The sequence below is a fragment of the Vanessa cardui genome, chromosome 4 (assembly GCF_905220365.1).
Source record: "Vanessa cardui chromosome 4, ilVanCard2.1, whole genome shotgun sequence".
Taxonomy (NCBI): Eukaryota; Metazoa; Arthropoda; class Insecta; order Lepidoptera; family Nymphalidae; genus Vanessa; species Vanessa cardui.
Genome location: NC_061126.1, coordinates 7,045,124 through 7,117,212, shown reverse-complemented (window position 1 = coordinate 7,117,212; position 72,089 = coordinate 7,045,124). Strand labels below are relative to the sequence as shown.

The following is a 72,089-nucleotide window of genomic DNA, read 5'->3' as shown; positions in this document are numbered from 1 at the left end:
CTGCGTTCCGGCTCGAAGGGTCACTGAGTCAGAGTAACTACAGGCACGATCATCATAACAAGAAGTCATTTTATTGTATAAGATTGGTGGTACATTGAAGAAAATACGGGACAGTTAATATACCAATGACTTATAGTGGTGACCACTTACCATCTGGAGGCCCACTATCCAGTATGTTTTCCTATAGGTACTTAATAAAAAATTAGATACCTGATACTAACTGTATTAATATTCCTCATAAAAATATGTAATACATTTTTGCTGCCTACTGGAATAGGTTGAGCCAGATCGGACGGCGTACCTAAGTAGTAATAACCACTTACCAACAAGTGAATCATATGCCTGCCGCCAAAATTTATGATTTTAGAAATTCTATATTTTCTATACACCCATAATCTATTGCGAAATTCTCATGATCAACTCCTGCAGCCCAGTGCTTTCTACATTAACACAACACAAAACAAAGGCCTACAAACGATTATAGTGAAAAAAGAAACATTTTGAAATTAACATAATTTCGTCAGAGATAAAACATATAAAGTTGTGGAGTTAATTTTATTTATAAATGATATTATTATAGGACAAAACGAAGACGCTTCTCTCAGCATCGTATTAGTGCAGATGATTTCTATTCAAATGTCGTATCATAGGCGCATTAGTCTTTATCACAGAGTAATGGCTAGACGGGCGTATGTTCAAGAGTCAACAGTCGCCCTCGGCTGAATACGGGATTTCATATGCAAAATGTTTGCTCTGATAAATTACCCCATTATTTTAAGATCTGAGGTATGATAGGGATTTTGACTTTATCACGGCTTTTGTAACGGAGTTGCTAAATCGTGTTCGATTTGTTAAAGGCTTGTAGGCATAATATTGACGTTTGGTTCGTTTGTAGATTACTCTTCGAGAGGATCGTTTGAAGACATTCGAATGAAATTAAAATATTAAAATTAACTTTGTGAGTACTTCTGAATTTTTCAGACTACCACTAGTTCGGTATGTGGACTCTACATACATACTGTGCTCATTTTTTCCCAGCAATTTAACGCATTATTTTTGCTTTAGATATTCTATCAAATGGAATAGGGTATCAGGGCATCTCTATTATGATTATATGCATAACATGTTTATAATGATTATAAACATAACAAAGTTAAATTAATCGCTGAGGGCGTTCAAGTAATTTAATTTAAAAGCGTTTATATTATTAGATAAATAATTAAAATTCATGATTTCATTCATTTTGCCTCTCATGTAATTTGCTTATAATACGCAGCCTGTGTCAGAGAATGTTCTCTGAGAAGAACTTGTCGTCTTAAATTGACATCTTAAGATGTCAATCGATGAAAAAATAGTTAATTTACGTCCCCAACTTTTTTCTAACCCAATCAGGAATCAATCTTCTGGGTTCTTATTAATTAGCTCATTGACTTAACACGTTGGCGTACAAATTTCCAAAGAAACCAAATATGTTTTGATACCGTCAAATTATGTCTTACGCATCTGCCCCAAAAAAGCTCGTAGCTAGTATCTATCCGTAACATCAGAGCGGCGTGACGTTTAACCCTCTCTGGCAGGTAACCGTTAAAATGAGTAATGACGATTAAAATGCAGACATCGCCAACATTTTATTTCTTACAAAAAATAATAATTGTCAAATTGTAGCCTAAAAGTACTCGAATGATGGGATATACAGCCTACAGCTTCCTATATTGCTTAGTAAAAACCTTGTAGCTTGTTCCACCACTCTTTTAGTGGAAGTGGGTATAGTTCGAGCAATAAAAGATTTAAAAAAAAAACACAAAATTTTATACATAATTTTATAAATAATAACCAAACTTTTTTGATTACTGAATTGGTATATTGTAATTGATATATTTGTTAAAAGAAATATTATACTAAGTATTCCTCAGTAGAAGTAAATTTAATGAGATGTATTTCAAAGGTTGTGAACCCCTGCCATCGTAGTCAAAATGCACTTATTACTCCTTATCCAAATATGAAAAAATAGTGATTATCATTTAATTTCATAGTTAGGAAACGCTCATTGATTGTGACTGGGAGGCGCGTGCGCGAGGCACCTGCTTCCGTCGCTGATAGGGTTAAATCAATATTTAGATTAACGTATTATAATCTTTTATCTTTTTATTGTAACAAACTAACATAGATAGATTGACTCTTAAATAAGTAAGTGATTTTAAATATCTCATTTTTTATAATAGGGCAACAATTTTGGAAACTACGAATATATACTATACGTCTGTAATTACATTGGTTTTCTAGAAGGGTTAGTAAGCCAGTGTAAATACCACTGGAACAAAGCGACACCAGAAATAGAAGATCAATTCCACTGCTACCTGCCTAGACGGGCTTGCATATAATTTTATCAATAATTTAATGAAATATCAAAATTATTTATAAGCTTTAAAGCAATGCATATACACCTTGATCATGTGCATACATTATATGAAATATCTTCTTTACATCATATATGTAAATGGTATCCCTAGGTTAAGCAATAACTTAACGAATCAACTAATGGAATTCATATTCTAGGTGCTCTAATATTATGTTAAAGATTCTAACGGAAAGGAAAAAATTCACAGAACTTGTAAAATTTCAGAAAAATTAAGAGCGTGTCGTGTTAGCGATGATCTAAGAGGTGTGCCAACAGAAATATATAAAAATGTACCCTAGCGACAACCGGGTACAAAATTGTACAATGTAAATAATCCATCATAAAAACAGTAACATTTAAATAAATGCTTGACATATATGGCTTATATAACTTGGTTCTATTAGTAAATGTTTCAAATATAGATGCATCTATTAAGAAACCTGAATGTCTTAAAAAAATATTTTTCTCAGATCAGAATAGAAATTCGCGTTGCAACTATAATTTTATATCTTAACAGATTAAGATTGATAGTACAGAAACAATAAAATATTGATGCAAGTGTTGAACTAGAGCATACTTTCAATTAAAAAAATATTGTTGAACGTTAATATTATTCACTACAACGCTTATTTCAATTATAGGTTTTTGGTAAAATAAAATATCGTACCTATTAAATGATCCGTTGCCTGACAGATATCGGGCAGGAAATATCTTGTATATGATCAGAATTCTCACGGATAACAATCAAAGTTCAAAGTCACAAAGCAAGGGACATTTGAAAAAAGAAACTGACGGCAAAAAATCAATAAAAGAAATTTTTATCTTAGATTGATTGGTTCAGTCTGACCCTTTACCGATGCGCCTGAGTTTTTATGGACTTTCACAAAAAACTAAATGTATCAGTGTTTATTTGTGACAATTTGCTTTGTCGGTTTAGGCCAATTTACATTTGAAAGGAGTTTTTTTGTGTCGAACGAAGCGACCTGTAACAACACGGTGAATGACACAGGTAGTAGGTCGTACTTGAAGATCGAGCGATCTTGATACTTTATATTAAATTTCTACTTCTTACTACTCAATCAATAATCAGCCTCAATGAAATCACTAATGAAAATCGATTGAGGAAAATCGACAATCATGATTTTTATTATTCGAATAATCATATCTCTATTCTCAACTTCTTGATTAAAATTATTTGAATATGCCTGTCACAGTCTAAATTTTTTTGATTATTGATGACTATACGTTTATTCAGGTTACATTAAATAATAATTAGGAGTGTTATACAATGGTTGTATTTCTTTTCTTATGATTTTTGGGTATTGAGTAGATTGTTAATCGAGAAGAATATTAGTTCCAGTTTATCATCAAAGTGTACGTCGAGATTTCCTAGATAAATAACATAAGTGAAACTAAGAATAGCAGCAATATATATTTTCGCTAATTATTTTAAAGAACTTTGATCATTCCGTAATGCGCCAACCTCGATGGGAATCAAGTTGTTATTTCCCTTGTGCCTGTCGTTACTGGCTTTCTTACACGACAAACTCGAACACAACTGTAACATGCATTGCTGTTTCACCGAAGAATATGTGATGATTTAGTGTTACCTACCCAAAGGGCTTGCTCAAAGCCCTAACACATCGCGAAGGATGTTATTTCACCTTCAGATAAGCTTTAAGTGCTAAGCTCGAATTATTGTTGAATATAAAAACCACCCCAATTATGATCTAACCTCCATCCTTTAATCGACATCGCTCAATGGTAGATTTTAAATTACTTTGTCCATTAAATAGCTACTTATCATTTCATTTCAATTTATCCCACTATTATCCAAAATAATAAGTGACAAAACATATACTTTTAAAATGAAACTCGTCTATATTAAAATCAATTTATTATGACAACATTATTAAAATTAATAAACTCGAAGTATTTAATTAACATGTTATGTATTACGTCTCGCCTATCAAGTATTAAAGACGTCGAGGCGTGCTATGTGTCGCAGAAGCACATTCGTCGCGGCCGGGACGCTCGCAACCGGGACTTAGCGGGATGAAGACGTAATCATCCATCCATCAATCGTCGCTCGTCAACGCGACCGCACACCGCACCCTTTGCCAATTGTTAGCCAAAGGTCGTCTGTCACGTAAACTTATCTCTTATTTATGTTATTATTGATATTAGATATTTAGTTTTGTATCAATCAGTCGGGACCTAACGGATACTTACTGCTAAACATATAGGTAATATAACCCAGTGAGCAGTCATAACGATCGCACGCTAGTTACTTATAAAACAATGCTAATAAATAAACATGAAGAATGATTATTATTTTTATTCGTCATTCATTAAAATCAATTAGAAATAACTGTGTTCGTATTAATATATTTTTTTCACTATACATTTTTAAAGAATAACTGCAATGCCTCAAATGAATTAAGGAATTACTAATATTCTTTAATTAAGTTACCTCCTTTAAGCTTACAGCTTACTTAGCTACCCCCTTTAAAGCTTACCACTTGTGTTAGGAGTGGGTACGACAATTATAGCCCAATGGTTAAGGATTGGCCCCGCCAATTTTTTACATCGCCAGAGGCCCGTTAAACATTGAGCTATTGACGAATAAATATTTAATTAGTCATTTCAATTATTATTTTATCTAGTATATATAAAGTAATATTATAATGAATACTGAAATGAAATATATGAAAGTAACTCTTTCTCTGTCGCTCTTTAAATACCAATCCACTAAATCGAAATTAATGAAATTTGGTACGAACTAAACCTGAACTCTCAGGCAACGTTTTTGCCGAATAAGTACATGACAACCAACCCCTAAAATGCGAGCCAGCGAGGGCAACAACTTGTTCTTTTATATATGATGTATCGATAGGCATATATTATTTTTTAATAAAGCGGGTTTTGTAATGACACAAGTTGGCGCTACAGGAAATCAACTTCAATAAAGTTTTAAGTCAATCTATCGCTATGAGAATTGGTGTACATGACTCCTGATAGTTTCCTCTTCGACTGTATCGGATAATAATTTACATACAAATTAACAGAGGCATTGTAACTCACAACACAAGAACATAAAGAAATATAACAAATATAATAGCTAAAATATTTATTAACTTATTATATGTATTTGAATACGTGTTAAAAGTGCATGTACTTTTATTAACAAAACAACAAAAAAGTAACAAAAGTAATCCGTACTCGAGCAAGTACAAGTGGTGTAATTGCTGCATCGAAATAAATCATACCTGGGAGATAGTATTATGTGGCTCGCATAAAACTCGCAATCGGCTTACAGCGCTAACGTCTGTGAATAAAGCGCTCGCGAAGGCTACCGCTGTACGCAATCCGCACACAATACTCGGTAATCAGCGACACGTCTAATATTTTACGAAGGACTAGATTTATATTGAAACCTCAATAGCTCAGCGGTAACCGTCCTTCTAGCGATTTGAATGATGGAAGTTCGTTTTAGACCTTTGTCTTATTTACTCCATACTTTATATATAGTCGGAGGCAAAGAGTAACGTCAATAATGCCGCGACTTTTGTAATTTAGGTTACACATTTTCGTCGAGTGGAGAGGCCCAGCCGTGGAATATTTACTGGGTGATACATATGTTAGTTAAGTATCGTTAATGAGCATTAACGATACTTAAATGTCAATTTAAATAAAAAAAAATAAAAGTATAAAATAGTTACTACCACATTTGTATCTATACGGTATCTTTAAATTGAAATTATAATAATCTCTCGTCGAAAATGTATACCTTACGTAGGTACATACGTAGATGACCAAATAAATAGTTTCATTTGGAATATGGATTCAAATTATCGAAAAGAACCGTCAACTACTAACTTTTTTTACGAAACCCAGCGTTCACTCCTTGCTTTTTTATCAGACACAGTATACATAGTAATAAATTACAAATGAGATCATTTTTAAAAACAAATTAAAGCTTTTAAAGGAGCTCATGTCAACGCCGCATTCTATATATCCGATGTTTATGGGCATGAGCCGTGGACGCAGTCGCAAATATACTCTTATCTTTATTATTTTACTAGGAGTAAATACTCATGCCAGTTTTGTTTTCTCATTTTAATTTTCATTCAATTTAGAAGTCTAAGAACTTACTTAATAAATACAACCCGTTAAGCCTACGCTATTCTGATAAAAGGCGAGCGATATCTGTGTAATCTAATAAGGTTGTTTAGGGAAGTTTCTTGTTGTAATAAAGGCAATAAAAGTGTAATAAGGCATAACTCTTTCGAGCTCCACGGCGCAGGCGCAAGTAGTGAGGGGCATCGTAGTGTCGTAAATCTAACGTGAGGATTGCGCCCACGCCGCGCATCTCAGGAGCTCGAGATAAACATTGTTGATATTTACGCGTATTACACTATACTGATGTTCGGAGGATTACATCTGTTAAAATATTACTAATGTACTAGTGGTTAACTAAAACTGGGAATACTGATTTTACGTTTGATTATCTTTGATGTACGTATGTTTAATGAAGTTTGATTTACCATCAGATTCGATCAGATTGCGTTCTTAGTTATATTCTTGCGCGTTTCATCTCTTAACATTATAAACTTCTTTTTCTAATTTCGAATTAGATCATTGTAAAGTTTTCTTTTGACGAATAATTTTATATTCATTAATACAAGTAATTATGTTGAAAAATATAAATACATGTGTAAATAATAAATACTAGGAGGTCGGGACACTTCGCGTTTATTCAACAGATTTTTACAAATTTCGAATTCTATGACAGGTTTTGTTTTGATTGAATGTCATTGTAAACTGACGACGTTTTGTTCGCACGATTTACATTTTTTTTCTACAATCATAGCGCCGCTCTGTACGTGGCAAGTTACTTTTTTCCGCTCTCTAAATTTAAATAATAATAATAATATAATAAATAGCAATCAAGATAATTCTTTATTTTTCTTCTCATATATGGCTGCAGCTCTTCAAAATAATACCATAACCGATTTTTTATTTGTAGATATCGTACCATAATCACAGGGTCAAAAATCAATTTACGCTATTAATATATGAAATATGCAAATAATATATGAAATACTATACACAGCGTTTTGAATATTGTAATATGAAACTAATTAAAGAAAAAAATGATTGCTAAGCGACTAGAATACGTAAACCTTAATCGATATGTTCCGGTATAAACTACACTGGCGTAATTTGTGATTATAATTCATTTCGTGCCTGGTGATGAAGGAAAATATTTGTGAGGACTTTACATTTGTCGATTATAAATCTACTACATTTGTGCATATTGATACGTTGACTATGATCTCCAAATCTTCTCGATAGGAGAGAAGGCCTTACACCAACAGTTGAAAACCTAAAGGCTGAATGAAAAGCTGTCACATAGTTTTAAGAACAATAATCTTAATTTTAATCTTTAAATACAAGAAATTAATTAAAAGATAGTTATCGCTAACGGATATTCCAGTTACAAAATATTAAAAACATAATTGTATACAATAACAAATGTATAAATAAATAAAAAATGAGCAATAATAGAATAAGTATAAAACATTGTATCCCTAGTAGTAAATCTCGGAAACCCTTATTCATGTAATCGTGGCTAAAATAATACTACATATTAAAATATTTATTCAATAATTCATTTTCAAAATATGATACCTTAACGATGTCACGTGCTTACAATACTCACAAAGCTAAAAAAACCTTTGTTGTTACTTTTATTTTTAAAAAATATCAATTTTTTTACTTGTTAACTTTCAATTTTATGAAAGTTATGTAAAAAGTGCCCTTAATATCGGATCCTGTTGAATAATTACAGTACGAATACTACTATTAGAAATCAGGAACACACCTGTTGTTCGTATGAGCCTGGATTTTTTGTGCGCAACCCTTTCACGAATTTACATATCTCCCAGTTCTTTGTTAAAGCTAACGAGGGTTATTATTTCAACCACAAAATGTAGTCTTAACTGGCTCTGATTGACAAAGGTACGGAACACAATGAAGAGTTATGTAAAGGAAGTTTTTAATGTATCGTTTACATAATTATTTTCACCTCGTTAGCGATTGTTAGTGTCAAATTTAAAATAAGCTAACATGCACCTTCAGAGGAATTTTAGCACGTACTCAAATCTTTAACTTATTTAATTTCTTTTTTCTGTTATATTGGATCCGGCGGAGCACGTGAATGGTCTTTTTAATATGTTCTCGCTAAACATAAAGTTGTTAACGACTGCAAGTTTAAAGATAGGAATAGAGAATGATGGCTCTCCTATCGAATACCTCAATCACCTTTATTAAGGTAATGAAATAGATTTATATCGTCCACGGTGATTTTATGTCAAAGTGCAGTTCATTGCCACTCGACAATGTCGGGAAGACAATGTAATTTTATGCTTAAATGAGCCTCACCTGAAGTGGAACTCGTGTCTCGCACCTTTGTCTTCGTCCTAAATTGTAGTTATGCTTTATATAACAACAGAAGCGTTACAACTTTCCAATGGTATATTTTCTCAAAAACGATATTTCAAAGCGGGGTTCCGTGAAGACATTACGAAATTTACTCATTATAAAGACTTAACCGAATAACACGATTTTTACATCGGTTGTAATGGCCATATGGGTCCTTTTGTTTCTTCCATAGTTAAAGAAAAATGTGTGATGTATATTTTTTTTTTATTTTAAAATAAAAGTTATGTTTTAACAAACTTACATGCCGGTGTTATTATAGTGGAATTTGGAAATATCGTTGGTGATAAAAACAGTAAAGTAATCCTAGTCTAGTTAAAAACGAAGTTACGAACACGCATTAGTATGAAGAGATACGGACAAAAACACAATAAAGTATTTATGTTCTCTATAAAATCTTCTCCGGCCACGAACTCATATTTTATGTGAAGCCGCTGAACCCAATTACACATGAATGGTTCGTCATGATCAGAGATTTTTTGGGCCCTAATAAAAACTTACGATGAGATTTATTCCCCGCTAGGCGGCCGACAACCATATTCTAATTCATCTTATTAGCGTTGCAACCTGATAATAAATTCTATACTAATTAATGAGCTGTAACACGCACAGAAAATAAAATTATTCTCATCTTCGACTATGCTGATCGCTTGAGAGATCTTATCTTTGAGTAAATTAAAACTATTTGTGTAACGCAGCTATAACGATCCTCAGTAAAGCTTTACGTAGTTAACGTTTTATCATTAAACATAAATAAAACTTTATATGAACTTATATAGAAATAAAAATCAGATATGGCGAGCCTTCATTAGGCTTATGAGCAGAGATTTATTGAACACATTAATTGATACGTATCGATGCAAATGAAAACAAATATATATTTTTATAAGAAATATCATTCTAGAATCCATGTACAGCTAATGCCTGGGTCGAGTCGCGAGAATTTAATCGAAATCTGCGTTTGTCAATCAATAAAACCGAGCGAGACGGACCACTTTGTGCATTGGACAGACATAACGTGGACATGACTATACCCGTCTCCACAAAATACATTAACTAAGTATTTAATTACTATATATATTACACATCAAATTACATATTAACACCTATAAGTTTTTAATTATTGCACGAAATATGCATTACGTAGCTCTTAACAATTGTACAATTTTTTTAACAACTATTCCTGCTACAGACCCTTTTCGGTGGTGCTTAACAAGAGTCGAAATCGGAATATAGGATTGATTACTTCTGAACATTGAATAACGCGTTTTTGTTAACCATTCTCAGTAGTCGTACAATGTGTCAGAGAATATAGTTTTTAATGACAGCACCACAACTCCAAATTTACTTGTCGTAATGGCGATGTTGCAGTTAAAGTATCAGCGCGTCACCTCACAAATGCGCATTGTACTCGTAGTCTGAAGACACGTCGACTCGCTCGCGATGCGACTGGCGACGTGCTTTTGTGATACCGACAGTTTTCAACGAATCTCGCCAATACGGCTGTTCTTCGTAATCGCACATTAAAGGCCAATAAAATCCTATATATAAACCGTGTACGCGAAAATATAAAATATGCATTCCTATGATTTCCTTCTCGCTATTGCATAATTAATTTCCTCTCTTTCGCTGTCGGAAATAAATTGACGCGTTGAGATAAAAAAATACTAATACGTTATTTGTAATGAGGTACAATTGATTAATTCCTAATAATAAATTTACCATATTTTATTGAGATTTGACTAAAGTATAGTTAGTATAGTAGTTTCCGCTTAGATTAAATTGTGAATTAAAGCCCGTAGGGTTTTAAACGCTGATGACTTAACCAATCCAAAAAACATTTTTAATCAATTAAGATGTTAGTAACGTAGTACGAACAATCTAATCAGTAGATCACATTTGAATGAGGAAAATATGATATAAAATGATATATATTTTATTTCTAAAATGAAATAAAGTCATTTCATTTTATAAAACATATTACATTTATAGCGATCCTAAAAATTGAAAAAGATATAAAGTCGGCTACGAGTCAATCCATACATCTATTAACGTCCGATAAATGTTACCATGGGCCCGTGATAAAAGTGACCAAGTTGATAATTTATTGGGCATACCGAGCAGAAACTTCGTAAAAATAAACATGAATGGCTGCCTTATTGGGGCTTGATTTAATACGGCCAATAAAACAGTAACTAACCTTATATAAATTACTAAACAAATAAATAACATTTGTGGTAATCAACTTTATATCTACAGAGAGCGCTGCATCAAATTGGATACTGTTTGATGCTAATAGCGAAACATTGAAGCTATAGGAATTTATGAGAGCGATCTCCGATAATTTTTTCACTTTTTTTGTTTAAATTAAAATAAACTTTCTTTAACGTAATATGATGTATGAAATTGTTATTAAAACTATAAACATATTTATGTTTTTTTACAATTTAAGGATGTGAAAAATATAAAATTATATTATTAAATGAGAACTCGCGATGTTTGTAAAATCATTGCGATTTTATTCACTTGGTTATTGCATCTTTATGACAATATTACATTAAAATTATTTCATACACACATCCTGACTACTTCTATCAATGTAGGGTGAGTGTGTTCGTCATAATTATAAGTCTCAAATATTCACCCAAGTGTCGTGATTAGTTAGGTCAGTTTAGTCACAGGCTAGTCTCCAGAGCTCAGAAACAAGTATTTGCAATTTACTTACGAGTATTGAATAATATAATTTTTGGTGTGTTGGTGATCTTCAAACATTGTAAACTCAGAAATAGCAAGGCAATTGAAAGTGATCATTACGCAATTAATCTTTTAAAGTTCTCGAGCATGCCACAAAGTAAATTCTATTTAATAAATATGTTACAGTGCTCACCACTTTACGTACCAACAGACATTCAGCTTCCACATCACATTACTATAACCCGGCAAACTTAGCACATATTAAGCTGTTTACAATCTAAGAGTAACTGCGTACTTACGAATATTCAGATAATAAAGATGCATAAAGAGCCGCGGAAAGGCACCGTCTAATCACTCCGGCGTCATTAAATCGAAGCAATAACTCTCTACATAGTAGCGAGCATGTATGAAGGCTCATAATTCTTTGCTAAAGTCTGTTGTAGCTGTCCAGAGATTGATGGTACCTCTCCTTAGGTGGCCTCTTAATAAGTATCCGTTAATTCCACTTAAGTTCCAAGCTCAAACCAGAATCCAACGTTTCGCATTTACGGACAAAATAATGGCTGTATTGAAAAACAAACGGTTTTAATATTTATAATTAAAAACTGGATGTTAATAAGCATACTGCTTCCTTCGATGTTTTAAATGAAAGCAACGAAGATAAAATATTTATAGTTTGAAACAAAGGCCACACAAACGAGATCATACTGATCCATTTTGAATTTATAACCAATTAAATGTGATTTTATTTCATTTTGTTTTCTCGCACAGTTCCAACGAAACTAGTTTATATGTTATGACAATACGATGAGATATGATCGAAATATATTCAGGGTCTCCTGTGTGAGTTTTAAATAGAAGCTATCAATTTCAATATTCATTAATCTCATGTTCAAGGTCACGGACAAAATAAATAAAATCAATCGAATAACAGGAGATTTATAAATTTTATTGTTTGTCCCTTTCATGTCATTACATTATATTATATCCAAAAAAAAAAAAATTGATTGGAAGTTGATTGCTGAAAACGAAAAGTTTATTTTGTTCTATCCCTATATCATAACCTACTTGAAACCATTGAGATTCCAGTTACCAAATATTCTATATAATATTTTGCTTTCATCCACAAACCTATGTTTATTAGACTATCATATTTTTATGCTTTCCAAGGCTTTTCATTAATTTCCCAAAAATATGACAACTGATTTTATTGTATTCATAGATATCCTCTGCTTGGAGTCGGTTGTTTCTTAGTTAATACGGTTTCGAACGGTGAGCTGAGATGGCTCAGTGATTACAACGCGTGAATCTTAACCGATGATTTCAGATTTATGTATATATGTGCTTAATTTTTTTTTATAATTCATCTCGTGCTCATTCATTTTCGTTCACCGAAATTCTGCCACATGTACATTCTACTAACCCGCATTGGAACAGCGAGGTAGAATATGTTCCAAACCCTCTCCTTAATGGAAGAGGAGGCCTTAACCCAGCAGTGGGAAATTTACAGGCTGTTACTTTACTTTACTTTTTATTTTAAAGTAATTTAATATATTAATCTAATTCTATATAATAGTCTGTTATGTTGCGTAATATTGTGACTACTAATTGTATTAAAAAACCGACGTGAACAATAAAATAACCAAATAAAAGACCTTATTACTTTAAGTGCTTTCTTATAAACATTGCTTTATTATGTATATTCTTATTTTTTTTCAGTCGTGTCATATGCCAATAATATGAGGAAAATACGCTTGAATTACTTTCATTTCAAACTCACTATTATGACTAATAAATACTTCATTGAAAATATTTTTTTATCTGTTTAGTCTGCAGACGTGATTAAGAATATAAAATTAAAACGACGAACGCGACAAAATTTTAATTTCAATCTTTAGAAGTACATAGCTAGGCATAATATTAAATAAAAGTAGTAAATCACAGTGGTCTATTTTTTTATTTACTCTGTAGAAACTTTTACTTTACAACAATATGACGAAGAAATAGCACAGTAATTTATATTTCAGCTTGCTAATTGTTTCCTTAATCGAGTAGAGTATTCAACGTTCATATAACATCCTCTGATTTTAATGATTTATATAAAAACTGACACAAAATCCGTTTTGCTTTCACATGGAATATTATATTTTAAAATATTTTCGTTGTTTATTTCCAAAGCAAATTATTTTTAAGACTAAAATTTTCATCGTAACATTATCAGTATTTAAAAACATCATTGTTTTAATATGATCAAATGGACGCTATTACGATACGATTTCCGTGGTCGAGTGGTGTGTACGCCGGTTTTCAGGGGTACGCCACTCTGAGGTCCCGGGTTCGATTCCCGGACGAGTCAATCTAGATTACCATAAGTTTTCTATGTTGTCTTGGGTCTGGGTGTTTGTGGTACCTTCGTTACTTCTGATTTTCCAAAACCCAAGTGCTTTAGCTACTTACATTGGGATCAGACTAATGTATGTGATGTTGTCTCATATTTATATTTATATATATATTTATTATTAGTTTCGTTTCATCATTACAACAATTTTTACCTGGTGATGTTAGTCAAGGCAAATTTTTTTAGTGTTTTGTGTGTTTTAAATTTCTTTTCTTTTTTGTATTCATATATTATGTAACAATTATGTGCAATTTAAGTGTCATATTTAAAAGAGCAATGTCGCTTTGTTGGCGGGCGTTAATAAATGCACCACAGTTTTATACTATCACAGTTTTATAATATCGTTCACATCTTGTTTTTGTTCAATAGGATGCTTAAATAAATAAATAAATTATAAATTATTATATTTCTAAATTTGTGCTCGTGATACTTTTGAACTGTTTTGAAATCGCATGTTTTTCCTTTATAATACTAAGTATTTAAAATACTAATCTGTCTTGGATTTATAAACAGCTCGCTACATACTTAAGTGCAAATTCGCACTTTACAACTTAATATGGTTTAAGAAGAAAAGTTGGATTGAAATAATTTAAAATAATATATGTATACATTTACTATAAAAGAGTTATGAATAAGTAGGCCAGGAAAGGATAAACATACAACGCTTTTTACTAAAGTTGGACCCTGCATTTGAGTGGTCCGCTGGATGGCTTAGATGGGGTCTGGTAGGTTGTACTGCGATCTAAGACGATGAATTCTGGACGGGCTGCTAGTCTGCTATTAAGTATTGATGTCATATTAATACTTGTAATTAAATTCAAGTTTTAATACTACCATTACAAAATGTTATTTCTCATTCTAATTATAAGGTACAAGTACAAAGAAAAGCGCTTACAAAGGATGAAAGATATTCATATTAAATTAGATATTTATTAGACGTGAGAAAGAAGAGCCGTGTCGTTAATTAAGGATGGTAATTTGACAAGCCCTGACAGCTAATATTGTGTTCAAATTGATTTGTATTCAAAGTTGAATTGATTTTGACAGAATCAATAAGCCACTGAGTTCTCATAGCCAGTGTAGAATGACACTTACATACTCGTATTGGGCCTAATCGTTAGATTAAAGAAAGAGGTTTTAGCTTTTTTTTTTTACAAAACCATTTCATTACAGACCTCTATATTATTAGAGTGTCTATATTAAAAAGTATTTATTGGTAGGACATGGAATTATAGCTTTTAAATACTGAGAAATAATGAATTATTTATAAAAAATAATTACAAACTAGTTTCTTAACAACTGTTAATATTTGTTAAAACACAAAAGACACTTAATAAAAACGCTTTGTCAGTCAATATATAGCGTTACATTTGATAACGAGTGCGAAATCTTTAATACGAAATAACTTTAACAAAAGGCTAAGACTTGGCCGGAGTTGGTCCTTGTGGCTGCGCGTATAATACGCGAGCACAATGCGCCCATCAGTAGTTACCGACAAAACGATGCGAGAGTAATTATAAAGAGAATGAAAACGCACAGATCGGACATGACACGTAACCCACCGACAATAGCGCGGAGATAACAAGACAGGAACCTGTTTAAAATTCCTTCTAATCGAATATGGCCTTTATGGTTGTCTTTAACACGATTATTATATTTTAAGAGGTCTTCTGTGACTTGCATTTCGTTCACGGACCGTTCCTACTCGAGGTGTCGATCTGTCGAATAAATAGCTTTGCGTCGAAGTGATTGATTAATGACAGGCTCGGCGAAAACAGACCAGCTACCTAATTAAATACTTCTGACAGTAGTTGACTAGACAGGAACATCATATGGAGATTGACTGTACTGTTGAATGATTCATGGGATCCATCTTTGATATATACAACGTACGCTATGAAGGTTGCATTGAAGACATCTTTGACTTAAGAATAAGTATGTACACATGTCAGAATACCATATTATGATTTATTTTATGAATCCGTTTAAGGTAATACAGTAAATGTACTTTTATTTATTATTGGATACTTACGGAAATAAAACTTTTCCTTTAACCAAGCACAGGCTTATTTTTAAATAGGCTAATAGGATAATTTATTTTATCTGCTTTTAGATAAGATTGAATTCAATAAAAAAAATTAATTTGTGAGAGCTATTCTGTAACATCAAAATCACACCGTGTAATAAAATCGTAAAATATCCCAATGTGTAATATTAACTGCAATAATTATACCGATTTTAGGATGTGCTACTATGATGCGTACACGGGAATAAGTGGACATCAACTAAAATTTCCTCAGTGAGATTCGAAATGAGTTCTTATAAAAAAGCTCTACTAATATATTGACTTTTGGCTCGTCCATAGATTTATTTATTGACTCTTAAAAAGAAACGTTATTGTAATATAACTACAAAAAAGGGGGTACTCCGTCGGGATGTTTTCACAAGACAGTATATAATGAATAATACAATATTTAACGAATAACTGACAACTATATTGTCTGTAGACACACGTTAAAACATATCGTTATTGAACTATAATGTTAATTTTTAACAATTGAAGATGTATCAAAAAATACATAAAACAAAACAATCAGTTAGCAAATTCAATGATAATAATATAAAAACATATAACAAAATTGGAGTGTTTGTTTGTAATATTAAAATAGCCCTTTTTTACTCAATGCATATGACTTTACACACGGTACATATACCAAAATAACATTTTTTACAATTTTTGTCTCTCTGTCTGTTGGTTCCGGCTAATCTCTGGAACGGTTGGACCGATTTTGACGGGACCTTCACTGGTAGGTAACTCATATAACGAGGAGTAACTTAGGCTGCAATTATATATTTTTTTGTTAAATTCAAACGTAAAAGCGTACAAGGTCGCGGGCAGCTAGTAGTAAATATGTCGACTTTCAACGATAGGTATTCCATAAGTTATAACAGTGGCAGTGGCAAGTGAAAACTGACTATGAAACTTATCCATCGTGAAAGCTTATTTATTATAATCCTAAGATGTTGATCAAAATAACATTGTCTATTACTATTCGTCACGGCCATCTTTATATTTTATGGCAAAATGTGTATAGGAAAAAAACTATCCAAAAGGGTATTTTCCTCCACTCAAATCTAAACAGAAGAAGCGGTTTCAATGTCACTTCGTTTGTTACTGTGTAAATTGATTTTAAGAAATTTGTTTTGATATGAAATTAAAAAAAAAAACTTTTAATTAAGCAATATCTGATTTTACTTTTGTTGACACCATAGCTTAAAAAATATTATAATTATGAAATAGGTAACTGTACATATTCTGTCCCAGTTACATTTTTTTAAATTCATTCTTCGACGACCATAGAGTAAGTATATAGTTCCACTAAAAAGGCATCAGTATAAATAAATTTAAATTATATGACTTATCTTAATTTTTAAATTAATCATATCACTGGCTGTAACACAAAAAAGTAATCATTGTCAAACGTCAAAAATTATTTGTTTTTAAAAATACCTCATCCGCAACGCATACTATGTCAATTTTAATTTGTTTTACTGATAATCATTAGTAAATAGATTTACTATGGTTTATTATTACACATCTAAAAATACAAATATGCTAAATAATATAATCAATGATTACAAAGCATATAGTGAAATATCACCCTGTGAATACATGCAGATGTACATTGAAAAATGCCCTGAAACAATGGAGAACTCTAGAATCACATGGATAGTGGAAACTTTTTTGAGAATTGAAAAACATAACCATTTTTATGAAGAAGTCAAAACACAGATACTAAAAGATATCCCAGAAGAGGATCAAGGTTACTTTATTATTATATTTGACGCTATCCTTTTTCAAATTACTCCTAACGATATGTCACATCTTTATAAATGTCTATTTAATTTAAGTAAACCACTCTTAAAGACTTTGACATCGTTATTAAGTAATGATAAGATTCTTGAATTTATATCTCACATAGCACAATCCGATTACGACACCAATTATATAACTGAAAAGATAAATGCACCTTTATATTCATGGCAACCATACATGAAGGAAATGATAAATAATTTTGACAGGTATATTACAAAAATATACAATAAAAAATTAAAACAACCCACAAAACCAGTGTCTCCAAGAGTTTTAAATAGAAAGATAAAAAATACTTTTTCACATCCTTTGAAAAAATCATCCCCAACTCCGCCAAATTCTATATCAAAAATCAAAAGTTCGAAAATGCTCACCAAAAGTGTTATAGACCAAAAACTAAAACAAATACATGAAATCAATAAAGAAAAAGCTTTAAACCTACTACATACTGTAAAAGCAAACAATAATCATTACTGTAGTCAAAAGTCTGAACTATACTACAAAAAAATATCTGAAATTAAAGATGAAATCAAAAATGAATATGAGAATAACTTGCCTAAGTTATTGCCAAAAATTAATATGAGTTCTACGCCGCCTGTAGTAAAGGACACAACTACAACATTAAAAAGAATCAATAAAAGAATACAATTAACAGAAAAAGAGGAGCTCCAGTGGTTAGAAGATTTAATGACAAATTGTCGAAATACTACTAAAATCGAGGAGCTTGAAGAGTACGATCGGCAAGAAAAAGAGAGAGAAAGATTGTTGGATATCGAAAAAAAACATCTGCTTGGTAAAATCTCTTACGAAGATGCGTTGATAGCGAAAAAGAAACTTTACGATGAAAACAAAAAGAAATACGATAATTTTTTAAAAGAAAAACGATTATGGGAAGAAGAAATTGAAAATTGGAAAAGAAATGAAATGATTAAAAATCGTAAGCAAGTAGAAAAGTTGTCACTGATAGAACTTGATATGCTCCATGCGAAAAATCTAAATATTGCTAAAAAGAAGGAAATTGCTAATCAATTGAAAAAAGAATCTGAAAATATATTATCAAAAGCTGAACGGGAAAAACAAGAGGAATTGGATCGGAAAATTAAGATGATAAAGGAACTAAAGATATTAGCAATGATTGCCAAAAAAGCTAAAGTACCTAAAATAGTTGATTTAACGGAATCTTCAGGTCTAGGTTTGTTATGTGAGATGTCAATTGCCGAACTGCAGGAAAAACTAAATATCACTAAGATTGAGCTTAAGGAAGAACTCGATAAGAAGAGAAAAAACATTCAGGACCAAAAACAAGCCTTAAAGAATGACTTAGAAGAAACAAAAAAAACAATTAAAAATTACATGTCTGAACGAGGTAACATGAGAATACAAAAGAAAAAACAAAAAAAAATTGTAGATTTGTCCTCTTCAAAAGAAATTAACGAATTGAAAAAAATGCTCGAAGAAAAGCGAAATTTACGAATGAAAATTACTTGTTAAGGTAAATAAAAAATAGTGGTATAATATTATTGTTTAATTGATCTCATAAAGTAATTCGAAGTAAATAAATGTTTGTACCCCATTAGTATCAATACATTAAATAGCTGAGGACGCTACCCTAAATGAAAACATATTTCAGCCAGCGGCTTAATGGCTCCGATTGCTTCATTCAAGGTTGACATTGAAATAGATATTTCTTATGTTTATTACGATTTTATTCGAGATCAATACCCCTTCAATTATAACTATTAATGGATATAAAGTAGTCAAATAAAAACTTTTTTTTATCAAAAAGCCTATCCTCAATTTAATAATACAAAAATGATAATTTTGCATACCAAAAAAATGTTATTGAATTTTGAATAGAATCTTTTTTGATAGTAGCCTAGCCTAGTTCCATTAAGCTGTGTTAAAAACGATTATACTATAACCTATTTGGTTCATTTATATTATTCTGTAATAGACTGCAACAGTATTGTTGTGAATTACAATATCAAGACTTATGATGTCTTCGGGCGGGTCCAATCAATGCGCATGCTCGAATTGGCCGCAACACTTAATTAGTACCTGGCAAAGTGAAATATTGGTAATGGAATTTATAATACTGACATGATATATCTTTTAGTAGGTGATAAGCAATAAAGTCATTCTATATTGTCTTAATTATAATTACAAATTTAAAATATTTACATTTTAAAGGTTTGACATGTTTCAAAGACGAAAATATGTTCAAGAACTTTTATATCACCACTAAATTGAGTCGTTTATAACGAACGATTGTGTGCTAACAGTCACATATCAATATCAATATAATAGAACAAATCAGGCGACAATTTCTCGAAAACCGAAAAAACTAGTCGATATAATTTGGATTAAAGCAATAAATATGTCGGGGTCGCCTGTTCATTTGTATCGACGTATAATTTAAATTCTTTAACGCCAATGTTCAAGATTACGCGGTGAGATAGAGGCGCGGGCGCCCGTGTCGCCGCGACAACCACCAAATAAATTTATATTTCCGACCGATACGGACCGACTTCTCTCTTTGTAGATAATTCGGCCGGTAACGTTGAATGACTCTATTAACAGCTTCCCTTTTAGGGATAAATATCGACTTTAGACTTAGTTTAAATGTTGTCATATGTGTAGTAATGTCAGCTCTTTGATTTATTTTAATAAAGAAAACGTTACATTACCTTTTTTGTTCTATAAATAACAAAACACGTTTTTGTTATTTATTTGTTAAGGATATTTTAATATAACGGAAATACTTTTTTCATAAGATTTATTTCTACTAGTTTTTATATACTATAACAGTCAATAATTCAATAACAACACATATAATACAGAACGCACAAATTCATAGGTGCTGTATATACTTTTTAAATAATATATTTTTGGGTCGAGACTAAGAATATGGCGCATCTTTCGAAGATTTAGCTGATAACAGTAAAACGTCAATAACCACCTAATTGGGAGAGAACACTCTGCCCACAATCACCGAAACCCCGTCCGAGTGAGAAACAAATAAATATTGTAACACACATCGAGATAATTTGAACGATAACTTAATGTGCTTACATTTTGGATCTGCTCATGGTTTTATGGAACTACCTACGATATTATCGGTTTTTTTTGTTTTACGGTATAACTATAAATTCGAAATGATCGCACGACGAAGTACCTAAATATGTTTTACTTGCAAAAACGTGTAACTGTGTGTGTAATACATACTTTGATATTTAAAATTTAAATACAAGTTATGACCACATATTTAATGCTATATGAAACTTAACCTTTATTAATGATAGCTCATGGGTCTACCCGAACATTTTATTATTTTATCATAAATAAATGAAATAATGTATTTGCTGACTTTTCACGCAAGATATAAAACACTTAACGGTAATTTATGGAAATATATGAAAAAAAACGCTTACTAATACATTTAGCTTCTGCTTTATACTTTGGGTTTAAAGACAAGCTAAATAGATATAAGATAAAAGATGTATTTTAAATTATATTTAAGCTGTAACTTTTTGAGTGTGGCGCTTAAATTAAAATTTCACTTGACTTGAAGTTGACCAAACCTCAATGTAATTTATATTTTTAGTAAAATAATAATTATTATTGTTTAGAAATGTCCGAATTTTATATACTTAACTTAACCTACTACTGTAATTAAAGTTTTATAAGGTATATGCGAAAATAGATCGTATATATTTATTTATTGATATTTTAACAAAAAAATAATAATTTGAAATTCGAATGTATGTGTAAATTAAAATACAGAATATATGATCGATTTGAATTAATTTCAGATCATATAGAGTATGCTTAAAGTTCAGTTTGTTTTAACTTGACTCAAGCCGTAATTTGTACAACCTTTATCAACACACTGAATAATATTAAAATATATTATGTGTATACCCAATATAGCACATAGGTAATATCTATGTGTATCATCGCTTACAAATTACCTCAGCCTCGTTTAAATTAAAAGATAATCTCCTTTTAGAATTTTGATAAGCATCCATCTTTACAAATTCGTGAAGCGTAAAAATGTCATGTAAGTATTGCGTTTGAGAGCCGAGATTGTCCAGTGGTTAGAATGCGAGCACTTTAACCGATGATTGCGGGTTCAAACCCAGGCAAGCACCACTGGATTCTTATGTGCTTTATTTGAGTTTAAAAATCATCGAGCTCGGCGGTGAAGGCAAACATCGTAAGGAATGTATGTGTCTAATTTCAACTAAATTCTGCCAAATGTAAATTAACCAACCATTGGACCAACATTTTAGATTATGCTCCAAACCTTCTCAAAAAGTGAGGAGGCCTTAGACCAGCAGTGGGAAATTCACAGGCTGTTGTTGTTGTTTTTGTTGTAGGTATTGCGTACAGTAAGGGCGTATATAAACGCGATACGATGTCTTGTTGTGACACGTTGCGACGTCATACACAACATCTGTTGTGGTAATATACGAAGGGTATCGTAAACAATATCGCACGTTACAATTTGCAACGTTGCACGACACGATCACGTATCGTTTGCTAGTGGTTCGGCCCTAACTTGTAGGTGTTAGGTGTAAACATAATAATATCAGTCTTATTTGGTTGTTACCGTTGTAATAAACAAGTCTTTAAGCGTTATGATTATTAAACAAATTTGCATTTATAACTTTTCAACATCAATAATATGTGAATTTTATTTACCAATGACGTTGCATTCGCTTAGAACTTACATTTGTAAAGAACCTTTCTTTCTGCAGTCATATATTAACAGAGCTTTATAAGATTTGTTTACTTTACCGGTACTTGTTATAAGTCACTTAATAAAAACCGCATGATTATCTCTGCGAAACTAGATTTCATACAATAAATCGTCGAAGCGACAACCTTTATCTCCACTTTAATTATATAAATACAGAAACAGTTGTAAATTTAATAATCGCAAATGACACTATTGAAACATTAATATACAGTCGCGCTTCGTACGCAAGCAGCTTTACCGCATTTGTACTTATTGCGTCTGCATACAAACCTTTAGTGGATTTCGTGTAAGAACCATTCTCGTAGGAACGGTCAGAAAGCGTTCGCGGCGCTGTCCGCTCGGCGCTTCAAACGACGCATAAAATTTATTGTTATTGGATCGAGTCGCGTACATGCATCCACACTCCGCGGCTATCACGACGTTACAACTTTATCTCGGGACTGCACTATTCTGAATAAACTGAGTGCCCTCTACGTGTCGCGCTGGACTTTTATGTGGCATTTGGGCGACTGCTGAGTGACACTGTAGATTTATACGGCGTTTATACAAATGACGGTCACTTGATATTGTTTTACGAACATATATTATATATGTATTTATAGAAGGATGACACTAAATGTCAACCAAAGGAAGAAATCGAAAGTTAGTTAATATTTAATGTTATATTACTGAAATTTATTTAAAAATAAGATAAAAAAAGGAAACATTCAATAAGTTTTGTTAGAGCTAAAATAATTTATCGCTAGAAAGATTATACCATAAAATTTATTATAAATCGTAGTTGCAAGCCCTTTTTGAAACAGATTTAAAACGATTAAACATCCTACTGTTGCTCCTCTTAAAGAGCTTCATTCCATCACACTCCATTTTGGTTTGTGGCTATACCAGGTGCGGAATATATTTTAGCATATATATAAAGTTCCTCGAGTTCCTATTTGAATGCCGAGCGGAAAATAAATGATAAATTTTGCCCGAATTTGAGCTCGTAATCTTTGTTCAAGAAATTCATAGCTATCATATTTCATTGAATTTCGAAGGCCTATCTTGGGCTACATTTCGGTCACGTGTTTCTTGTTTTTTCTTTTAATATTATTATTATCTTACTTGCTATTTAGTAAATAATGTAATATGGGTTTATAAATGACCATAAATATAAATAACAAGAGTTAACGTAATGAATTCATGTAGGGAACATTGCTGGACCAGGTTAATAAGATTAATTTTTCATCAAAGATATCCGAATTACAATTTAAAAGGCAAGAACTAACATATTTAAATCCATTGCATATAATTTTAATTTTAAAATATATATGGTTATCTCATAATGTATTTTATCATAAATTAAATAAATATTACTTTCCTTCGTTACTACAATTCGCACGTCGCTTCATATTCGAGGTGTGTAATAATCAATTCATTTGAATATTCACTAACCACACTCATTTCAATATCTATAATATTATTGATAAATTCTATTAAAACTTATTATGTGAATTTATAACATAAAATATTTTCCATATATCTGTAATTACTTAAACAATATCTTAATAGTAACGCCCACAAATTTAACTGCAAATAAAGACTTTGGTAATGTTTTTATTTCACAACGCTTTGACTCTCTGCATAATCTATAGATTATACGGCAATAAAACCACGATGTTGCCAGAATTTGAATTTCTAAATTAAGTATAAAATAGGAGTGTTCTTTCTGGTTTTAATTAAAACGTTTCTCATTATCTGTGGATGTTATAGAATAAGACATTTATTATACATTCGATTCCAAATCATTTAGTTCCACTATCACTTAATTTGAAGAAAAAAAATCGTATGGAATAAAAATCTGTCACTTGTATATTCACCAACTCACAAACGCATGGTGGAATAAGTTATAAATCTTCTCCATAAAATACCCATGTATTGCTACTTTTACTTTACTTAAAGAAAATATTCCCATTAAATGTATGTACTTACATTTCGATTACTAAGAAAGTTCGTTCAAGTATCTCCGTTTTTATTATATACAGCAATGATTGTCGATATCCGGGAAGGTTGATTCGGGACTCTTAATAACCAAAGGAAAAAGCATAATTGTCTCGCATGATCTGATTGTTATAGTTAAGAGTTATGAGGCTATTGTCAGGATGTGTGTGAATTGCAGGATATAATTATCTTGTTTTTTTTTTTTACACATGGCTTATTTCTGATACTGATATCCCTTGTAGAGAGTCATAATTTGAAGCAAACATTCTTCACACAAGGCTCACATATTTTGCTATAGAGTTGTTTTGAGCCATTTCTTATAGAGTAACTACTGAATCTATCACCGTTTATTCATGATAGTCCACTCTTCATACAGATAGTATCGCCTACTATTCAAAGTACTATTTTATTGATTATCGCGTTAGTTTTCAAATATTATAAAACAATTAATTAGAAGTACTTACTCTTACATTATAATGGAATGCTCTTTTTTACATTTTTTTACTTCCTCAATTCAGACTTAAAGTTTTAATCGGTTCTAATCATTGTATTGCTAAGTAACTATAGCTTTGCTTCCATTTAAAGGACTAGTTATATGCCACGCTCAAAAATTGACAGTGCTTGAAAATATAAGGTATACTTTATTATTGGTGTTATTAGGACTTTGATGAAGTTTTCAAATATACTATCGGAGTTATTGCTAGAGAAATCGGTTGTGTTACACTCCTCTGTTTCAAACATATGACTACTACCTATTCCAATATGCTCGTGTTTGAGTAAACACTTGTAAATAAATATAATTTATACTTATTACCGTTGAGACAAGCCGTTGAAGCTAAAATACTGTTTAAAGGGGTAATAAGTTATATATTAAAAATATATGAGTTTTGTCTTTCAAATATTGTAAAATAAAGCAATATTTACATTTATTCGTATTACATTTATACTTCGTATCATTTAAATTACATAAAAAAAAATCGTTTTTATTATAGTAGTTTAATCATTCGAATATGTTATTTAGATTTAGTTTGATATTTATAAATATTTGGACCATCGAATAAACATTCAATAAATAAAACCCCATATACATTAATTTAAATAAAATTTATTTTATTATTTTATAGGTACGTATGTAAATTGCCTACTTCGTTTCACAGTTATATATCCGTCTATTAATAAATAGTCCACAGTACTAAGAAAGCTTAACACTATACATATGTATGTACATAACAGATCTAAACAATAATATAATACAATGGTGCCATTTTATTATACAATGAGAAAATTAAACATTTAATTTTGTTAAGCCTTTGATGAAAATAAATTTCATTAAAAAAGAACTCTAACTACGCGACTTAATGGATTATTTGACGTTATGCTTAGGTTCAATATGTGTCTATCATCAATCCATAATAGGAACTATAAATAAGGTGAGACCGAGGTTTCTACATTGTTATGACACTTTGGTATTTTCTTTTCTTAACTGTTATATTCCAAAGTTATAGCACCGGCGATACATAGGTATTAAAACAGGAATTAGACACGTGACGAGTCTGTTATCTCGACAAACTCACAGGGGAACGTGAACAATCAATAAAAACAGTAAATTTCGCCATGTTCTAGTTTGAATGCGTAAACAACGCTTTCTATATATTTCACATTTAAAGAGCTTAGAGATTTTCGTTACTTATAAATAAAGCAGTTTATTTGTGCATACTTAACTTTATAGCCATCTGTCACATTTACTGACAAACTTAATGCATATTTATTTACAGAATTTACAAGCGATCTGGTGAAATAGCACTCTAGGATTATAATTTACATAATTTATTTATTCGGAACATCACATATAATAGGATATAATAGGAAACATTATAATTTTTTACTACAATAGAAATAAATTAACTTAGCTAATCAGCGATCATGTTTCGTTAATTGTAAAGGCAAATCGTTACACGCCATTCTCTGCCGGCTGGGACTCGGGGATCTTGATCTAGTCTTATTAATCTGTTTTTCGGCCTCATCTTCGCTCTCATCGTGAACATTTATTTCCTCATCCGAATCAGAATGAGATTCGTATCCGCGCGCTAATTGTATCGATTGTGCCGCTAATAACGCTGCTGCCGCGGAGTTTGGTACAAGCGCTTTGAATGCACTGCTCTCTAGGGTGGGATGGGGCTTGAACGCACTGCCGTCGAATTGTGTCTGCTGGGAAAGCGCTTTGAGGGCGTTCGTTTCGAATTGGGCTTGTTGCGAAAGCGCCTTGAGAGCACTAGTGTCCTGGTGCGCGAGAGCCTTAAAAGCGCTATTTTCACCGCCCATCTGAGGAGCGTGGTAGGGTACGCGCGCGGGGGACAAAGAACGGGACCGGGAGCGGGAAGGGGAGTGGGGTAGGCGGTGCGAGGGGGAGCCACCACCGCGCTTGAGGAGATTCATGCGCTGGTGGCGCCTCCACTTGGCTCGTCTGTTGGAAAACCAAACCTGTCAGTAACGGTAAATAAACCTGATTAGTATTCCGCTCTCATCGTGTTAACAAATATTCATTTATGCAAATGAGCATGAAATAAAAGCTCTGATTTGACTAAAGATATTACAATGTTGACGCCTGCGTATGAGGTGTTAAATTAATTGGATTATGTGAATAAGATAAAAAATATGTGCTTTATTTTGCTCTTTGAAAAGTTATGATTATAAACAATAGTCTCAATATTCACCTGAACTCTCGCTTCTGACAGAGACGTCTTAGAAGCTAATCGTTCTCGTGTTGATACACAGGGATAGTGAGATTTTTCAAATTCTTTTTCTAATTCTTCTAGCTGGTCTGGACTGAACGTTGTACGATTTCTTCTAAACTTTGGCTGCTCACCGTCCAATGATCCAGAATCATCACCGTCGACATCTGGTAAAACGTAACAGAACGTTAATGCACTTACTTTTTATTCCTTTTTTTTTTCTTTATAAAAATATACTTTTTTCTTAGGCATTCTTGCTATTTTATTTTTTTGCTTAAACTATTTATAATTTCTTTCATATGATACTTAGTAGCAATAAATATAAAATGATTATTAACTGACCGATTAGTCCACGTCCCGAAGATCCCAGAAATCCTTGCTTCATAGCATCTGGATGTGGCACGCCTACTGCCTGAGCAGGAACTCCTGGCGGCAGCTGCAGACTCCCAGGCGGCCAAACGCCACCTCCAGCCCATGGAAACCCACCGTATGGCGGTGGCGCGGCGTACAGGCCGTAGCCAGCGGCGCGGGCAAATTCTGCCGCAGCTCGCTCCGCCGCTCTATTTCTAAGTATCCTGTTGATTGACGACACACTTGGCGCCGTCGCGTTCGTGCATACTCCTGGTAACAAAATCACTTTATCAGATAAGCTAGTTTAAATTCGACCTTAAAATAAACACATAAATAGAATGAATACAAAACTATTGGCAGCTTTGTTGGAAATATGACATTTCTGTATTCATAGTTTGTTCATAATAATTGTATGACCTCTGTCTGAAGTATTATTTGTCTAATGACAGTACTCGGGTAAATAATAAGTTGGTTTCGAAGTAAGTGCAGTGACTTCATAACGCAGGTCTGCTCCTCACTTCCCTTTTCATGTTGTCATTAACACGTAAGCTGTAGTTGCGCGCACAAACTGATAGATAATTACAGTTTTCTGCACTATTTCTTAAGCGAAGTTCGAATAATTACAATATGCACAGAGAATGAGTGACCAGCAGCGCGTTAAAACCGATGCGTCATTGGTCGCGTTTTAAATCGGCGGCCATTATATGTTTTAATGCGTGCTGAGGATCGCGTGCCGAGGCAGCCTTGGCAGAGCCATCCCATGTAATTTTCAGGAAACACTCTGGGTAAGTGGCATAATTTAATCATACCCTGTCTGGTTGTAATTGTCGTAGATTTCGTTGTTGAGCTACTGAGCAGTTGCTCTGCTTGGTCATGCTAGTGCGATTTAAAACTCGTATATACGTATGATTGCTTTAGAACATTACGCAATTTGCGCATGGGTTCGTACAAAGCACAAAACGTGGACGGAAGCGTCGTACCTCTATTATTATCGTAAAACACTATTTCTAGGTAACATTGCGTACACATTGCAGACTTTTTTTAGTTTGATATTTTGTAAATATTTTACTATTATTAATAAAAATAAAAATAATGTACATATTTAATTCTATCCTGTGCTTTTAAAACTATTTTTCCAAAAGCCAATTTCGAAAGCCAACGCTTTAGAATCTAAATAGATATTATTTCTACAAAAGTTTTGAATAAAGGATGTCAAGAATAATAAAACTGTATTAAATATTACTAACATCACGATAAAGATAGGTATTTTTCTGAATATATTGTGACGTACTTCACTAAACGTAAAATAAGGAACCGTTTATTATTTTTACATTAATTCTCTACATTCGCAGCCGATACAAAAGGAAATAGACCAATTTTGCTCGCCGATAATTACACGAAGTTGTCATATCTACTTACGCCAATTATATCTAGGAACAGTAATTCTCCGTAATTGCTTAATGGACGCTTTAACTATACTGTCAATAACGTTTTCTTAGACGCCTCGCTAACAATTACACGTATACACATAAACTTCCCTGTATCCTCAGCATACGTTATATTCCTTAATTACTAACGAGAGAAAACTGTTTTAAGATTGTGACATCCAACTTTAAATATAAATGAAAGAATTTTGGTTACACCATATTTACATTAAGTACTAGTTTCAGCTGCTTTTAAAGTATGTCCTTCTTCGATCAAATTTACTTCATGCTGAAATTCATCAAATTCGGTTCAGTGACTAAAAGGCGTAATAGACAGACAGACCCAGTTACTTTCACAGTTATAGTCTCTAGAATTAGGCTAGTAGCATATTAATGTAATGCTTGCAGTTTTCGTAATAAAATATTTATTCATAATTATTACTCTTACAAACATTAATTTTACAATAACAAAGCGAATCATTTAATCATATTTACTTGATAAAGATAAATTGATAGCAGTCACGGTTTGTAATGAAGGCCCATTGAGACTTCCGCGCACGTCGGAGCGATACTGGCGCATCAAATACAATACAAAACCGACCTGTTATAATTTACTCAAAACACAAAGCCTTATATAGTATAATAGTAATGATCAGTTGCGCGCCTTCGCTTATTGTTAGCACGTCGAAAGTACAAAAAGCTGCCCTCAACACAATTTGTTTGACTCGTAATCGGCGCGTTAAGATGCCTCCTTAGAAGGCTTTCTGAATCAGACGCATAGCCAATACCCCAATATGGCTGAGAAACACTCACACCGATGAGAAGTAATCACTTACCGACGAGATCTTCAATTAAACTGGCAACATCGTTTTACAAAAAGAAAGTAAACCGTTGAAAATGTTGTAACGTTTTGTGAGACCAAAGAATCACTGCTTATCTAGTTCCTTGTTCAATATCGGTGTTAAAAAAATGTACATGATCTTTAAGAGAACGGTTAAATTGCTTTTTGTTTTTCTGAAGCTAACTACAATGTACCGTACCCACTTTTTAATTCAGAGCGTTATTTTCAATTTGTGTAAAGTAATTTTTTGCGAAAAATCTATTTTAACTAAGGCTAAAAAACCATTTTTCAAAGTGATCTTTAAGTGTTTTCAATATATTTTTAAAGAATATAGTTGATATTTCTTTTATATATTATATCGATGTTAAAATTGAGTACAATCGAGTGTAAGCGACGGCCTTATTCCTCTCAGATATTATTATAAGATTATAGCCCGTACATCGTGTACTATGACATGCTTTTTTAGTAATATTTAAATCGTTGATGTAATGACAAAGACCACTGGTTAACTATTTGTTTTGAAAGAGATCATTATCCGTCAACAGGTTGCAGGTGGGAATGCGATATCTATAATTGTTCTTTTAATGATTTGGGATCGGACGCCGGCCCTAAATGCCTAGTCACGGTCATGCAATTTGTCTAAAGTCGTTTAATCATGATTAGTCACAATGGGGTCCGCTTCTATTAAAAGTTTAGATACTTTAAATAAAAGAAGCTGGATATGCTTCACTTAGATATTTCTCAGCTATTTCGTTACAATGACTATCATTGGCAACAAAATTTAAATTTACCAAAACCAAGAACGTTGTTTATAATTATATTGTCGTTACACATGTACCAAAAGACATCCATGAAATCCTAATAAAAAGCAAATTGGCTCCAAAATCTTAATGTTTTACTTCGGAGTGTTGTTAGGCTGGTCCCTGCCTAAAAGCGTGGCATGTCCAAAGATAAGACAATCCGGCGCCGTCTGCTATGGAGTGTTTAATCGGGTTAATTTATCGATAATTGACGGAAAACCTTTTTGTTTGTATTGCCGGGAAGTAACAGTAATTGTCACGCCTTTGAAGATTTACGTCCGCTTCTAAATTGAGACATTAACAATCGGATCTCGTGCCTAATGGTTCGGAATGAATTTATTTGTTTTACCTGAACCGGCTTTTCGATAAATTTGATTAGTCCTATTACCGAAGAAATGGAAGTCGAACTCGAGCGTTACCTCATATCTGATTAGTATGCAAGCTAATAGTCATATTACATTTTAGATTCGGCGAAATGAAAATAATTAGTTACTTTTATTTCTCGTTCATTATATACGTATAAAAGGACCGTCGTATTATTTGATGTCTTCCAAAGAGCATTAAATTGCACATCAAGATTAACATGGCTATAGATAGCCACATTTTAAAATGTTTCATAATTAAAGAATTAAAGGTAAGTCATTACGAGCTCGTTTGAGGGAAGTCACGGACAGTCCCTTTCTCGATCGGGGGTAAACGACACTAATTGTAAACTTTCGTTTTGTTACGTATCGGAATTGTACGCGATACGTGGTCGCAAACGATCTGAAATCACGTCCGCTTCGAACAAGTGGAGCCAGTTAACGAGTGAGTGGCGTCACGTCGTCTAAATGAATTATTGTTGGCTTTATGGGGAACATAAAACGATGAGATCGGAGGCAATCAAGCGGCACCCGCGGCGTGGACCAAGTAAAAAGGTGTCCGCGCCGGCGGGGGGCCGCTGCCGACCGTTGCGCTGCGCTAAACGCCTACGCTACGCACCCGTTCTTCAACCCATTTCAATTAGCAATGAATAGTTGAATTAACAAATGTGCCAATATTATTAATGGTCCCATCGCCATGGTTAGTAGCTCCTTACGCATTAATCTTGGAAGCCAAATCTTTAAGTATTTTAATAACATGTACTTCCAATATAAAAACAGGATTGAATAAACTTATTTTTTAATATAGTCACTGTAACCTTTACTACCATAGACAACAATGTATTTTGAGGCACTGCTGGGAACCAATTTAATGCTGTAACAAATCAATAAATGTATCGGTTTATTGGGACCTATGTGGATATCGATTTGATTTATTTCCATCGGACCATGAGGCGAGACCTTGTTAGTAAATGTCAAAAAACTGGTCAAATAAAAAAAAACATTTCTATTCTTACCGGACAACGAGGGAGTATTCTGCCCGCCAAGAGTAACTTTGTACGTTTTTTGTAGACCGTCCTAAATAAACTAAAAAATTAATAGTCTACAAAAACCTTTTTAGAATCAAGTTAATACATTAATTATAATTAAAGCTTGCATGTAAAACCATTAATGCGTATTATATCAAGAAACGTGTTTCTCTTTTAATTTAATAAGACTAATAGATCAATGTTTAATTTATTAATTACTGGATTAATTAAAAAAAAACACGCACATTAAAATAAAAGCAATCAATTCAATGTATTTTAACAGCCTCTCGTAAAACATCTCGTCATTGGCATCGCTAATTAATCGGCGCCACTAAATAATTAAGGCAGGAACAGCCCCTACATTTTGTTGCTTAAGAATGCAATTAATCAAAATTTGGTCAGTAGCTAGAGCCGGCCGTAACGCCTCGTAAACCGATATCGATTTAGTCGATAAGTTGCGTAAGCTATTGTACGGAACTGCAAAGTCATCACCAACAAAGGCGGTAGTGGGCACCTTATTAAAATTTAGACGGTCTCGATGAATCGCTCTGTTTTGATAACCGCTTCCGAAGACTATCGATAATTAACGTGAACACATCACGAGGTGAAAGCGGTGTTTATGACAGATCCTATTATTTGAATGATGAAAGGTTGAGGTTTATTGTTTTCGTCGTTATCTTCAGAATACGTTTTATAATAGGTTATTTTTTAACGCCTGTCAAAAGTTAGCATAAATATTATACATTTTAGCAAGATGAGTGATCTTTGCGATATGTAATAATAATATTATGGAATATTAATGAATCAATAATTATTCGTCTAATGTATCATTTTTTTTTATATAGATTATAATAAATTCACGAAAAATATTAATACTTATATAAAGAAATGAGATTTTATCGGTCACGGAAGCATAAAAATGAAGTGCATTGAAAGTATGCCGCTATTCAGTTATGAAATTTAATCAATTTAGTCAGTTTCATAAGCACGCCGAGATCTGGGCACGTGTTGCTTCATAAAAACTCGCAGCATTGTCCGCGATCATTTTGTTACAAATTTGATTAAAATTCTATTAGTTATGTTTCTTGAATGTACCATAGAGCTTATAATGGAAAAGAGTAACCCCACTCGCTCCACGGCAATAGGTGTAATTTTATTGAAATAAATATAAGAAGAACCGTCTGTTTCAAAAATATAACGAGATAAGTTAACATGTATACAATAAGCTAATATGAAAAGCATTTAAATCGTAATTTAATTAGCATTTTACGAAATTAATTTATGTTAAAGTACAAAAATTGCGAACAAAATATAATGAATAGTGGGTACACACAGTGGGTATGTATGTATATTTTAAAATAAAATAATTTAAATTCACTTCTAATAAATTTATACTTCGATATTCGAGACGATAGCGGCTTCTTCGTCAGCAGGTGGTCCGGTCCGGTCAACACGCTTTGATACACCGAAACCATCGCTCGATCTAATAGAATCAATCATAACCACAGCTCGACTGCAGCAATCCGTGTACTGGACGAAACGAAACGAAACGAACAATGCCTCACAATGTTGTTTTGTGAATGCAGCCGTGAAACCTAACTGTACAATTTAATTTTTAAGGCTAAAGTACTACTGCATTTAACAACAAATATGTGAGCATTTACACATAACAACCGACATGGCATCGCGTGCAATTTCCACATACAGCATAGTCATGAGCGCACCGCGATCGAGCAATTATTTTAAACACATTTCAACAAATGACGATAATGTCAGCCAGAAACGGAGATAAGGGAAAAAAATATTACAATGCCAATCATTGCACAGTGACCCTTCGTCCACTAATCATAAGAACCAATTCTCAATAATGAGCCCCAAATAATTATCTGTACTTATGCTTACTTCAATTTATTTAAAAGAAAGAACATATTTTAAGGTCTCATGCAGCAGGCTCTAGGCTATTAGCGTAATAGTTGCTCCAGTTTACGTTCAAATATGCCTTTTCATACTTCTTTTGCAGTCCTTACTACTTTCTGTTATTCTGATATGATTTCATATCGAAAATAGATTTCTTATTCTTTAAGATCTAAGTTACAAGACGTTTAAAATTGTAACTTAACGTCAAATCGTTTTATGAATGTAGTTTAATATAAGAATCTCCTCTATCTAATGTTTTTATTTGAACAACTCACACTGCGTTCCGTAACCGCAGTCACGATGTCACTACTGTCGCTTGACGATTTTCTTTCAAATTAATACCAATATAATATAATTGAGCAGCTCGTTTTGCACGCTTCCCATCAAGAATGATATCGTCTTCTAATCCGGTCTGCAGTGACATCTTATAAACCAGAAACGGTCTCATAAGCAAAACCTGTTTAAGAGACGATCGCATGCACTGCCTACAACTCTTTACTAGAGAAACTGCAAATGCAAGAACAATCTGTTAAAGAAGAACTATCGATGTTTTGCTGAAATTAAAGAAATTCATGCCTTAAGTTCCTACATTTATAAGCTAATTTACGCTATACGACTCTTCAGCAATAGAGTCGATTTTCGTAGATGCATTTCCATTACATGGACACGAGAGGTGTCGCTCGTGCAATTATCGCAATTGGCTCGTTGGCCTCAAACTTAAAAACGCCCATCATGTTCTTTCTGATATGTATGCCGCTGATAATTTCGTAATTCGCATATTTAATGTAAAAGCCATTGTATTAAGAATCATATGTCCAAATAAATACGTCAAGTCTGTTGTTCTTATTTTAAATGAGTTTAAATAAACGAATTCGTGTTTACGATTTCGAAATTAATTAGCGGTTTATTTTATTTGCTAATTAGATGAGCAATTCTCGTACAAAAAACGATGATGGTATCTATAAAAAACAAGATACTGCATCGCGTCATATTATGGTCCTGATACTTAAAAGATTTATTTCATTTTTAATTGTACTAGTGCTCGCTTGGTAGTCGCAATTCGATGTCCTCTGATATTTATGGTATACTGTTCGAATTTTGAAAATATTCTTTACGACTTTCGAACAATTTTCTATTTCATTTTTTTTTAAATTGGTAACGAGAAAAAGAAACCGAAGGGCTCTTTCTCTTCATATAAAGATGATGAACGATAGATGTACTACGTGTTGTGAAAAAAGTTTTCACGTGTGATTATATTGTAAGTAGACTACATGCTAGACCAGGTGTTTTTTTCCTGCTAGTTACTTAAAATATCCGTCTCGCATTACATGATATCCGCTGTCGGTAAGCCGGCCGCCATCACCAAAACTAATAGACCATATTCGGGGTTGCACTTCATTGGCTTTACCACCTGACCTCCGAAAACGTATTGACACGAAAATACCTAAAGTTCAATACTCAAGTAGTCAAATCCTCTAATTGGATATAAAGGTATTTAGTTGCTGCCTAAATACGTACGTCTGTTAGCTGTGACCTTGTTAACTTAAACTTATTAACTTGTAATGTGATAAATTAATCTACGTATTAATTATCTAGGGATACTTACGTTTGCTTAACTCCTAAAATATTGTGCACAAAACCTTATATTGTATATAAGGTTTTGTGCACACTATATAAGAATGATTTATATGAAGACATTTCACGCGTAATACGTTTTAACACAAGTAAAATAAAGTCAAACTTAAGTTAACTCAAATTAAGCATATTAATGTCGTATTATAATTACGTAAATAAATTATTCATAAAAATTTAATAAAAAGAAGATTTTATGTTGTTTTATTGGACTCAGAAAAATTGATGTTTATATTATAAAATTACTGTAAACACGCACGCACGCGCTTTGTAATTTGAGCGGCCTACAAATATACACCATAAAATAAAACCGAGGGAAAATGTTTTAAAGGGTCATCAAACCTTATTTTATTTTTCAAGTACCAAGGAAAGATACGAAGAATTTAATATACATTATTTCTTTCATCTTTGACAATTGTTTAATTCAAAATCTAATTGAATTTCAATACAGATCGTTTATAAAAAAGATCTTCCGTTATGTAAATCGTTTTACTAGTAATAGTAATTACTTAGTTTGGATGTCTGTATTTAAATCAAAAACTATTCAGGAATTAAACACCTAATTTATTAATTTATTTTTTCGAGCTATTCAATTAAATCAATGCATTGTCATAAATTGCTTGAAATTATTATGAAGCGATTTATAGGTATTTTATACAGATAAATTTCATTACCTTTTAAATAATAGACTAATTTATAACGATCTCAACTGAGTTACATCTTAAGCAATCCTCAGTGCGACTGGAATGTTGAACTGTCATATAACTTGACATCTGTTTTATACATATTTTATACAGTTACACAGATTACCATAAACCACTAACAGCTGTGATAATCTTCCCAAATATGAATATTATTATGAGTCACAACACTAATCAATGAGAAAAATCACAAGATTATTAAGAAATAACTGTCAACTGTCAAATAATGTAAATTAAACGATGGTTATTTCTATTCTGAAGCCGGTATTTATGTTTTAACACAAAATTAAGTTTTAGTAGACTATCTTAATATAATACTTTTTTAATATAATTTGTTGTTAATAACTTATTTATGTACGTATGTGTAACCCAAAATTATTGACGCCATTGTCTTACTTGAACAGATATAAATGCAATTTTTGAGAAATCATCATTATAAAAACTTCGGGTAAAATACCGTAAAGGTTCCACGGTGGCTGTTTCTTCAATCGGTAATTGTAAGTATGTCGGTTCTTCTTAAATTGAAGCCTTTTCTAAATGTTGGAATATTACTATAAATACTATTCAATAAACTATATACGATTAACAATCGCAAGTGATCATGCATTTATTATTATCCTACTATAAAAATATAAATTTATTTTTTTCAGCATACAAACAACAACTGAAACTAATTTTCATAATATGTCATAAGTATACATGTATTTACGAGTACAAAGAAATATAATAATAACCGCACGAAATAACATAAATAATGAAATTTATTATCTTAAGCATTCCTATGACGTGTAGGTAAATGTTAAAGCCTATTTTCTTAATAACAGTGTGCGTTGGCTAAGACAGGACAATTTAGTTGCTTTTATAATATGCCTTGACATTTGTGTAGCATTAGTGACCTCAACTCTATTAAAGGTAATAATGTGACATTGAGTATTCACAATTATCGTTCCTTCCATGCCTCAGTTATATAAACTATAACAATAACACAAACGCTATGTACTTAAATTTCTTATATAATTTGATTTAACTACAGCTGTATAGTATTGTTTATTGCTTTAAGTGTTTTTCCTGGGTATATAACTTTGACAACAACTAGGAACGGGCAGAGCCATTTTGGATATTAAAATACATCTCTTACGGATTTAAACCTATTTTTCTCCAAATATTGTAAGGTCGGTTATCACACAATATCAAAATATCAGATATGCATATAGTTTAGTTTTGTAATATGTACCTATATAATATGCGAGCGGCAAGTCGTGATCGCTCACGGCGTCCGTGTTATACGTAAGAGAACATTTTAGCTCCTGACTTGTAGAAATCCTTTACAACTAATATCTAGCTCGGGTCATCGTTAACGTACCTTCAGAAATGAGTCGTTCGCGAATCTCCCACGCAAATATGGTTGGGTTTTCCCGTTTATACTGCTCGATCTTCGAAACAACCGCTGGCGTTGCGACTTTGGGTTTGCTCCCGCCAATGAGCCCCGGAGGTCGAAGTGTGCCTGGAATATAAGACTTCTATTAAAAAAGAATCAAACTCTAACAATTCTGGTCACGGACACTTTTATATCCTGTTAACAATTATTATCAAATCAAAATAATTGCCCACAGATCAAACAGGCGACAATGAGGAAACGTGTTACGAACAAGCGAATAGCTCTTCAAATATTGTACGATTTAAAAAGTGACACCTGAAAATTTTTGCACAAAAAAGTTAAATCAAATTAAAACTTTAATAAAAATACCAATAATAGCGGCACGGTACCAATCGATGCAATTTCATTGAACGCTAAACGTGAGTAAACGCCGAATACTGTCACAATACCGTGCCCAGTCATAATTTAAACATAACAACATTTATTTTTAGAACTTATTGCAATGGACTAAGATTGAAAATACCTTCAACGATTCTATCACACGTTACCGCTTCAGCATTCAAAAGGAAGATGGACGTGCTTGCCTTAAAAAAATTTGATAATCAAAGGCGCGGTACGGAATAATAATGAAAACTGCAAATTAGTGTTAATTATATAAACAATGACATCGGTTAAATGAAGTAGACGCATCGAGACAAGAATTCTTAACTTGCCTTATAGTTAGGTTTTTTTTTGTAAACTGTTGCATCCTTTTTGTAGTCAAATCTAAAGTATAATAAACAGAAATAATGGTGAATATCTATGTAAGCAATTTACTAAAAAAGTATTTCAAATAAGGATCATTTTTGAAATAGCAGAAAAATACGCAAAGTCTAATCTGTTACTTGGATGATAAGTTTTGTTTGTACTTATCTTAATGGAACAGAAATCCAAATTATTATTACAGGTATAACTTATTTCAATCTACAGGTTAAAAATGTAGAAGCGTATAATAGACAAGCCATGTTAAATTTAGTATTCTTAACATTTCCATAATTTTGTCAATTTTGTCATCTTAATAAAGTTGAGTTCTAAATTAATGTATTTAAAACATTTAATATCATTACTTTTTTTAAAGAAAGGTATACTTTAAAAAAGGTATAAGAAATTTTAAATTGATATAACAAGATCTCGAGCGTGAATTGAATGCTAAGGGATCGCATTTACTTCCAAAGGTATCTATACTTCGAGCACATTTCAATATTTAATATCTCAAAGGCTCGTTAAATTAATTTTAGTTAATAAAATCACTTTACCAAACAATATAAAATTTTGACACGATCTTAATGTTTATTTTATAAACTAATTAGCACAGATTACATTTTTATTGTTCGACATAAAATTGTAAGTTCAGACAACAAAACGTAAAATTTGATTTCGGCATAAATTAGCTGGTGTCTGAGGGCTAGGCAAAAAATTGTTGGACTCTGTAATTCCTAAATCAGTTAGTAGATAATGGATGAGTGCGTGCTCCGAGACAATTACACAAAAAGGCATTGGAGGCAGCATTCCCGCAGACGGCCGCGCGAAACTTTTTTACCCCTGTAACAACGGCCCTCCATACCGATCACGCTGAATAATTCATTACATTATTTATATTCTCATTTTTGTCAACGCCATTCACGATAAATTCATACGGGTCTTTATGTCTTGATAAAACTAAAGCTTAAGACCTAAAATGGTGAAGGGAGCAAAAAAATACCTTAACTTAACACGTATCCAGATTCCAGAAAGACGTGCCATTTTCGGAGTCATTATAGTAATCCTGTATAGCTATAATCATTACAGTAATTGTTATTCCAAAACAAACACATTTAACTTTAATCGAGTATATCGCATGGTATTGTTATCATAAACATTGGCTGTAACCAATTTGTACACATACCCCTTCTTTATACGTCAAGTAAAATCTTTGTATCTTTTTTTATGAAAATTACGCGGACTGTTGAGTATGAAATTCGGGACAGATAAAGTTTACATGAGAAGCAATGCAGAAAGCCAATATTTGTATGTAATGTATATTAGAAATACATTAATTGAATTTAAGAAAAGTATTTCACAACTATGATGCGTGTAACACTAAAAACATTTATGAAATTTGTTTTTTTTATTGTAATAATGACAGGGTATTGTACAGTTCAGCTTCCATATTTTTGTTTTCAATGAATGACGTTCGAATTTCAAACAATGAGCGACGTATGTATGTTGAAATACTTTATGTATTAAAATGTGTCGAAGTTAATTAATTACTATACTAATAAATACTACTCATCATCATAGTTATAATATTATATTGACACTTTTTTTTTAAGAAATACCAAACTAACAAATTAACACACACAACAACTAAACTCAACTTACAATATTAATAAAAGTGATTGTTATAGTTTATTGCATAAAATATCATTAAAAAACTTTGATGAAATATTTTTTGCTATATTAAGAAGAGCAAAAACTTATGAATAGGTTTATATTAAAGAAAAGTCACTCAAAATAAACTATAAACATATATTATTTAATTTATTTTGTTTAAAGTGTACTTCGATAATGTTCTAAATATGTTGGGAATAACTTATGCGTATGCTATGTAGTTTTTAAAAAACTAAAGAACATATAGGTTATATATCATAATGTGTTCCCATACAAGTGCTGCCTTCTAATAAAATGATTTCAGATACTTAAATCGGGGTAATAAGTTAATTAAAGAATAATATTTTATGTTTAAAAAATATTTCTAATAGTTCTTATAAAGGAAATCTTTTAAAACTTCGTTTGTTTGTACATAAACGAATAGCGTTTATGTACAAACAAACGTTCGGCTTTGGACTGCACCTTTCACGGGAGTATATATTTAGTAAGAACGGTTTAAAGCTATGTATAAAGATTTCTTCGACTCCTGCCAGCTCGCTCGCCGCTCTGCTATTGATTGATAGGTAAATTGCGGGAGGCCGGCATACTGATCATTTCGCGGTAATTAAATTCACTAGGAACGTAATCGCATGACCGGAGCCAATTACTTGCCGTTGCCTAGGCGCTGGCTGATCGTTTGTGGTACGTACCTAATATTGTTATTATTGCATAAAGCGCGTATACAATTTTTGCCAGGCTTTTCCGCTATTCAATCGACCATCTTTATATTAGCTATATTTCAATTATTAAATACAAGCCCGTTCCAGTTGATATGAACAGTTATTGCGTTAATAGGAAGTAAAAAGCTATTTATTTAAAGCAATAAAAATCAATAATGACTTATCGACACTTCACGTTTTTGTTATTCGATTACAAGACCAAAATGTATAATTAATCATCCGACGCGAGAGTGTGAGAGTACAAACAGCACAATACGTACCCAAAACGTCAGTTAATAAATTTCCAAAGAACAGTCGTTTATGGGCGCTTAAAGTCATTACACGGTGCGTCTACAAAGAAGGACAAGATGTTTTAAGCGAAGCAGAAAGGCTCGAATTCAGTTGATTAAATTCGTATTAAAAGCGACTCTTTATATTGGTTGGCGCTAACCGCCAGGGAAACGCCACGTCATTCACCTAATAGATCAAAATCTTTATCGGCAAAGTGGTCTGGATACCCCGGTTTATAGAACTAAATGCAACGCGTGTGTTAACGATGCCTGATTCGGTGATTGATCGACTTTTTGTACAAAAATTAACTAGACAACTCGCTTCTTCAGAAGCTATTAATAAATTCTAAACTAGACTTCCATCATCGTTTTTTATTAAGTTACATTCGAAATTAATTCAGGCTTAAATACATACATACATAGGTCACTAAGGTACAAGGTTGGTGGTTGGGTGGTTGGTATTCATTTAAATTCATGAAGCAATATATACGATTTCATTAGCTTAAACTGAAGGCTAGATATTTCATAGTGCCCCTTAAAATTTAAAAGAAATTTTCAGTCTATTGAAATAGATATAAATTGTGTGACATCCTTTCAACGAATATAATAAGGAAACAGGTATTAAAAGATTTATTGTAAAGAGGAATAACTCTAAAACATCCTGTCTTAAGAATCTTCCCTCCAATCGAGAAGGTTTGGGGTCGAGATTGGTCCATTGAGTGTTGCACACATACGACAGAATTTAATTCGACATATACCGATACACGAGTGTTATTCGTATATCACAGTGGCGCTAGAATATGACATGATTTGGTCTTAATTTCTAAGGACAAAAATCTTATATGTGCTATATAAATATTAAAAAAAGACAATATGTCGAATTATTCAATAATTCCTTTCATAGCAACTCCCTATGTCCCCTATTTCCCTATTTCATTTCATCGTATGAAGTGGTCGAAGTTCTTTATGTAACATATAGTTACCAATTTACTATATTTATATATATATATATATCCGTTACTATATCATCACATCACATATAGGTCCACAAAAAAGGTCACTCATAAAGTAAAATTTATAGTTATATTATGCAAAGAGTTTAATTACTTGGCAATTTCAATTAATTCGATTTCAATTCAATCAAAACATTGCAATAAATATTAACATTAAGAATAAAAACTTAATCAATTCTATACAAGAACTATCGTAAAGGTCATAGAGTAAATGAATATATTAATATTATCTCTGTATACATATAAATATAAATACTGTTGAATTCTTCAGGGCGTCACGGTAGCATACGAAAGTAAATGGTAGTGAAGCTTTGTGCAACCGTCTGGCTAGGCACCAACCCATAGATGTTGTTGTGCTCCAGTTTGAAGAGTGAATGAGCCAGTGTAACTACAGGCACAAGGGACATCACACCTCAGCTTAGGTCCGTGGCTCATTAGCGATGTAAGGAGTGTTTTATATTTCTAACGTGCCAATGTCTATGGCAGGTGCGACCACTTACCATCATGTGCCCAATTTGCCACCCGCCTGTCAATGTTATAAAATTAAAACTAAATAACTATAAAAGACTCAATTATAAATTGATAATATGCTCATACTGTCTGATACTTAATCACATTAACAGACATCTTTTTTTTGGTAAGCATAATATGTCATTATGAATACATTGTCACCTTTCAATAATTAAAAAAAAATACATATTTTTTGATGTTTATTGATTAAGTTCGAAGGTTTTTAGGATAATAGAAAGGGTGAACGATCCTAAAAATTTCATAACCCTTTTAACTATTATTTATTACAAGGATATGAACTACGTCTAACATACCATCGAAACGTCAAAAGATTTTAAAGTGTCTCTAGTGTATCATTACTGTATCATTGTTAACTTAAAATAACATTCCATCGACGGCAAAGATCATTAAATATTCAAATTAGTCACGGGAATTGGAACGGAAAAAGAAAAAGCATATTTTGTAAAGCAAGAATGTCAACCCTGGTAATTTAATTTTGATTATAGGACCAATGCTTAAATACGGCTTCATTACTCGCAGCGGCGATCCGCAGACAATCTTCTCGAGTAGGTATCATTAACTATGACTTACGTTTTAGAATATCGAAATAAAATTACCGGTTTAACCCTAAATTACTCACTTCGGTGGTTTCGGTCTCTTTGTTCATATCAAATCAGAACGGGAACGCAAGACGTCACACCTAGCCTTCTAGATTTCTATTTGACCTACACTACAGATAAATAAGGGAGTAATTACTACAATCATTCTAGAACAACTGGTTATATTGAACGGTTTGAGATGTTTGTTTTGATTGAAAGGTTATTTATGCGTGCCCATTTCCACATAGCGGCGTTGTTTGGGCTAGATAATAACGTTTGAGCTAAGTCTAGGTGGCTATGTTAAATACGTAAGTGGTTTTACATGACGGCCCTGGGCGGATCGCAGCCCGGCTTCCGTGGGAACCCGACACGTGACGTTACGAAATCACCACGGGCTGAAATTGATTGACAATACACTCGAGCCGTTATATTTCGTAGTATTAGATTTACTTGTAATTTTATTATTAGTACCTTGTAAATTATATCCCGTTACCTTCATTCGTTACTGCCACTATGATTTAATTGACAAAGTCTCGATAGATAAATACATTTCGAAATATTCGATTACGAAATGTCATTGGTCTTTTTAGTAATTCGTCCGCAAAGATTAATTTATTAACAATAGCACTAAAATTGACCGTGGCGGGTCAACCGGCTTTATTGATATTGATGATTTTTAAAGAAATAATAAAATTACAAAACAAATATTAAAGATTTTTTTTTTATCAAAAACATAATACGTAGTTAAGGTAATCGAAACTGTATTATTCAACTCGGTGTCACATGCGTCGAATCACTTAGACTTTTCATAAGTGTGAGTGTGGTTCAAAGTGCGTATCATGATTATACAGCGGTCGACGCACGCACCGTTGCTTTTGAAATCGTCCTTTCACGATTCTTGAGCAAACACAAAGTGAGCATGTGTCCTAATTGTATAGCTCACCGATCTAATTCTACAATTCAAATAGTCGCACGGAATGACAGCTCATGCTCCGCTTACAACTTTGCTATGATATTACTCACGGTTAATTGACGGTATATTTAACTAAAATTATATGACATTTTATTTCCCAGCAGCTGAAATATGTATAGCACGAAGTCTGTAATTAAAGTCCAGCTGAATTTCAAGTTTACATATTTGCATTTAGATTTCAAAAAGAAGGAGCGCGGTAACCACTTTTAAATCCGTAACGAGATTGCGATCATCTCGAAAGCATCGATAATTACAACGAAAAGGATTAAATAAATGATTATTAATGCGAAGAATCATCGATGCTGAGATAGTTTGACGCGCAGCTCGTATTGTGGAGGCGCTCGCGGCGTCGTCGCGGACGCAATGATTCGCAGCCCAGTGGCTTATAATTAACACGCTGCAAGTTTTATGAACCGATTAGAATCTAAGCTTTCGTCAATAGCAGCTCTGTCGAAGATCCAGCGATGGCTTATCGTTGATTAATAGCAATTGAGATTTTTGCCGCAACCGTGTTATTAGGACAGCGTTAAATACAATCGAAACTGCATCGATTTCGACAAATCAACGAATGATCACTGAGATTAATGATACATGTTATTATCTATTCAAATCTGGAAGGAAAGGTTCACAGCGCTCCCTCGAGATATGAGTGTTTATATTAAATAAAATAAACAAACAGTAAGTACGTTTTTAGTTCAGCATGATATTTAATAAATATGCAAAACGAAGTGCTACATATTGGCCGCGTATTATCAGTAATATCTGTGATACGATTCAGTTCCGACGTAATACTAGTATTGATCATTCTAGGCGGGCGGTGAAGTAATTATAGCAAATAACTTAGTTGCAGGCAATAACGGCCGCGAGGCAATTCGCTTGAGATATCTGTATAAATCAATACCATGATGAAGAGAGTTCCAATCGAACTCGATTAATAATAAACGTACTAATTACAGTAGAGGCGATGTACAGGAGTTCGCTTTACCAATGATTATCTTTAAACGTGACTATTAAAAATGCTTCGTCTACTTTAGAAATTCTATTTTATGTTATTACTTGTGCTTTATAAATATTTAAAACTTCTAGTAAATATTAAATGTTATTGAAATAAAAGAATATGCTTTAATATTAAACTTAATCATTGAAACACATCAGCTTTAAATAGTTACTAAAGTTAATTTATGAGATTGTATTAATTATATTATCATTATAATTATCCATAACAATAAACAAAAGTATTAACGTTTATTAGAATGCGTTTATGAATACGTTGTTGTGTGATTACTAATTCTGTTTCAGCTTAATCGACTGACGTTTTCGATTTTTCTTGAAAATATATCAAGCAACATTATACTTTAACAAAAGCGTTCTTTTTCTACGTTGTCGTTTTTAATTAAAAATTTGATTTCAGTATAATTGGTGTGCGTATCCACACTAATTCTAAGCATATATTTTATAAGTTGTCGTTATTATACGATAGGTGAATTTCATTTTAAGGATAAATAGAACGTTCTTACAACTACAAGCTTACCAAGCAGCTTGGTAACAGCACCTTGCTGGGACAGGACATGGTGAGCAATGTCGTAGTGACGCAAGCCGAACCGGGAGAGCTCCAGTAGCCTCTGCTGCGACAGCAGTGAGGACAGTGGATGTGATGCGGCTCCAGGATACAGCGGCGTCCCAGAACCACCACCCGACGACGATGGGGATACTGGCACTAGAAAAATAAAAGTTATATTAATGTTGTCTTAAATTTTCGCGATGATTACACATTTAAATAAAACTATTTATAACGGATGAATCGCGTATATTAATTATTTTTAAACATCCCGACGTTTCGAGCACTTTGCAGTGTTCGTGGTCACGGGCAGACTGCCGTTATAAATAGTTTTATTTAAAAGTTATATTAATGAATAAAATAGTTTGTAATCGTTTTATATTCAGTACGCTTTTATTGACTTGATAATGTCTACATAGCCTACATATAGATAGGAAAGATATAATCATAGTTTGTAACCATTAATGTAACTTTAATCACAGTATGGGATTGAGAAGACAGAAATATGCTCAATACAGAGGAAATTATATAACTAACGTTTTATTTATGTGTGTTCCAATGGAAATCTCATGTTATTTTCATTATTAAAATCGGTTTAGTAAATTCTTAACAATACTGTAACTCAGTTTACATATAACACAACCATTCATTAAATCATTTTAAATGTTTTCTACCAAAAAAATTGCATTTTAAAATATATATAAAACGTGAGTTTTAATTTGCGATTATTTACATTTTTTACAAAAGAGACATATCGAAGGTACCTACCGATATATCAATGACTTAAATTTTTGATGCTTATTATAATAAGATATATACATATAATATTCGATATCATAAATATATACCCACATAATTACATAAAATACATTATTTTAAAGTTAAAAATATGTTAATAACCATATAAAACCACATGAGGGCCACGATTACGTATTTTATTACAATAGGTCCAGGCGTATAGATCATTATGACTGTTTTCGAAGTAACTTAATTGGTTCTAAATTTCAAGTTGCAACGCCGTTTAATATTTTCACTGTACTGAGAGTAGCATAACATAAATATAAGCTTGACCAATAAGCTTACTTTGTTATGATAATACACTTTGATGTCTTTTGTGTTAGACTATATAGTTTCACTTTGAGTTATCATTACCTGTAATGATAACGGGTAGTACAGTACAGATGGAGTTTTCGTAGTCCACAATATGATAATAATTATAATAAGGTATTATAAATAATCCATAAAACTAATCGGCTGAGGTTGTATGTGAAGGCGTATTGCTCTTTGAACTTTCTGGGGTTCTATCGAAGAACTCATTTGCGCGAATTTGTAAATTCCACGCCCATCGTGTAAAAATGTAAAAATAATAACGTAATAATTTGATGTCAAATAAATACAAACAAAAATTTCGTAGATACATATCAACAATATGCATATTTATCTGGCCATGCATCGATAAAACCGCTGGCTGTATCTATCACCATAAATAAACCAATCACTAACAAAGAGAAGAAGAAGCTGCATCTCTAACTCCCACGCAAAAGTTCTAGGGGCAGCAATTCGATATGAAATTCATAACCATGATCCTGTAGGCTATGGTGCCCAGTCCTAAAGGAAATGAATATCTCTAAATGCCATTTCAGCTAATGCATAGTTTTTTTAAGAAGTATTGCAGAAAACACAAAAATAAAGCACTGGAAGAAAAACCTAACAAACATTCTTACCCTCTTAACCCGTATTTGAATCTGTGAACTTCGATTGAAATCAAAGAGTACAATAAAAGTTATACATATGGAAAATTATATTAATGTTACCGTATTATTTTGGGGCACGATAAATTAATAGCAATTCAGCTATTCACAGAAACTATTAATAAATGACAGGCAGTATTGTCGCTCCTGTATTAACATCAATATTGACATCGAGAACTGGCAGTAGCAAAGCACGATAACTGGCTTAATCCTCCAGTAACGCCGTAAGTTTAGATTAAAAGCTGGATAGTTTTTTTAATATGAAATTTTAATAAAATATAAGTCATATTTCATTAAAAATATGCCATGCTAAAAAATAAGCATATATTATGGTGTATAGTTTTAGCTATGTCATACATCTTAGTTTTACTACTAAATTGAATTATAAAGAAAATATTAGTTAAAACATTATTACATTAAGTAACATATTTGAAAACAAGTCTTGAGATTCCATTTACAAAGTTTACACATATTCCTTAAATATATTTTTGATACAAAACATATGGATCTTATTATTACAATAGAAATCATTGCGAAGTCATATCGAGTATAGTGAAAAAGAATTAATTTATTATCATTATTTCATAATTTGAAGCCTTTAGGCGCAACGCTTCCAGATTGTGAGCTATTAAGTAACCATTTCGTACCATTTAGATTCATTTCATGTCAAAGGACTAGAAATTAGTTTTATTAAAAGCCACTGTCACGATAAAGATAGACCATCGCTAACCGTGAGAAAGTTCCTTTTGTGCAATCACTACCCGTTATGACAGACTTCGGTGTTACGTGCCCTATAATATGCATAACTAATTTTAAAATGATATTGAAATTCAACTGACATTACAATTTTTATGCGGAACGAAATTACAGTTAGTGCGTTCGAGTAAAACTTTACTTATAAAATTTTGTCCATAAACTGGCCCGTTGGAACGAGCGTGCAAACGTTTCTTTAGCTTTTAAGTGTCGCTTTCGCAACGGTTATGCGTATAATATACCCAAGCAATTTGTCGTTAACTTCGTCCTGATATGCTAAAGGCCGATCGTAACAATGCTTTCTTATGAACACATCGTAACACATTCAATTATAAATTAAGCTATCTGGGGGCACGGCAGTGCCCCCACCAAGTCGAGCAAAAAAGCAGCACGGCCGTACCATCCTTTTCTCGAAGCAATTCAGGCCATTTTCGACCCCCTGTAACTTCGTTGTGGATAAAACTAGAAGACTGAATTTTCAGTAACCATGCAAGCATTGTAAAGACACGGTATATTTCAAATTTCATTCAATTTGAACTAGTAGTTTAAGAATTATAACGGGTCAAAGTTTCTTAATTTTGTCACTCACTCACTGACTCACCGATCATCAAAATTCTAAGGCACTTCTAGCAGACCTAGAAGCTTCAAATTTGGAATATAAGTAGTGTTTAGTGTATGAACCAAGGAAAAACTAAAATAATTAACAAAATGATAAAATTAAAAAAAAAAAAATTACAAATTCAAAGGAAGATTATTTATTATATTATTATAATAACAATATAATAAATTTATTATATTAATAAGCTTTCGAAAATGTTTGTTAATTGTGTAATTACGTTCTCAACTAGTGCACACTTATAACTACAAGACCAGACTAAACTATGACCATGTTTCTTTACATTTCCAAAGACCGCTTTTCCTGTATTTATTTATTATTTTTTAATTTATTTTATAATATTTTTAAATATTTGGATATTATGTATTATTATTTTTAATAATAAAATTAATATTATTAATAATAGTATATATTATTAATAATAATATACATATTAATATTTTAGTGTATTAATTACATAAAATATGGATATCGGTTCTGCAGTATTCACATCCGGTCAAGCTTACGTGGCACTTTCGAGAGTTACAAGTCTGGGCGGTTTACATCTAATTAACATCGACTTTGGAAGTGTTAAAGCGCAGGAATCCTCAATTTGTGAATACAACAGACTAAGAATCATTTACCGTCCAGATTTGTCAAAAATTTTAACATCAAGGCCTCCCAGAAAAACACATAGAGACAGGGAGTGGGCTCTTAGAAAAACTGTAGCTGAAGCTCAAGAAGTAGTACCGGAAAAGAGAAAACGGAAGGCTACCTACAAAAATAAGAAAAGTTAATAATTCAGAGAGAGGGCTTTAAGAAAATTCGTTGCTGGTAGATATAAGTAGAAGGTACCGAAAAGAAAAAAAGTAGAACTGTCTACAAAATACAAAAAGAAATGAGATTCCATCAAAAACAATACTTGTCAAAAAAACCAAGTCTCGCAACTCAGTTGTTCTGCGGTAAAAAGTTGTGAGATCCATGTAATACCAAGTCTTATCCATGTAATACTTAAGCGACTTCCTGTCTTAATACGTCCACTCCCTAAGACCACGATCGTGGTCCATATATTGACTTGGTCATCGCACTAAATAATTTAATTAACACGTGTTTTTATGCGATGGCCGAGTCAATATACGGACCACGATCGTGGTCTTAGGGAGTGGACGTATTAAGACAGGAAGTCGCTTAAGTATTACATGGATAAGACTTGGTATTACATGGATCTCACAACTTTTTACCGCAGAACAACTGAGTTGCGAGACTTGGTTTTTTTGACAAGTATTGTTTTTGATGGAATTAACTTAATATACTATAATTTGTTTATCAGGTTAAGCATCGAAATTAATGCGAGTGGCATAACTTGTTCATAACTTTACACTTTTTATTGGCGAGTCCATAAGGCGATTTCATCAAGAAAGGTAAGACTGAGCTTATAATTCGTATTCACAAAAACAACTCTTACTGCATTCCATTAAGGATTAGATTCCGTTGCGCCTCGCTAACCGATCGAACAGTCGGAATCGGACTTCGACGTATAATTTCTGGTGTAATCGCTTCAATAATGGGAGAAAAAAGTGATATTATCTGCCCACGGTCAATAAATTAACACCGTTTAGAGCAAAAATGTAGAGTCTTAGTGTCGCTACTATTATAAATAAGGTGAGGTGGAATCTGGCGAGGTTTTAGAGATCGTTCGTGTCAGTGAGTGCGTGTATATGTTTTTATTTGGGTGCGTGAGCAGTGAGGCCTTATTAAAATATTTCGAGTGGAAACTGGAAGGACCACTTAGTGGTGCGCGGGAGTTTCACGCCTGAGCTGATACAACATTAAGTCGACAAGATAGCTTATTTGTGCTTTGCTGAGGATTAGGGCTAATAAATCACTGATTAGAATGTATTGACTGGCTGTAACTCCGGCGCACGGTTCTCTCTTTTATTTATTGACCGATAAGTTTTTAGGGTTTTATGACTTCATTATTCTATTTCCATTACCGCGGTTACGAGTTGTTTATTTAATTAACGACTAATGCAAATTATACATCGCTTATCTCTTACACATTGATCATAAACGAGGCGGATCTTTAATTAATTATGCAAAATTAAAGGTCGGTTGACGGGTTTTTGACGAACTAAACACGAGTAATTAGTTTTTTCGAATAAGTCAACGTGACGATCTATGTAATAAAAAAAATAATACCAATATTATATGAAAAGATTATAGATAAGTTGTTGAATGCAAAATCGTTAACTTCAAATTGATCTAACATGTGTCACCTTATTAATTCGAGTCATCCGAATTCGTCCGAGTAAACTTAAACATTATGGACACTTAATAAATATTCTTAATCCATTACTTAATATAAAAAGAACGCAATTTATATCGTCGCTAATTTACAATGCAGGACATTAAGTTATTTATTTCTTCATAATTCACTCGGAACATCATATTATTTAAATCTTCCTTGCATTATTACTTTATTAAACAAATACTATCAGCTCGGAATGCCTTCCGCGCAGGTGGTTCATACATGCAAAATAATGCATAGGGGAGCGTTGTAGCATCGCGTTCGTTCAAACGCGAACAGTTTAAACAAAAAAAAGAAACATTGTCTTACGAGTGGGTTTCGCCACTATTAATGTCATCATACACCGTAAAATTACCACCTTTTGTGTAAATTTTAATGCAAGAACGAAAGTGCGGTTAAACATAGCTCTATAAACAAATAATCATTCGACAGCTCATCTCTTGAATCGTTTAAATGCTTAAACGAATTATGGAGTCGGAAAGTAATAAACACTATTTAAGCTGATTTGGTTTTTAAATTAGATTCATGTTAAATTGACTATAAAACAATTTAATTTAAGATTTGTATCACTGTTAATGTGAAGTATTGTGTTCGAAATGTGCTATAAATAAACGTGTAATTTTTAAAAACTTTCCAATTTTCCAAAATGATCCCTTTAGTTAAGAATACGGCAATAATGTATATTATATTTTTATTTTCGATATTAGTAGTGATGTGGAATTATGGAAATGTTCAAAGCTTAACTGAATCAATGAACGTGGCATTTTGCTTGTTCCAACTGCTTGCATATTCAATGCAGACGATCAGGATTTAATAGGTAGTTCTGAACTCAGACAGCATCGAGCAAAGGAAGTGAGCTTTTAAATAAATAAGTCAAATGCGACTGCCTACCGCGTTGTTATATTTTTAGCAATTGTACAAAAAATCTGTTTAAATTTATATATAAAAAATATTTCATTAAATTTTTAATTTTGTTACTCTTCCAATTTATTTTCTTTTTGTGGTATAACACGTTTTTAATTATTATTGTAATGTATAAACAGATGCTTTAATTATAAAAACATATGCTTTGTTATTACAATTTTATATTAGTTCATGATTATTTCGACTATATATGTATATTTTATATGCATTACAGTAATAAAAAAATCTAGTCTAATTCCAAGTAACTTTTTTTATAAAATAAAAAATATGTTTAATTACATCGATGTAACAAGTATGTGTCAAATATCATTTCCGTTGAAAAAAAAACAATACTGATATCAACGAAGATAGGTAGCCTGTTTTTTGCAAGTAATTAAAATATTAGTTCATTAATTTGTTACTAGCTTGTACGTTTACATATTAAACGTTGACAGGAATTTCAAAAATTATTAATTATCTTTCACATGAATAAAACATATCGAAACTATACTATTATATTCGCTCGTAAAAGTCAGAAAGATTTAGGACGATCGTTCAAATATTTACGTCGAATACTTAACCAGATCAATTTTATTACTGCTTTCTAAAAAGGAAAATTTTAACTATCGCGAAATCCTAACATACAAATATGCCGATAAAAGACGAGCTATAAAAACATATGTAGGAATGTATATTAGTGGCATAACCAGTCCAAGCTTCGCCCGCGCAAAATTAAAAAAAAAATTAACTGCGATTTCAGAGCGACACGATTGCCTAACTTTTAAATAATTAATAACTAGTCACTTTGAAATTGTCGATAAGATTTGAAGATGAAGCAAGAGCAAAAAAATCTTAATCTCTCGAAATAGAAGCCTAATGCCAATCCCAAGTCAAACAGTCAGTCAGAACAATTCCGTTTTTAAACATAAAAATAAAGCAACAACGAATTATTAAAGTCTTCCGACTTTTTAAAGGTAAGGTTTGAAAGTTAGTCTGTTTCCATGTAAAATAATTTTTTCTAGCGATATTTACGATAATTATTAAAAATATATAAAAAATCATTAATGTTAGCAACAAACTTGAACCAGCGATGCGCTCTTAATGTTTACATATTACAACCAATAGGCCTTCTCGGCTTTCTTTTTATGAATTAACATTTTCTGTTACTATTCAACTATAACTGTTTTCTAATCGTGTTATATTTCATATTGCAGTATGATATAAAAAATATTCAATTAGTGAGCGAAATTATCCGAGTTATTTTCATTCAAAAGCTCGACAAATCTTGCGTCACACAACCCGTTCAGTGTAAACAAGTGTTTACGGTTTATTCATGAATGCGGTAAGTGAATGTTTTAGCCGGTTTAACACCCCATTAATATTTTGTGGCGTTTGTCTACTAATTAAGCAGCATCGTTTCAGTTATCAAAGCCAGCTGATTATGCGTGATCACCATTTAAATGTTAATTAGATTTACTGCTACACCTGATCAAACTTCATTTGAGTAAAGCGAACCGCTAATGTGACGATGACGCTAAGGTATTCTTTAGAAATATATTCATCATTCTTAAATTGTCTATAATCTATAATACCACATGCCATAATATGCTATACATACAAATATACGTTGTTATATTTTTTTAGCCTTTTTCGATGTCGTTATTGAAGTAATTCGTAAGATTCTAATGAAACACTTATGTCATTTTAAATTCAAATAACTCAGTATTAAGACATGTTTTTCTTGAAGCAAAAAATGTATTAACACACTATTATATATCAATAAATTATATTTATGTCTTATTAAATCATATTTAGTTTTCTTAAAGTTATGGATATACATAAGTCCATAATGTTTCTGATTAATAACCGACAGAGTTGCATAGTCGGCATATTAAATAAAGTACTAAATTATAAATAGAAATAAATGTCAAGATATACGACTAAACAAAAGAATCATATTTTAAATAACAGTATTGGTCTATCTCAAATGTAATATAGGTATATATTTTATCGTATTACTCAACGAGCTAAAACTATGCAAAATATCTTAAATCTTGCTAGCATAATTTAGTTAGGGTGTCATAGCCAGTATAAGGTTTCTGTTAGTTCTTGGTCACACAACCTTCGTGTTGAAGATTCAAACATAAAGTTATAGGTGTAAAGTAGATTTATAGAATACTGTAAGATTAGGATTGGATAAATATGTCGAATCACGATTCCACCTTAAAGTAAATCCACTTTTTTGTTCATTCTCGATCACTAAAAAACAGTAATGAAAGCAATATTTCGATAGGAGACAAAAAATATTTACTGAAGATAGTAATAAAAAAATGTATATCAACATTTTTTTTGGGTATAGGTTAGCAGACGAGCATATGGGCCACCTGATGGTAAGTGATCACCATCACCCATAGACAATGACGCTGTAAGAAATATTAACTATTCCTTACATCGTCAATGTGCCACCAACGTTGGGAACTAATATGTTATGTCCCTTGTGCCTGTAGTTACACTGGCTCACTCACCCTTCAGACCAGAACACAACAATACTGATTACTGTTATTTGGCGGTAGAATAACTGATGAGTGGGTGGTACCCACCCAGATGGGCTTGCACAAAGACCTACTACCAAGTAAACAACATAAGTTGTATAGTAGGTACATATGTTTTACAATTTTACGTGAAAATCACGATCTGCATTTACAGAAGAAAGGATAAGTGAGAAGGAAGGATAAGTTGACAAAACAACATCGCGATATATTTTCTTCTTTATTGGACATTATAAATCAAACGTTTAGTTATGAATTGCTCAATTTATCTTCTCAATATTCCTGTTTGATAAGCAGAAAGAACAGGGCTATATTGACACAGAAACAAACACAAGAGTCTTCGATCCCGTGACTGGGGGGGCAGACACACACGAGTATGTTGTATAATATTCGTGTCTATGGCTTTAGGTATTCACTATTTTTTTTATGACCCATTTACTCAACTACCTTCGAAAATAAGTTTCAAGAATATCTACGCAAAAATCTTTCATATTAATAGAGATCAGTATAAAAATATTTCACAATGCTCATTGTTTTCCCTAAATTGCGCCCATGTTTTAAATTAAAGTGTTATGCACATATAATTGTTATATGCACAGCATACTTTCATAGAGTTTGGTTCTAGATTAAGTAATGCTATACATATTTGTTGTTTAAAATAACAAACTCATTTCCGCGGTTTCACCCAAATTAAAAGTTCCGCCCCCTGGGATCGTAAACTCTTCTAGTACATTTATATATCTTTCCCAATAAACAAGCTATCTTACGCAAAATGTTGCTTTCAAATGGTACAAGCAAACTCTTCAGAAGAATAATGAAATATGCGAGTCTTGTATGCTATGAAAAGATGTTCTATTATCATTTAAATTCTTTAAAAGAACAATAATAATCCAGTTGAAAATATTTTAAACCTACCTCCAAATTTCAAATATCTTTTTAATATAATGATATTTTTAATTAATTAATTCAAGTGTAAAAAGTTAAAAATAAAAGTTGTTTAATTAAAAAAAAACAAGATAATAACATAATAAATCCGAAGTGTTGAAATTAATGTTAATTAAAATGACTGTATCAGTAATTAACGTATTACATTCGATATATTTTAAATTTCTCGCCTTTGCCTATAATCAAATTATTTTTATACTTCTGAAATTGAATTAATATATGTAGTTAGTCTTATAAGATTAATTGGGAAAGAAAGTTATCTAGATACGAGGGAATTAGTTAATTCGGTTTGATCTCGAATAGGCGCCGTTTTGAATCAGTTACTTGACTCATATTTTCATTATTATGATGTAAAATAAAAAAGTGACATAATTTAAAACTATTTCGAAGAACGACTACCTTTGGCTGGCCGTTTTCGGAAGCTAAAATACAAATTTCCACAATTCCAACAACAGCATTGCCGAGTTTCAACTCAACTCAACTCAAACTCAAATTCCTTTAGCATTACACTTACTTATTGATTGTCAAATAAACACTACCACCGGTTCGGAAAAAGGAACACCCTGACCTGAGAAGAACCGGCGAAAGAAACTCAGCGGGTCATTTTTTTCTGTTATTTTTTTTTTTTTTTTCTATACAAACCCTGATTCCCTATTCAACGCGAACACAAATTTTAGCAGGAGATGAATCATAAGAATCTGTTTTAGTATATTCTATAGGAAATATAAGCGGATAACGTATCTGCATTGTATATCAATATGTCATTAAATAGACGATTCTGTAAAAAATGTAGCTTAATTATTTACAACCGTAATTATAATAATTGAAACGAATAATGCTGCTTTATTTTGTTTTCGTACGAATTATTAACAAGTTTGATTAATAAAAGAAGAAAACATAAGTTTATTTTAGTGCATTGAGTGGATTATTACGAGGGCAAATTTGTTTAATTTTATTTTATAGCTAAAAAGACGTAAAATTTTAGTAATAAAACCTAAAACCGAGTACAACCTTGATCGAAGTTTGGACAAAAACTACTTAAAATAACAATTATGATATCATTAATCACTAATTACATCTGTAACGAAGCACATGTTGTCGATTCTATAATTATAACTCAAAGGACAAACAATCCAAACTACAATACCTAAAGTAACGAGAAGAAATATTTTTAATCTAATGGATTGATACGGAGCACCAACATATAAGCTAATATGCTTTTAATTTAGAAATAACTACAGAAATTATAATACTAGTATCTTTATGTAGATTGTTAAGATAGACACTTTCCTAATTACATGAGGGAGAATCAAAATAAAACTTTGACTGTAATAGGATCTACAATGTTATAATGTTACAATATAAATGTACATATTATCAAAGAATATATTGTATATTCACATTCGATTTAGAAGACATAACTAGGATATCTTCAATATTCATAATACATACCAGGGATGTTATGGAGCTCTGAACCATAACAGATACTATAGGATATCCGAAATAAAAACCTATCCGTAACAGTAAACAACCGCTAAAAAAGTGGTATCTTATAATTTTGTTTTTTTTTTAGTGTTACAGGTAGGTACGTGAATGTAGCATTTGTAATTTAAAAGCTGATTAGTTTTCTTTCGGTATTTATACTTAAAAATAAATAATAATAATAGTCTACAAAGAATGTCAAATACAAATCTAGCATTTTTTCATTTTTTTTAATTTGTAATTAATTTAATATCCATTCCGGAAATAATTTCGTATCCGTAACAGTATCTAGAATTGGGAATACATTTTTGATGTATCCGTATCCATATTCAGATCCGAAATTACATATTCGTTAATTTAACGAAAACGTTGCTCGGGTTACAGGGTGATATGTGATTAATGAAATAATAAACACGTGATATTCAATGCTATGATAGGCGTTGTCGTTGTAAGTATAAATGTATTTATATATTAATGTAATATATTTATATCTAAGATGTTCGTGCAAAAAAGTTATAAACAGTTTAAATATTATATAAATATAAATAGCGTCGTCAATGTCTATAAAATCATTAACAAAAGTAATAATGTAGTTTTTATTAATTATCTTAATCATGTATCGGGAGGAAGTTGGCTGTAGAGACATAATTTCGACGTACACACTTCATCATATTTTTAAGACTATTTTTTGGTTTAAATTATTACTTCCGCAAATTAAAATATTTTTCAATAAACATATTATAGGTTTAAACATTTATTACAATAACTTATTATAAAATTGAAGCATGACCATTAACATGTTTATTTATAGTTTTTTGCGTTTGCTATATATTTAGTTTTTATGTTTATGCCACTAATTACATTCCTATTAAAAAAAAAAACAAATTGAATAAGCATATTTCATTTTTGAATTAACAAGGCTTCTATATGGCTGAATGTAACCGATCATAACTAAACGGTTGGGCCATTCGATGGATTTTTTGTGTGCTTGAGTGGGTGGATAGTTAGATTAGACTCGGTTGATCCCTGGATGTTTTAGATAGAAGGTGGCGCTACGATTGGGAAATAATTAAAGTTTTTATTTCTCCTAGACGGGTCGAACTATGTATACGAATTGGGTTGATCAGCTAGTTACATTTACCCATTTGGATGTTGTGTTTAAAGATGGTTCTAGCGTAATTTATGCTTAACCCTAGTTATTCTTAGATAAAGAGATGACTAACTATCTAGAATAGTATAAAATTATTTTATTGGACTTTTAAGAAGAACGTGTTAGTTGTAATTAAAATCTACTGAAATAATTTTCACGGAATCATACATTAAATGACAATTAATAGAAATAATGTTTGACATGAAAAACTATGTAATAATTTTATTTACTTCTCGATCAACAAGACCAGATTCACTCTAAACTATCAGAGAAGCATTCAAATGCGCACAAAAGATTTTATAGAAATCGTTCCAACTATTTAGGATACCTTAATTAAAAACATACGTACAAACAATTCATACAAGTATTGTAATTTTCAGAGCAGTGCCAATTGTAACACTGTGTTTATAATAATTACTGTTCATTCTAAATTTGTGTATATTACCTTAACTTTATGCTCTAGAGCAACTAGCAATGTAAGTTAATTACATGTTTATTATTATGAAAGTCGCAAAAAATAGATAACGTTTTTACTTAATAACTACTAGCTACCCGACCCGACTTCACATAAGAAGAAAACAGACTTGCATAAGACACTTATAAAAGTATAGTACGACACAACTTAGAAGTAGCATCCCATACGCTATCCCAAATTATCAATATTTATTTCTTATGTGAATATGATTTTTACGCAAACGTAATAACTTGTAATATCATATGACCTAATATATTCGTCAATTTGACACGTCGATTTACATGCACTTGCATTCTCGGGTTGACGAAAAGCGTCGAATAGCGCGATTTGGAGCCGATGCTACATCTAAGTTGTGTCGTACTATTCAATAATATCTTTTCTCTAAACATAGAAGATCCAACAAGTATTTCCACATTACATTCGGTGTTATCATGTTCGCAGATATCTGAGAGTAACTAGGGTTAAGCATAAATTACACTAGAACCATCTTTAAATACGACATCCAAATGGATGAAAAAATACATCATAAATAATGATGTTCTCCTGACAGATTCATTTTCAAAATAAAGTAGCATGAACGATATAATACAAACATTGCTCCAGTGTATGTGCAGACACAGATACACTCCCCATAATCTGATGGGAAGGTAAGCTGACAAATGAATGTTAACAGAAACACAACAGAACGGCGAACAGTGAGTTCAGACGCAGGCTTTATGAAGCCATCACAATGTTAACAATACATGTCAAGACGTTCTTAGTCCAAAGCTTTCTAAGCTTCAGACTAAAAACTAGTGGTTCCCAATAACTTTTATTTGACCTTACTAGTTTTAGCCCACGGCCTGTAAATCTACAGCCATATTAGCTTGCCAATAACACTAACGGAGCATTGAAAAATAAATAAAATAAGAAACACTAAAATTCTGAGTTTTGTTTTCTTCTATCGATTAATTGCGGTCTTACATACAAACACCATGTTACAGTTTAATAATTGTAATATGAATAGTTAACAAATTAAAAGCAAAGGTAAATCCATGGCAACCTTGTACACGTATTTATTAAAATAATTATTATGTCTATTTAACTGACATCGCCTCCTGACCTAAATATATAACGAGTTTATGACTTTGTACCTACATGTAACTCGTGTAAGTCTTATATACTCAATACAATATAATTCGGAGCAAGGATTTAATTGAGAAATTATATTTAAGATCTACGCATCAACAAAGCGACCAACTTTTGATACATTAGTCCATTGGCTGGACAAAACACTGAGGAACCAACTCTACTACTACTACTACTAATTACCGATTATATTCTGATCAAACTTCCAAATATACCTACGCAGCTAGATTGTTATAGTGCGACACAAATTAGATGTAACATCGGAAAATGCAATGGAATGAAAATAAAACCGATTCCTGCCGATTTACACAACTAATAGAAATAGCTCCCTATCGCGCCATTCGACGCTATTCGTCGCTACAGATTCACGCGTCAGAGAAAGCAAGTGTCAAAGTCAAAGTCAAATTGACGAATATATTAGTTCATATGATTTTTTGACGAACTCCATGGTCGAGTGGTGTGTACACCGGTTTTCATGGGTACGCCACTCTGAGGTCCCGGGTTCGATTCCCGGCCGAGTCGATGTAGATTACCTTTAGTTTTCTATGTTGTCTTGGGTCTGGGTGTTTGTGGTACCGTCGTTACTTCTGATTTCCATAACACAAGTGCTTCAGCTACTTACATTGGGATCAGAGTAATGTATGTGATGTTGTCTCATATTTATTATATGATATTACAAGTTATTACGTTTGTGTAAAGATCATATTCGCATGAGAAATAAATATTGATAATTTGGGATAGCGTACTTAATTCGGATGTGATCGGTTTTACGAATTTAGCCGATGCGACATCTAAGTTGTGTCGTACTATAGTAAATTAGGAAAACGGGTACAGGTGACATTTAGGTTCGATTGCCATAAAATAATATAAGTATTAATAACATTATGTTATTAGAATTCCCCTTTCTTATGCAATATTATGTGTTTTATTTCAAAAATGTATAACAAACCAAAAGAAGACTGACGCGCTCTATATGGAGAAGGACACTTCACTTATTCTAGCACCATTAATAGGATAGGAATCTTGTACCCAGCATTTATTGGCTTCAAAGGCTTTAGTATTTCTACCCACGATTATTATATATGAATATCGGCGAAAACATCAATTGACATTTTAATATTAAAGAATTGAAATTAAACTTGTCTTATGTAAAATCTGCTGTCTATATGCACAAAAACGATTAAAACAGATATAATTCTAAAGACAACCACGTATTTTATAAAGACTTTTGAAAAGTATTAATTACTCAAAAGACTTTGGTACCATGAAATTATAGATAATAATATATAAGTAAATTTTAAATTTTAAAAAGATACAAAAATATAAGTAAATTTTTTTTTCAAAAATTTAAACAATATTCAGAAACACTCATTATTATTATTGAAACAACAAATAATTTTCTGTGAATAGAAACTTTTATTGTATTACTTTTTTGTTTTCGAATAGTTGTTTCGTATTATGTGAAGTTCAAAAGTAAAATTTCAATATAGTTTACCCAAATGTATTTTTTTCGATCTATAACTCTTAAATCTACAAGGGCGATTTAATGAAAATATATAATGTACGAATATATAAATAATAAATGTGGGAATCAAGTAATAAGATCTAATGTATTGGATACATATCGTAGAATTTTCTTAAATATAGTGTAGATAGATAATTCTCAGTCTAGCACTGGAATTCAGATTAGGTAATACCATCAATGTAAATTTTGTTTGTATGTTTTTACTTTACACAATAAAACTCAACTGTTTGAAACTTTCGTTTACCAATTACGATATATTGCATGTATTTTAGATATTATTAAATTTTCCGAAGATAAAATTACCCGACGATACCAAGACATTAAATAGCATCTCTCACAAATTTTTAATCATAGCTACTAATTCGGTGTTCTACAAAATGTACATAAAATAAAAATATCAACAATGTCGTATAATGCATTCATGCATAATGAAATTCATTTCTGTTTATTAGTCACAAAGAATTTATTCTTATCAGAAGATATATAAGAAGTAAATAAAAACACCGCTTAGGTACTAATACTTACGGATAAATAACAAGATAATTGAATAAACGCATGAGAAAAAAGACGTGGGTCTTTGATTAGACGTAGGTACTATTAGCACTCAGTACGAGCGGACAGCTCGTTTAACTCGATTCCAATTGTAAATTTAAATCTCATTATTAGACATTTAGATTAGTTTAAATCTCATTACTTAAAAAGGAGTGAAACCTCAATTTTTTCCAATCGATTCTTGTATCTATTTAATGTCGATGACAGTTTCAACAACAGCGTGGATTGATAATAATCTACTCTACCCAACATACCTACCTACTACGAAAATGGCAAATGAATGTCCAAATTTAGAACTTTAGAGTTTTTATTACGAATGTTTTCGATATTTTCGGTTTCAATATTTTTAAAATTTTAGTTTTTGTTACATTCCGTTGTTTTGATGTTTCTTTTTTTTTAATTGTTTGTAATTAATTCTTTCAATAATACGTGCGTTGAGTCTGTGGTAGTTTCTATCAAAATTATTTAGATTCGAATTAAAGATAAATTGTTCACAGATTTGGATTTGCCAAATTTAAGCATATTGTTGTACATATTTAATACGTTCTGCAATTTTAGTTGTATTGCTTATTCTAACTACAAGAGAACAAACGCAAATTAAAAATGAAGCTTAAATAATCTACGATATTCATCATGGATTCATGAAATAATGGCACTTTGAACGTTGAAGAAACCATTATATAGTTTAGGAGATTAGTGTTGTATTTTAAATAAAAAGACATTATTCGAGAAGTATTAGTAGTGCGCAATATAGCTCAACTACTTGATGGTAGGGCTTTGTGCAAACCCAAATAGGTAGGCACCACCCACTCATCAGATATTCTACCGCTAAACAACAGTACGCAGTATTGTTGTGTTCCGGTTTGAAGGGTGAGTGAGCCACAAGGGACATAGCATCTTAATTCCCAAGGTTGGTGGCGCATTGACGATATAAGGAATAGTCAATACTTCTTACAGCGTCATTGTCTATGGGTGATGGTGACCACTTACCATCAGGTGGCCCATATGTTCGTCCGCCAACCTATTCCATAAAAAAAAAACTCTTAACAAAAAGCGTGGCATACATATATCAAAGTTATTTTTTATTTCGTTTTCGATTGGAGTAGAGTATTACAGACTTGGTTCAGATTTAGTACAAGTCGGGTTTTGTTTAATTAATTCAAGGATTAACAGTTACCATATAAATTTATATTTAAAATTATATAGGTACAGATTAATTTCAATTTACAAGACAATTAGTTCCGATAAACATTTACAATGTTATTACTTTTTATTACCAAAAAATACTTTAAAACTTTACATTTCGGCGTATCATTTTCGAAATATTGAAATCAAGCAAACGATTGAAAGTATGGAGAACGATGTGGAATAAACAAGTTATTGGCAGCCATAGAAACACCTTGCGTCGTATTCACTGTTTTATAATATTTATATATTTTACTACATACCTACATATAAACATATTTATTTATTTCATATAGATACAACAACAAGGACACCATTATAATTATAGAAATGGAATAACATAGACTTAACTTACATTAAAAATGCTATGATCAGGGGGCTGATCTGCTGAGTTGAGTAAAAGCGCTTGGTAGATGGAATAATTCTGGAGATATACCAGGCAGGTGACCAGTCATTATATTAATTCATTTAACACAGCTATGGCTTTAAAAAAAGGATTCATTAAAGTATAAGATAATGATAATTTCATAAACATTTATATTAATCATATTATTCCCACTTGTGAATAAGTAGTAGTTTTTATATAATATATTGCATATTACATAAAGAATTGTGCATTTGTGTGCATTTCAATGATTTAAGCCTCAACCTCGCTCTGGGGATATGTGCTAGTTGTAATTTAACCTTTTATTCAACATATTAATATATATTGCTAGTAAGCGATGGTGTTAAAAACAACATAAAAAATGAATGTATTTTGTATGTCTAAGTAAAGACCTATTAAATGTGTAAAATAATCAAGTACCTACTATTCAAATTAAGTTCAGAGAAACGCTGAAAGTGTAAACATTTTTATTTAAATAATCATAGATGTAGATTATTTATGTGATCATTTGTAATTAATTTTCTTTTTCAAAAACATTTGAATGGTTTATCATATCACGTAATAATATGTTTTATATTTCTATTTCATTTTGTTTTGAAAGGAAATCGTTTACATTTTATTGTACTCATTATTTTTACTCTTTTACTTTAATAATAAAGAGCAGGACAGATTACCTATTATGGTCTTTAAACTATTAACGAAATACTAAAATGACCTATAGTAAATGCTTCTATGCATCATTAGACGTTAATTTGCTTAATTTCTATTTACATTTTGCGTGGTAGAAAACGCTTTCATGCCTTTCCCTCATTGGATTAGCTCCACGCCTAGATGACATATAAGGACCAGCACGAAACAATGATTTAAAAATTGTGAAACAAAATTCAAACTATGTATATTATGCTCGGATGACAAAAAGATTACTTACTAATATTAAGCTAAGCTTTCATATAAGGAACCCATTAAAAATAACTAGAAGATGTAAAACACTTAACATGATCAACCTTTAAAACCTATCTGCTATGGTTTGAAATAATAATTAAAACTGAGAAAAAAGTAAACAAAAAATAATAAAATAGTTATTGGTCTTGATGTTTTAGATTTTATTCAGTTCATAAAAATAAGTCATTAATACCTACTGAAATAATGGAGATTATTAAATAAGTTTCTTTTTAAATATTACTGCATACCTATTATTATTCTTATTTCTATGATGATTGTAGTGACGTTTTAAGCATGTTTTCACTGTTTAGTTGTATATTCGTTGATAAGTATAGAATAAATATTATCTCATTTACTTCTCTTAGAGTATCTACGCTACATTCTCGTGTTATTTTGTAGCGCTCCTCTTTAGCTAACATTATTTTTTATTGAATTTATTTATTTATTTTTAAAATAAAGATAAACGGAACGTTTATATACAAACAAAATATACATTTTTTTTTTAACTTATATTACTGATATTTCGATATTAAATCCATGTAATTCAATATCGTTTACGGGTGTGTTTGGAAAACTGTGTAAAAATTGATTATTGTTAATTTTCACCATCTAAGTAGAAAATGTAGATGTTTTATAATCGTTAATAAACCAATACATATGAGAAGTAAATTATCAAACCGTATTTGTTTAGCTTTACTTCTTCCGCCTTACTTCACCCGAATAAGCCGGGTTTTGATTTAAACAAGGGACATGCCAATTATGTTTATACTACTAAATTTACTCGTGATTTTTTTTTATTTGTAAATAAATCAATAGTTATAATTACCTTACTATGTAATCATTTTAAATTTTCATTTTTAAGTATGTAACGGAGATAGAGTTTGTCAACTAAAACACAAAGTTACAAAGTTAAACTCATTTAAGTGTTATTTACTGTTAAGCCTCATAATCGTATTGAAGATTGTTTAATTTAAACTTATTAATAATACATTATTTTGATGTGTTTGCTCAAACGTGGGTTTTTCCAAAATAGGTTGAGCGTTATTGGACAAATAACATAAGAGTATGACATATAACATATAGGTAAAATTACATTTAGCACTAAAATACTTTTAAAAAAGTCGAATTTAATAATTGTAACAAATGTCGTTTAAGCCTTTGTTTTCTAAACTAAAATATCAATAAATTTTAATCTGTAGCATATTTGTTTTTATGACATGATGTTTGTAGGTAATCACGGTATGTGGAACAAGAAAAGAAAGAAAGAAAGAAAGAAAGAAAAAATAATTTATACATGTCTTATATTTACAAATATGTACATAACTAGTGTTCCTTTAACATTGTAAATATTACACTAGCTCACTCACACTTCAAACAAAACACAATTGCAGTAGAATATTTGATGACTGAGAGGTAACCCTGACGACCACAAAACTTGGTAGGAACCAAGTGATGCTTGGTTAAGAACAAGTGTGAATAAAGTAAGCTAATCAATAAGTTAATAAATCAATACATATAAACGATGAGTTTGTTTCACATTAATTCATATATTTTTATTGATTTTAATGATTGCCTTTGCGCTGGTGACCCAAACTTAAAGCATGCGACTTTTATGTTTTTTAGTATTTTCAATATATTAAATATTAAAATTAATATTTATTAATTTATTATTAAAATTAATATTTATTAATTTTAATATTTAACCTATCAATTAATTAATTATTTCATTGACTTATTTACAAAATGGTATGCGATATTGTTTCAATGGATAAATATGTTGTATCTCATAAATAAATACAAAATAATCATTTATCTTTATATTTTCCATCTTTAAATTTACAGCCGCTAGAAACAATTGCTTTTAGCAAATGTAAATAATTTTGGAAAACTGTGTTTGTCAACATCGCCTCATATTACAGAGCTAGATATAATTATTTACGTCTAAAGATCATGTTATAATTTAGTCATATTTCACATTCTTCAATTATAATAATGATGCCTTTATTGAATAATAAAGGATTAGAATGTTAGGATATAAAACTTAATGGCACATATGTTAAGATGCTAATTTACAAATTATTGCTTCAATTTCATTTCATTAATATGTAATACATTCAATCATCAATAAATTTATATGTATGGATGCCTAATACTCTTTCACGTAAAAGTACTGAATGGATTTTAATTGTGGATGGATTTAATAACTCGTAATAAAACCGTTCGCGAAAACTAGAATGCAAAACACGTGTTAAGATATTTACATTTATCTATGGTCTTATTATATGTTATAATTTATGTAGGTAAACATAAATTTAAGGTATATATAATAACGTTTTTTGTCGTTAACATATCATATGTATAGTACTTACGTTTAACCGTTCTTATTTGAATTGTGTGTTTTTAAAGTTAGTATATACTTTCATCATTTTACCAGACAAATCATATTTTATAACGATTTTATTGCGCAATTATACTGTACATGTATAATTGTGAAATAAAGCTGTTACTAGCTTTGTTGACAATTTAATCAAATGCATGAATTATTGAAGAAAATCCAAAAGCATAGATTATCACAAGCTTATCTCCGGATTTCAACAGATACCGAAGCCTTTAATATATCTTACACGCAAGTGGAGACCGGTTAATCTAAGACTTAATGCAGCTCTTGCTATTTTCTATATTCGTTTACGGTGCGAAGATAATAAATTTATGTCTGATTTGAATTCGCTACCATTTCAGTACAACGTAAACTTATCTAAGCACGTCACTTAATAGTCATTTGCTATGCGCTATTTACTAGTTATTAAGATATTATATAGATTTGATATTAGAACAACGAGTTACATAAATGGCATGCCATTCCTATTTACTGTAACAAATAAGCCAGTACATATTGTTTCGTTAACGTTATAGTACTTCACCAATAATAACACAACATTTTCATCACCTCTTAAATAACTGATTAAATATAGTTTACAGGGGAAATCAAATAAGAATTTCAACACTCAACGGTTCCTTGTGAACTAATAACAGCATTAATCAAGCGCAATATTGCCAAGTTAAATTTACATTTATAACAATTACAAAAGGTGAGCCAGCAACTAAATAACCAAATCCGGAAAATAAGCGCATCTTGAGCCAAAAAAAGCGAACATAAAAAGGTGACGCTAAAGCGATCTCGGGGAATTTAAGATATTCAAAAGGTATTCGTGATTATACCCTATAGTTTTATAAACGATTAATATAAATATGTACCTTATTCTGTAGGTCCCAAGGTTCTTGTAAAATATTTAGGTTTTATTTTCCTTAATTTCACCATCATTTTTTACGTTTACTAGTTATTTATTTACCTATATACACCTATCCTCTTAACATTATGAATAGTGATTTATACAACTCTTATAAGTTCACCAATTTTTAGCATTTCTAACAAAATAAGATTTGTATAGAACCTATTTTAATCTTTTGATTTGTAAATAAGTACGCATATAAATAAGCTTAAAGATTAAATTACAAATAGCTTATTAGTCCTGATATTATTTAAATAGTCATAAACCCGGCTAAGAATCATGTTATCATTAATCATAACATTTCGTAACGTTGCTAACTGTACCATGATATATTATTGAACAACCTTCACCGGAAACGCAGTAGCGTTTATCTATCAACCGATCTACCGATTAATTAGTTCGATCAGCAATACAATGCAGGCAATGTCCTGTGGTCCAACGCATTTCGCTCACTCATCGCAGCTGCACTCGTGACAAAATAAATGACACCCATCAAATACACCTTGTGAAAATTTTGAAACCACGACAAGCCTTAATAAGTGAGCTTCGTGATCTGATTGATCTGATGTCTGTATCATTGGTACACAACGAATCATTACAAGCTAATAGACAACCATGCTCAGAACCAGTAGATAGTACAAGTAGATCGTCGTTTCATAACTGAACATGATCAATTAAGCACATGATGTGCTTAATTTCTGTTTGTAATTTATTTCATTCATTTCGGAGAAGGAAATATCACAAGGAAATCATCACTTAACAAACACTGATATTTTATTTTGATGTCCCATTCACGAATTTAGCAAGAAAACAAGGATGGGGCTTAATGCTGAGTGGAGAGGATACCATCACCTAGCAATAATATAATGGAGGGCAGAGACTTACTCCATAATACCTATAATTCCTGAACTTTTCACTAAGCACCAATTGGTTATCATTATAATAGTAACAATTACATACACAGGCCACATAAACTCGTATCAATTTATAAGCAATGATATATTATATGATATAATAGCCACTTACAGAATTATAAAACTTTCTAAAAATTATCGTTTATTTAAGAGAAAAATAACGTAAAAATAAATGATGTTTACAAATACCATTATTATTTTTTACATCAATTATGCCATCATCGCGATAATTTACCGGTATTGTCATGTTACCCAGATTTATGTTGCTAAGGTATTCAGTTATATTGTTCAGAGCAATTAAAGCCTATTCAGCAGTTTACGAATTAACGATAGCAGTAATCTCATAATATTATAATCATAAATAATGTATACTAATGTGCCTAGTTTCTGTATAATTGATGTGCCAATATATATGACAGCGTTCCATTTTCAAATTTTCAAAATTAATAATATAGTATAATAGAAGTTCCAATACTTTTAACTTGTAACATCGCGATTCTATTAATATCCTTTTGTGATATTAAATTGTTTTTTTCTTATAATTATGTTGTTATAATTTAGTCTTCAGTTACTTTTGGCAAACCTGTTTATATCTTACACAATACATATTTTTTATTCTTTCCGTATTGAAACGTATATATTAAAATGATCTTAAGTAATAAATTAAGAAGTTATTTAAAACTTTTAATATTTTCCAAATAAGCATAAGCGTATTACCGTCGGGTCCACAAGATTTCCAGTAAAACTCACAACAATATAATATAACTTAGTAAATCCACAAAAATATAAAAACAATATTTTAAATTTAGTTTTGAATAGAAAACCTTATTAGTTATGAGTAACGTTTCGGCCTAATACCTAATACTCTTTCGTAAAATGTATTCAGCCCAATATAGAGAAAATAAAAAATTTCGACTTGTAAGAATTATATAAGAATGTGTGTTTGAATTGACTGAGTAATCGATTATAGAATTAATTTATGAATATTTAAGTGTGTTATATATTTTTGAAAATTTATAATTACAATTAAAAACAAACATGTTTATACACCTGCCAATTATAACTGTTCGTCATTCACTCAGTGTATCTGTTATAGCAAATGCTTGAACTGTGCTATACCTACATGTGATTGTCTATATTTTTATTACTCTGCTCATAAAAATCCCTTAATATTTTGCCAAGATTTTATAACTTAATTACAAAATCAAATTATGCACCTTTTTTATTAGAAAACAATTTTTACCTCTTACAATTTCATATAAGAAATTTAGTGATAATAGTTTATAGAGTTAATAGATCTCGTACGGCCTTACAACTGACTACTAATCAAACGACTTCATATTAATAGTTAATTGTGAAACAAAGATGATTTTTACCATCATTTATTTGTATATAATTAATTGCTGTACAAACTAAATATTAAGATAATGCTTTATTTACATACTAACTCATTGAAAATTTTTGTTTCATTTTACGAACCTTATTATATTATATGTATTTTAGTTTCTATATAAGATAGCATGCAGATTGTAACCAATGTGAACTTACCGTTCGGTGATATGTTAAGCTGTTGCGTGATGGATGCAGGCGCTGGCGGCGCCGGCTCCATCTTCCAGGATGCGCAGCACGAAGCAGGAGAGAAATCTGGTGTGGGGCCGTTGCCCGCCGATATCAACATGGTCGAGCCACCGCGGACGAGTTCATACGCACCAACCAACACAACAGTTCACGAACCGATCAGTTCTATTAGCCTAAGCAAGTTATGGAACCTACGCGGACGGTACTCGGCTAGCACGCGCTCGCTTGAAGCTCAGCCAGAACACTGAAGAGCGCGCTTGCCGTACCGGCGCGCCCACTCGCGCGCCTACTCCCATTAGCACGCCTCGGAAAAAATCACCGCCGCCAAACAATAACAAAAAACTGCCTTCACTGAGTCGAACCTCCATACACCTCTCACTCTAACGTTCTTAATTCGATTTCCGAACGCGTCAAAAGCAAAACTACAGCAACGCTCGATTCATTTGCTGCCTTCCGTCCCGTTCTTTGAGTTTATCTAACCTTATAAAACACTATGACGCTTGAAAGAACTGTTATAAAGGCTATAATTGTTCAAAAAAAATTTATAAGATAGGCTCTTTTTAGTCCACGCTTGAATAAAACTACTCCTACTCACACTCGTGCGATTTAGCTTAAGCTTGAACCGTATGAAAGGGACAGGTGCTCTACCGCTCGGTAGTAGAATTACAGTAGTGAGCACAGGTGATCTTTCACCATTTCTTTATAGCGGAGGTGTTAATGTATATCTTTCTCACTCTATCCGGGGTTAGCTCGTTGACGGTGACAGGGATAGCGATATAATAATGATGACTTCTTAATTAAACGTAGGTCTAGTTAATCATGCTTAGCATTCTAATAATTGATATAACGAGCGCGCTCCGTTCTAATTAAATGGAAGAGTAGAGTCGTCATTTCAAACTTTATTACGTACTCCGCGCACTTCATTTTCAGTATGTAAGTACGTGTAAGTTATTCATAATATCTATGGGAACAAACCAATGGTGAAACAATAAAAAATTTGCTTGAAATTTTATTTTTATTTTTTCTTTAAGGCGAACGCGATTTAAGAAAGAAAAAAAATAGGCGTCATGTGGCATTTTCTGTAGAAGTATAGAGTAATATAAATTAGACTCTAATTAAAACATCTTTTATAAGTAAAACAAGTGTAATTATATTGAAAGGTATAAAATACTTGCATTCAATCGTTCATATTATAGAACGTGTATCAGTGCAAAGTTTTTGCTTATAATTACAGGGAAAAGGATTGCCGGAAGGCCGAAATGCAACGGCTGGTAGGTACCGCCTTATAGCTTTTAAACCGTTCTTTTGATTGTAAATACACTTTCTTTGTGCTAGCTCTTTAATTTGAAGCAATCTCGATCGACATTGCGGTTTCCGCTTTGATACAATACCTTGCTATCATTTATTTTTTAAATAAACATAATAAATGGATAGGTTTTATTTTGCTTTTACAGTCATGTACCTACTTATATACAATATGTAATCTTTGGCTGATATAAATTTATAACATAGAATAAAAGTTTCTAAGATAAATATGATCAAATTCAGATAATATTAGTATCTTATTAATTCAACTTCAAAGTCACTAGTGAAAAAAATAAAATATTGGATTATATAATTTAAGTGTTCTTAATTATTTAAATTATTAATAAAATAACAAAACAAAAATTCGATAAAAATAAAGTAAAGCAATACTGAAACCTAAGTGTTAATTGTGTAAGTAACTACTATTCGAATAAAGCACTTACCGGTATCAATCCTTTGACAATGACACCCCGCCATTATTTCAGACCTCATTAGATACTAATAATAGCTTGTCTGTAGGTACGCTACAGAATAGCAAATATTCTGTG

The 72,089-nt window shown here is 31.7% G+C and overlaps 2 protein-coding genes across 4 annotated transcripts; one reads left to right on the top strand and one right to left on the bottom strand.

The window, feature by feature from the left end:
• The first annotated feature begins 17,490 nt into the window (after window positions 1–17,490).
• Window positions 17,491–19,359, top strand: LOC124544226 (cilia- and flagella-associated protein 99-like). The gene has a single exon (XM_047122692.1). It carries the CDS (start codon window positions 17,575–17,577, stop codon window positions 19,357–19,359), a length of 1,785 nt encoding a protein of 594 aa, XP_046978648.1. The 5' UTR covers window positions 17,491–17,574.
• Window positions 19,360–25,717: 6,358 nt separating this feature from the next.
• On the bottom strand, window positions 25,718–70,645 carry LOC124544394 (paired box protein Pax-6-like). 3 transcript variants are annotated; one of them, XM_047122925.1, is made up of 6 exons: window positions 70,207–70,644; window positions 45,821–45,985; window positions 37,762–37,902; window positions 27,685–27,963; window positions 27,325–27,509; window positions 25,718–27,091 (listed from the first exon to the last, which is right to left on the bottom strand). In XM_047122925.1, exons 1-6 carry the CDS (start codon window positions 70,334–70,336, stop codon window positions 26,525–26,527), a joined length of 1,467 nt encoding a protein of 488 aa, XP_046978881.1. In that variant the 5' UTR covers window positions 70,337–70,644; the 3' UTR covers window positions 25,718–26,524. The 3 variants fall into 3 exon arrangements, with proteins under 3 accessions (XP_046978881.1, XP_046978880.1, XP_046978882.1); XM_047122924.1 differs by having other exon boundaries at window positions 25,719–27,091; window positions 45,800–45,985; window positions 70,207–70,641; XM_047122926.1 differs by having other exon boundaries at window positions 26,781–27,074; window positions 45,800–45,985; window positions 70,207–70,645.
• Between the last annotated feature and the right edge of the window lie 1,444 nt (window positions 70,646–72,089).

Coding starts and splice junctions, on each gene's coding strand:
- LOC124544226 (XM_047122692.1), top strand. CDS start 17,575: ATGGTTTATTATTACACATCTAAAAATACAAATATGCTAAATAATATA.
- LOC124544394 (XM_047122924.1), bottom strand. CDS start 70,336: ATGTTGATATCGGCGGGCAACGGCCCCACACCAGATTTCTCTCCTGCT. Junction 27,964..37,761: donor CGAACGACTCATTTCTGAAG/GTACGTTAACGA, acceptor TTTTGTTACCAG/GAGTATGCACGAACGCGACG. Junction 27,092..27,324: donor TGTCAGAAGCGAGAGTTCAG/GTGAATATTGAG, acceptor CGTTACTGACAG/GTTTGGTTTTCCAACAGACG.